The sequence below is a fragment of the Pomacea canaliculata genome, linkage group LG8 (assembly GCF_003073045.1).
Source record: "Pomacea canaliculata isolate SZHN2017 linkage group LG8, ASM307304v1, whole genome shotgun sequence".
Taxonomy (NCBI): domain Eukaryota; kingdom Metazoa; phylum Mollusca; class Gastropoda; order Architaenioglossa; family Ampullariidae; genus Pomacea; species Pomacea canaliculata.
In genome coordinates, this window is record NC_037597.1 from 20,501,882 (window position 1) to 20,572,328 (window position 70,447).

Consider the following 70,447-nt stretch of genomic DNA (forward strand, 5'->3'; position numbering starts at 1 on the left):
CTTATATTTTTGGCAAAAGCTCTCGACCTCCACTATTGACCATAAAAATTTAGATTTTTGCATCTCCGTCAACACCAGAGTTCGCATCGTCTGCTCTTCTTCTGGAGGTCGAGGAAGCCAATGTGTACTTCGGCCTCGTTCTAGAAGTTAACGGGAAATTCGTCTGCAAGCAGTCCAGAGATATACGTCCGCACGCGAACAACAGCAACAACAACAACGTTCAACAAAGTCTGCAGATCCGTACTCTTCTTCTCCATGGACGTAAGAGTAGTCACCCTTCGTTGTACACCCCGACTTCTGTGGTTCGACACGGTTTTGCATTTTGTAGCCCGAGATTCTAGACTTACTGTGCAGGACAAGCTCGAAGAGTTGCTCGCCTTGAAGCATTTTCCCCGCTCCTTATTTCCTTTTTTGTTTTTTAGTGTCTGATCCAAAATATTGCATAAATTTAGTATTCAATATGTACTTAAAAATTTAATAATTACAGATTTTATTTTCTGTTAGTAATGGTGTTAGATATCCTCGAGTTTGTTTTTTTTTTTGCCATTTAGTGCGTTCCAGTGGCATGGCAGCGCGCACGATATGGGCTGAGGCGATTACACGTCGACTAATTTAGCCTCCGTTTCTTTTTGAGAGCCTCAACAAAAACATGGCTCGGATGTTATTGTGGATAACAGGTTTACTTGCAGTAAACGTGTTACAACTATCATGCACAGATTTCGATCCCTTCATGGACCACACAATGTTCATAATCGATTGGAAGGGACCGTTACGTCTTGATCCAAACAGTGGGGTAAGCTGTACTCAAGATTTCACACTTTACACGCACTTCATTATAATATCTTACATTATAGTTTAGAAAAACTTTACTCTTGGAGGGACCATGACGCATTGACTTAAGTTGTTGAAACTAGAAAATCAAAATCATTTATCCTAACTTGAACCCTGACCCTAACTCAACCTTTATTCCTAACATTAACGTCGATTGTAGATCCAACTTTCGGTCCGTAGAAAGTGTCATAGCGTCGTGGGCGCTTCTAAAATAAAACTATGCGCATTTTTTTATGAAAAAGGATATCTATGTCCCACTGAGTGTTCTTTCTCCTGCACAATTTCTCCTCCACAATTTCTATTTAATTTCCTCTCTCCACCCCTATCTCACTTACTTCCTCTCAATATTCTGGTATTTTATCTATTATTTTGACTATGCTGGGTCACAACAAATAGAACTTCTTTTTTGTGGTTGTGTGTGCACTTACAAATCGGCAATGTTTTGGTTTTGTTTACCTTTTTTTTTAACCCTTCCATTAAATCATTACAGCCTTCTTTAATCAGTCCTCACGTCTTCCACTTCCATTCTTAAAGTTGTGTTTACTGTCACAAGAGCACTTATATGCTGTACATAGCCAAAATTACTATGCTGTTTTTAAATCCCGGTCCCAGTAATATCTTAAGTTATCTCTGTCCATTTTGGTCTGTGCATACATGTATCAACTTGCACAGGACATATAAATATGTAAACAGCTGATATGATAATATCTATCATCTTGATTTTCAACATGTGAATATTATGATTATTACATTCTTTTTTGTGATTTATGATGCATCAGCGCAACTACTGGTGAATTTTTATGTAGCTCACTATTATTATATATAATGATTTGCTATGGATACAGTATATGTCTTATTTGTGCAGAGTGGTGACACTGAAAATTTGGTTGTTATGACAAAAGATAAAGAAAAATACCAATGTATTTTACCTCAAGTTGCAAGTAGCAGAAAACATCAGGTAAGTGATATTTTTAATATTTAAACATCAGATTAAAATCTCTTTGTTATGTTACACAATGTCTTTGTGAGGGGCTGTACATTTAGAAATGCTTAAGCTGTATTTTAAAAATGTTTCTTTATATCTTTAAACCCCTTCATGCTAATTTCAAACTTTGTTATTTTAAGCCTGCTTTTGGTGTGTTAGTTAAATGCTAAAGATAAATTGTTGAAATTTGTTAGTTGATTTCTTTACTAGTAAGGGGCTAGCATTTTAAGTGTGCATTACATTGTTTATAGAGCTTTATTCATGTGGGCAATCTACATTTATCACCGTGTCTTTGATTTAAGAAAATAAGATAGCAAGTTGTGCATGTAAGTGCTTTTGTAGTCAACTTTATCATGCATTTGATCACCAGGAGAACATAGATGGATACACAGGTCCCTCAGCCACAGAACTGATGGAGAGTCTGTTTCATAAAACTAGCTGCTCGTATAGGGTAGGAGATATTTTGCTATTCCAAACCATTGAAATGTTTTTTTTTTTAAAAAAGATGGATTAAACACCAGTAGCTTTTTTTTAAACATAAGAGTATGTTTTCCACTGTGATAACATTAAATACAATTTGAAATATGACAGTTATGCTTAAATAGTTGACTATGCACTGTGGAGATGTTCTATTATTTTTTTAAACAGACTATTTTGACATATCCATTTACTTTGGTAGCATGGATTAGATATAGTGATATATATATAGGCATGCTAAACTACATAATACATTATAAATAATATTTCTGTTTCATTGATGGACAGCTTGAGAGCTATTGGACCTATGAATTGTGTCATGGCAGGCATCTTCGGCAGTATCATGAGAGTAAAGAAATGGGAAAGGTATGAAACACTTTGTCAGCTGCTGTATCTAACCAGGTGTTCTCCAGGTATCCTCCCCCACACCCCAACAACCAGTTTGAGGAGACCAGCATGGCTAATCAGCTAACATCAGTCAAAGGAATAAATGAATGACACCTTTATTCATTTAGGAATATTGTAATTGTCAGTATTAGTATTATTAAAGTTAACTGCATCTACACAGTTTAGTAAAGATAGGGAATACCATTATTCTTTGACATTATGTTAACCAATGTATTTGTAGGCTAAATATGAATGGGCTAATGAAGTCAAGGTTTTCTGACTTGGATTCAGGAGCTAAAAATCACGTAAGTGCATTGATGACCTGTGTTGCCTGCATTAACTTTAGTCTGTTGTGAATAACTCTACACGTGTGTGTGTGTGTTCGTGCACTTGCTTGTGTGTGTCTGCATGTATCTTGATCTTTAGGAGAGGTGCCCTGTAGATACTCTTATTATTATTGGTTTTCAGAAGCCTAAACTGCAAGAGTACATTCTAGGGTTGGGTCACCTGGCTTCCACATCCACTCAAACAGGAACAGACAAGGCAGGTAGGAATTTAAGGATCCTTATTTTTGTGGTTTGACAGCTTGACATTTCTGAGCTAAAAATTATTTGGACATAAAATATATTTTTTGTTATCAGAATCCTGTAAATAAACTAGACCTGTGATATCAGCAGGATAATGAAAAGGAAATTTTGCTTGTGTGGGATATGACAAGTATAATACCAAGCCATGCTGCTCAGAACTGGTCTATTTACAGGATTCTAATTGATAACAAGAAAACAGAGGAGAAGAGTGATGTACTGGCAACATAAATTATGTTTTTCTGTAAAATGAGAGTTTGATATTTCTGTCATTTTCTTGTGACGAGGGAAGATGTGAAATGTGTTGTGCGTAAGCCTGGAAAATCTGGCTTTCAATCTTTCACTTAGTGATCTGTCAATCCCTGTAAACTTTTGAAAATTCTTTTATATGGTTTAGATTTGTCTGTCAGATTTAGAAGGTAAGTTAATCTTAAAAGTAAATATTTCATCTTTGGTTCTTTAAGAGATAAAGAGCACGTGTTATCTGGGGCTACATAATTTATAGTTATGATTTTTAGGTTCAGGTGTGGCCAGTCAAGATCTTACAGATAAGAATGTAAGTAATCTCAAGGTATTTTTCCACTTCAATTAAAAAAAAAGTGAAGGTTTTTTTTTTCCTTTTATGTGTTGAACAGTTTAATTGCATGAGATGAACACTTTAAAAAAATAGATTTATTATGTGAAGTATATAATAATTTACAAGATATGCAACCCTAACTCAGATGTTAAAGTGTGAGCAGATTTTCCAGTGCAAAGCTGCAATCCAACATGTCCTGAGCTTTTGACCTTTAATTTGTTAATATTCTAGATCAAGTATCGCAAGATTGATGGCATTGATTTGCCCTACTATGAAGTGTGGATGTCTGAGGGCACACCTTGTGACTTGACTAATCAGCCGAGAAGAACACATGCACTTTATGTGTGTCAACCAGATGGAAATGGGGAACTCTATGAGCTCAAAGAAATCTCAACTTGTGAATATGAAGTTATGGTCCTAACATCAGTTCTGTGCTCTCATCCACTGTTTAGGTGGGTTAGGTGTGTCTTTTAAGAAACTTCGTTGCTGCATTAAGGGAAATACTAATTTTAGTTATCTTAAGGTGTTGTTGAGAATTTTTTTTTTAATAGTCAAAAAATAGCTTATGAGAATTCAATCCATGTAACAACCGTTGTATATATGTTTATACTAACTCCTGACGTTATTTAAGGTTTGTTTTATAAAAGTTGTCAAAGTGCCCCATAACCTAGAGGCTGTTAGAGTAGTGAGCATAGTTCACACTGACTAAAGCACAGCTTGTGAAAGGTGGAACTTATCTCCTTCTGCCATCTTTACCTTCTGACAAGTACTTCTGGTAGCTATGGTCTCTTCATTTTCAGTGTTACTGCTTTTGTTTCTTGTGCTGCTCTTTTGTTCAAGTGCCTTGTCCTCACTACTGAGCATGGAAATACGCAATTTACGTGCTTTTTTAAATTATTATGATTATTCATCAGGAGCAAAATGGGAGGTTTTCAGCCAAAGGTTGGAGCCAGTTTTGAACCAGCAACCATCAGCTGTCAAGTGCACTAACTGGCAGGCTAGGATACTTTAAATGTTGACCTGTTTTACAAAGAATATTGATTTAATTTCCACTTTGACCTGTTTCACAGCACACATTGTGAGTTAATGTCCACTTTGTGTCATAGACCTAAGGATCTACCTGTCAACAAAATCAGCTGTCATTCCATGTCTGGTGCTCCACCCAAACCCAGTCAGCTGCAGGCTTGGGAGATAGAGTCTTCTAGACTCACATTACAGCAGGTGACTTGCATCACATCATTACACTAGTTAAGGTGACCAGACGTCCCGCTTTTGACCTCGTGTCCCGCCTGCTCATCAGGCGGGACGCCCAATGTCCCGCTTTCTGGCAAGTCCATCAAATGTCCCGGTTGTCTTTAAAAATCACTTTTTTCGGCGTTCTTTGACGGTGGCGACACCATCATCGGCACGTGTCCTGCTTTCGCCCCCGAAATGTCTGGCCACCTTACACTAGTCCATGTATGACCATGATATTAACTTTGTTATGTGTACAGTTCAGGTGTGTCACATCACTGTTATGTTATCCAATGTGTCACATCGTTCTGCTGTGCCATCCAGGAGTGTCACATGACTAATGCTATCCATGCATGTCATGCCATTCTGTTATGCAACCCAAGTGTCACATCACTCTGTTGTGATGTCCATCAGTGTCACATCTCTGTGTTATGCTATCCAGGAGTGCCCCATCACTCTCTTTTTATGCTACCTAGGAGTGTCACATAACTGTTACATCCAACTCTTCTCCGTGCATGACCATCACATTCACTGTTACACACACTATCCAGATGTCACATAATTTATAGTATGATCCACATGTTGACATTGAAAAAAAGAATACAGATTTTGTGTAAAAAATCCTTTGAGTTATATCTGAAATAATTGTGTCATTTTTGCATGAAATGAGATTTGAATTTATTTTTGACACAAAGTTCATTGAAGATGATATTTCATTTTTTCCTGTGGTCTTTGTTCAGGAAAATCTCTTCGAGACAAGTACTGAACCGCTTGAAGGAGAAGAACATGAGCCGCAACCTGTGACCCCACCACCTAAAGAACATTCAGCACCAAAAGCTGCATCATCTGCTGGTACCAGCACCCCCATTGGAGAACTCACAGATAGACAGATGTTGAAGGATATATTGTCTGGTGACTATTGCCTTCAAGGTGTAAGTAAATATAGTTTTGAGAGAGAGAGTGCATGAGAGTGTGAGTGAGAGAATGTGTGTGTTTGAGATGGGGGAAATTGGTGTTTTATGCTGAGCCAGAAACAAAGGCTATGTCACGGCAAGGCAGCCATCCCTGTAAACAGATGCCACTTGCAGAGAAAGAACCTGCCCGAGATGAGAGCTGAACCCAGGACAACCAGTCTTTGAGAGAAAGTGTGTGTAAGGGAGAGTGTGTGTGAGAGAGATAGTGTTTGAGTTAGAGAGTGTGTGTGAGGAATATATTGTGCAATCTATCAGCCAGTAGTAGTAAAGTTTGTTTATGTCGTGCTATCTCTTAGCCAGCTGGCAAGCTCATTGCTATTTTAGACACCAGCATCATCATCCAGAATAAAATTAAAAGCAAAGTCAATCCAGATTCTGAATGCAAATCTGAAAGAAATGCAGTGTTTGAAAATCTAGTTTTTGATGGCCCAGGAGAGTTTTGCTGGTAACTCCATAAAGGATTAAGTAGAAGTTTGTTAGTGTTAGAGCTTGTCAGATTCCACCACTGGGTGCTGACATGAACACTGGTGGCTGGCCAGGAGTTTTTAATGCAAACACCACATTTTCCATTTGTTGTAATATTTTCAGCTGAGCTGTCATTATAGCCAAGCCATCCAGCTCACTTTGAGATAGGTGAAAGAATGAAGTCCCTGAAACAGAAATTATTCTTGCATTTTGTAAACATAGAGGTGTTTGGGGTATTGCCAGATCATTAAGAGTTTGTTACTTCCAACTTACAGACTGCTGACTGTAACTGCTTGGGCTAAAGCAACCTACAGACTGTGTTGACAGTACCTGTTTGGGCTGAATCAATCTTTATGGAACAACTTTATGCCTTTGCAGGGGACAGGTTGGTGGAAACATGAAATATGTCTTGGACAATATGCTCGGCAGTTTCACAAAGTAAGCTACTGTTTTTTTCCCCCCTTAACCATTGTTATTTAAAAATTTTCCTTTTAACTATCTAGGGATCCTCTGTAGCTTTGTGGTTGGTGCTGCAGACTTCAGAGCAGAAAGGTTGGGAAATGCCCTCTATCCACCCAGCTTTTGCAGTACCTGATTTTACAGAATATTAGTGGTAGAAAGAGTTATGCTCTGTCTGGACATGGTAGACCACCATCTCTACAACCGCCAAGCTATTTGTGTGTGATTGATTGAGAGGTTTTCTCTTACTGACAGCTGCCTGATATTTTCTTTTATATTAAGGATCGAAGTGGTGAAATCTCAATACTTTTAGGACAGTTCAATGAGGCCACACATCTCCAGTGGCTTAATGACCATCCAAACAAGAGGCCTAAACCACCAGGTCAGCGCAAGTGAGTATTGTGTAAACAAAACTGACATGAAGTTTTATTATTATTTTATGCACTTAGTGGTGGTGATCATCAATTTGTTTGTCAGGTTTGTTATCATTAACTAAAGCTACAAAGTACCAGCTAATGATTAAATGATTGTATGCAATGAAATAGACTTCTAGACTGCATAATTATGCGCATCCAGATATTTTCTAAAACAGATAATGAAATATGGGTGATTGAGATAATAAACAAGATACTAGAGACAAAACACAAAATAGCCATGAAGATGGAAAGCGCACTTAACTCAGTGGCTTGCCAACTGCTGAGTCAATGACCTGCCTGCCGTTTATACCCCAGCACATTAGCGAAAAGAAAAGCCCAATAAATGAATGTTAATCTTACAGGGTGCTGAACTACATGTATGGTGGAGGAGATATATGTGATCTGACTGGCAAACATAGATTTGTGGAGGTCCGTTTAAAGTGAGTACAAGTAGTCATGATTCATGGCCATTTATCTTTGACTTCTGAACTCAGAATACTTACATTAGTTTGCGAACTCTGTTTCTTTATGTAACTTTATGTAAACTTTACATACCTTTCAACTGTAAAAATGAGCCTGGCCCACCTGCAGTTCATGCCTTCACACCTGCACCCATAGATTCCATCCAACCAGTCACAGCTCCTGTGGGTTTAAGAACAGAAGTAGCACAACATGCAGAGGGGGTGAGTATTAGCAGGTCTTAGACTTTGATGGCAGTCTGAACAAGATGCCACCATCTTGATTTTCTGTGAAGCCAGTAGCAGACAAAAAAAATTGTAAAAATTCAGCTCTCTCTTTCTTCCACCACTCTCATTGTAAGTCTGACTACATTCTTACTGTTCAACTTTTATTTTTTCACGTCTTGTCTGTTAGCTCAGCCAATGCACACTGTAGTCATTGAGGTGAGTGGTCAGAGCAAGACATTGTCATGCATGTTCATGTAGCCTCAAAAACCAAATGAAAAGACTGCTGAACCCATGTATAAGGATATTTTTTCTGAACCGACAGAAGTGTTTGTTCATTTTTCGTCTTACAATATAGAATTTATTCACTTTGGGGATTATTTCTTCCTAATGTTCTATTCCTTGAAGCTGAATCTTTCACTGGTTCTGTCTTCCATCAGAACTGGTAAAATGATTTTAGTTTTCCTATAGGCAAGGGTTTGGTGCCTTCAGGAAAAATGTATTCAAAATAATTAGCAGACAAATAAACAACAGATGAAATGAATATTTTCCTTCTTGTCACAGTCTTCATGTATCTCACCTTTCAAATCATCGCCTATGATTCATTTCTCCTATTGCAGTTTTCGTTGTCTTGTCTCTCTTTTTTTCTGCTGGAAAAAGGGATGCACTGTTATGATAAGGAAATTGGATTTTAACTGTCACCATTTTAGAGGCTGAGGACTAAGACATTGCTAGCTTGAGCATGTCCTATCTTCTTAGCTGCACCCTTGAGGATGTAAGAGTATAGACTTCATTGTGACCTCTTTTTTGTGCATGTCATTGTATAAAGTATCTGTCTTGAATGGAATGGGTTCATTGCTCAGAGTTGGGAAATTAGTGTCATGTTTTAAAGTAGACCCATTCATTTGAAAGAAACATCGGATTTGGGTAGAATGACCAGGTATGAATTACTGTGGTGGGCATGCATTTGTCTTTTTCAGGTGTGTACCAAACAGCCAAAACCCACATGGTGTGTCACTTTTCCTGTCAGAACCAGCTTCTTGTGAATATGTGTTAGTGGTAAGTAGTAATTATTTCAGTGTGCTGTGCACTATATATTTTATGTATTTAAATGATATGGAGACAAGCTTGTTTTATACCAGGAAAATTTTTCCCTCTATTGTGTGTGCATGTGTTTTGGGTGGGGAGGGTGTAGAAGGGTCGTTCGTCAAAATTGTAACAAAAAGTATTATTTATTGCTTTTTTTTTCTCTCTCTCTATATATATATGGAATCTGGCTAGTATATCACAGTAAAATTAAGAGGCAATAGGCAAAATATCACTCTGCACATTTCTATTTCTCCAATTATTTGTTCCTGTACCGAAATAATATTAATTGTATAACATTTGATGGACATTTATTATTAATATATATATACCTTGTTCCATTTGTCCACTGTTATTTCGTAATCGATGCCCGATGCATCTTTTACATTACTTGTCTCCAAGCCTGGCAAAAGAGTTCAAGCGGACACTTGTTTTGTTGTCACTGTGACACTTTTGCTTTAGCCATTGACCAGTGCGTGCTGTGCATGCACTGAATAGTTAACGAAGTACTCTTGTTGCTTGTAGATTAGTTCCCCCACTTCCTGCCTCCACTCTGATCAATTTCTGATTTTGGTACATTTTATCAGCTGGCCTTCATTTGCAATACCTTTTAAAAAGTGTTCATTACCTTGTTTTACCCAGAATAACACTTTAAACTGTGCAGTATAGATAGCTGTTAGCAAGTTTGTAAAACAAGGAGTTTTCTGGTTTCAGGTGGAGTCTGCAATGTTTTGTGAATTGATTGACAAAGCAGACAACAACGCTTTGATAAAAGATCCAGATTTGTAGCCAGCATTACATCTAGCCTGTACTGGAAAATGTTTTGCTCAGCGTCATCTTCATCAATGTTCTAATTACCTCATAAGAATACCAGCTATGGAATTTGTGGCAAATCATTTAGAACATTTTTATTACAAACCATTTGTATTGTTTCTAATATCTCAGTGCACTATTAAGAGATATTCTGGCCATGGTGAAAGTTTACAAAAAAGATGGAGTGCTACAGTGCAATGATGCATCATACAAATGTGCAGAATAAAAAACAATAAATTATCTACTTCTGTTTCACACTGTTGTGTCTGAAAACAGATTTTGATGTGCAGATAACAGTCTGTAGTGCCACGTTGTTTCATTTTACTGCTGATATGTGTGTGTGTGTGGGGTATTTTTTGTTTATGATCGTTAAAATGGCACCATTCAAATCTTAGCAGAAAAATTCCTAACAGTCATAAATTGACAGATTTTCTAGCATTTTGTAGATTAACATACTAACACCACTATTCCCTACTGTTTCATGCATACTGTTGTGTATAATTTCATTACTGGATTTCTCAAGGTGAAGGATTTCTTGTCAGATATTTTAAATGGCACTTAAGGCCCAAATGTCACAGCAATGCTTTCTCTTGATGCTGTGATGAATTTATTCCTCGCGTATACTTTGTGAATCCACTGTAATATTTGCTTTCCAGAAATACAAGAAATTTCAGCTCTACATTGTGGGATGAAAGATATTTGTTCCCGTTTTTTTTTTTAAGCATTAAATTTGTTCCCTAAGCAAAGGCGTCTTTCTCAGGTGCTGGTGGATTGTCTGACACTTTTATTTCTTTGTGGATGAACATGTACATTTGACTTACACATCAGTAGTTTATGAAAGAAAAATGTTGCTATAGTTAGAGGTTTGATACAGAAATGCAAATTATGTTTTCATGTTTGCAATTTATTGTTGTTATGAGACCCAGTTCAAAACTGTTTACCATTTTAACTGTGACGTGTGCTTGGAAAAAATCATATATGGTGGCTGGGTTTCAAATGGAAGTCCCTACACTTAGAGTGTTAAAATTGTGATAGAGATGGGTTGCACTAGTGTCCTGCACATTTCTTGCACAGCAATATGAACTTTAACAGACAATGAATCTGGTTTCTCATTGTCACACTTGTATGAGGTGTATTAGTTGTAAGACTGCATTTGTATGCACTGGGTTATGCTTCAGAACTCTTGTGTGTTATGTCTGTGTGCAAGTTTATATTTATGAATGGGGAAAAAAGTTAATATTTAGTAAGAAAGTACTCGGTCAAATGAAAACAAAGTTTGATTCAATATGCACTAGGTAAAATGCTATAAATCCACATCATACTCTGGCATACAATGCTTCGCAGTTTTCTAAATGTCACCTGCAAAGGGCTTCCATAGTTTTGATTTGATGGAGTAGAATGCTATGTGTCTTCTTTTCTTATTTAATTTTGTTGAGAAATTATAGCATAAAGTGCTATTTACCTGTTGCCTAATATAAATTTAACACAATCATCGTTTCAGGAGTAACCTTAAAAATGAAACCATATTTTTTTATTGATGTGGTGGGCAGTGGTTATATTACTTATAAGAAAGACTTTACATGATAAAGATTACAATTTAAACAATTGAAAAAACAAACAAACGCTATAGTCAGCAGGTAGGTGAGTACTCAGCTCAATGTAACCATACATAGCAGGATATCTTAATGGCTAAGTTTTGTCATGCATTATACATAAGTTTTAAAAATACAGTGCAGTTTCATAATGGCAGACTGAGTCCTTAGTTGTGAAGCCAGTAAAAGAACATTAACAAAAAAATTATAGGACCTGTAATTCAATAATATAAATATTCTTTATTTTAGAGTGAAACACTTGTCAATTTTATGAAGCATTTTCAACAAATAACCTGAAGAAATGTTAGCAGTGGATTGTTGTTCTTGAGGTTGGGTGGAAGAGGCAGTTTGAAATTTGGAGAATGGGAAGGAGTATGTGGGAGAAAGGGATGAGGGAGTGTTGGGGGAGGGTTATTATTCCACTATGTGGCAGGTGTTGGTTAGTGCATTTACTCCTTGCTGTTGGGTTCAGGAATGCTGCCAAGTCAGTAATGGTAATAATAACAATAATAAAGGGGATTTATATAAACACTGCTCAATGCACTTTGCAAAAAAAGGCAAATACATACAGAAAGACGCAACAGTCATGTGACAGCTGTGGACACAGACCAAAACATACCAGCATTCAAATAGAATGACAATGACAATTCTTTAGAACATTAACAAACTGTATGAACACAAAAATAGTGAGTTTGAAATAGCACATGGAGCAGTCTTATACTGATGAACTTAAAGACTTCAAACGATAGTAACATGTTCCAATAGCGACAGGAGACTGCAGAACAAATGACTGCCAGTTCCAGCCCTCGGTATTGTTCAGTGCTGGCTGCCAGATCACTATGTTGCACTGCTTCTATGTTCTAGCCTGGGATTTTTGTTTTTCGGTTTGTTGTTAGATTTATCTGTATGGTATGTGATGTAGATATACCTCACATTGGTACTTATATATTTCCCTTGTTACTAAATGTATGCTTGATTATTGTTTTGGTTATGTATGTTGAAAGAGGCCTGTATATTTACTATTTTGGGGGAAATTTATTGGTTAGGCAAGTGATATCTGTATTTCATTTATGGCAAGACGCCATCTTTTGTACTTTTTTTCCTTTGATAGATATTGTCTGGGTTTCCACTATTGTTACTACTACTGACAGCACGTTATGGCATAGTTCTTTGGGTGGGTTGAAACAGTTCTGTGCATGAAAGATCTTTATACATAAGTAAAGTATTATCCATTAAATCTTGCTATTTTGATTGATCAGATCCCTTTGATTTGTAGAAAAGCAAAGTATTGCTAGGCTGGTTACTGGTTAGTTTCCTAGTTCTTTTGCCTTCACTTTTGTATTTTACTTGCCTCGTTTCTTTACTGCTGGCTTAATTATTAGTATTCTCTCTGTTGGAGAAAAAGGAATGTTGAGGTGACTTTAGGATTGGTATTTTGTTTTACTGTTAGCCTTGCTAGTTTATCAGCTCATTTGGTTTTACTCCAATATGTGAGGGAACCGAAAGAAACTTGAGGTCCCCATTGTCTTTGTTAATGTTATTTGTGTAAAACAGTCTCACATACCATGTCTAATCTGTTAGATGATTGACTTTTCAGAGCCTGGAGTGCCAACAGTGAGTCTGTATGTCTTGTCCTACATTTTTGTAGTTTTTTCTGTATTGTCTGGAGCTGACTGGCAGTGAATATAGAAATATGTCTGGTGTAGATGATCATATTGTGGAAGAATAAACTCCCAGTTCAGTAATATATGATCTGTGTGTAAAATGTATCTGAATAGTTTTTGTAAATGATGCTTAGTTTTGAGCCTTATTTCAGAAGTGATCTGATTTTGTTCTTTCGTGAGATCTGTGGTTGGGGAAGTGTCAAGGTAGAGTTGGAATGATCATGCTAGGGTATGGTGTTGGATAGTGGGATGACCTGTGCATGTGGGGTTGTGAGTGAATGTTAGACAAGATGTTCTGGTGAGAATCATCTTGTAGTAGTAGTTGACTGTTCTTTCCTTGATTTATCAGTTCTAAAGGCCAGCACTTTTAGGTTTTGAGTGTTTAAAGTAATTCCAACATTACTTTTAGCACCATAGCCTATACTGACTGAAGCTTAACTACTTGATCTCAGATGCACTGGATGTAAAGCTGTAATAGTTCCAGCAAGGGCTAGCATAAAGGTTAAACAGAAATGGTGGATTAATGCCCAATTTTTAATAATTCCTGCTAGGTTTATTCCTTTTTTGTGGGCAGATATCATTATTTTGTCTATATGTGGGATCCAATTTGCTTGCTTGGAGAAAATTACACCCCAAAATTGCATCGGAGTTGTAATTGTGTGGTTTCTGTTGGGTGGCAGGAAAATAAATTTTTTGCCAGGAGCATTCGTTTAAAATTTTTTTCTGCCATTTTTAGATTTTCAGTTTTATTGATCTTTATTCTAATGTCTTATATAGATGCAGTTTTCATGCACAATGCACGCAAAAAAAGGGAAAAAATACTGTCCATTGGCCATGTTTTTATTCACTTCACACATCACATCTAAATTCCATAGGAACCACAACTTGCACAATGAACTGATTTGTCTCCCTCTACAAAGACTATGTTGCACTCACATGGCACTCATAGTTTGAGCATGTTTCTATTGTAGGAACCTAAGCGACAGTGACATTATAACACCTCGCTCCCAGCAATACCAGACCTCTCTGCCTGTCATACTCACATGCCAATGCAAGAATAGACTTTCATTCACAAGTAAATGCAGCTTTCTGCTGCATACTCCGGATTCACTATACATTTTGTCAAGATGACATGTGCAGAGAGATGACTTCAATGCAACAACACAAGATTCAGTGGTTTTTATTGCAGGTGCACATGAGGACATGCATACACACCCACTCTCTCTCTCTCACACTCTCCCTTCATGAGTATAGATCACTGACATAAGATAGGTCCTGCTTAAAACAATGGCTAACACCTGGCACAAATACAATTAGGATTGACTGTCCTGGGTTTAGATCTCTTCCCAGCCACACTGTTCTTTCTCTGCAGATGACAATCACAGGGCCAGCTGGTTTGCGATAGTCTTAGCTGCTGGTTTGGTGTAAAACACCTATTCCCTCCCAAATGTACTGCTTAAAAGTGTTGCAGACAATGTTCACAACAGTTGCCTAGCACATGGAAACAACAGGAACATCCTTCAGCCCACAACACTTTTCTGTTCTTAACAAAGTATTATGAAAGATTTTATATTCCGTGGCATGATGTACTGTCATTCTTGATCTTTTATGATGACCATTTCCAGCTTGGAACCATGCAATACATTTGTGACACACAAGTTAACTCTGTTTACTTATACAGTTATACTGTCTTGTTCCATGGATCACAGTGAAATGAAGAAGAATTAGTCATCATCATGACACAATTTAAAGGTGATCCCTACCTGGTATCAAAATTCCTGTGTGCATTCTTTAAATCCAAACTACTGTTTTCCACATGTGCAGAGAACCGTCATCACCAGAAAGCTAATCATAAGCTGCCTCCTGTTTTCTCATCATTCTGCTAACAGAAAATATATCTAGTCATCCTTACACATGTGCTTGAACAAAGTGATAGATGAAGCAAGCTGAAAAATGTAGACGAACTGCAGTCTATAATTAGATTCATCCCTCAAAATTTCAAGCACCAACATAACGTTTCAACTGCAATTTTTAAAGGACAACAATCATGATTGAAACTCCTATTGGAGTGAAAGTGGCAGAACATCAAAACACTGATTCACCAGTCACAATATTCTGTTCCCACTTCCCATTGTGATCCCTAAGCGCATTAAAACAGTCTTGCTTCATGCTGCTGTTTTAAACCCGTCTTGAGTCAAATCAACTGTCCCGTCTGTCACCACAGACGCTGCTACAGCAAACACGTCATCACCATTTGCCTCTACGACTCCAGTCTTTACTCTGCCAGTGCAAACACTTGGGATCGATTCGGACGCCACGTTTGCTCATGGCACGGTTATGGGCTTCAATCTGCTCAGCAGACAGAGTGATGATGTACTGGCCTTTGTAGTAGTTGATGAGGTTGAGGTGTTGTAGCGTCGAGACCACATCTTCCTTTTTGATTGAGGTTCTCTCTGATAACTCGCTGAAATGATGATATTGAGGCAATGTTTAATATAAGCACTACTTAGAAAGACGGCAATATTACAACAGACTTGTGTGAAACATAGATAATTAACTTGGATAAAACTACTCACCCTAGGTATTCAAGTCAAGCAAGTTAGTATGAGATAGCTACACACACCATTTTTGTTGGGGTCATTTCTAAATGTATGTTGTACACCACACTTTAAAAAAAAAATCAAAAAAAAGAACAGACACAGTTTTTAAATGCACATAGCTGAAGATTTTGTAACTGCCTTGTGACATACTTGATCGTAATTGCAGGACGTTCCCCTTGTTCATTTGGCTTCATGTTCAGCAGGATTTCAAGAATAGTTTGTGACCAGTAGCTGCGATAGCTCAGCAGGCCCAGGTCAGAGAGAGGCTTCTCTGGAGACCCAGTTTTGCACTCCACTTTGGACAGCTCATAACCTGCACGATTGATTTTCTTTGCATTTCTACACATCAGATGACTTCCAGGTAATTAAAATAACGAGCATACAAGACTTTAGGTTGAGGGAAGTTTAAAAAGGTACACAAGTTGTACTCAAACTTCAAAATATATTTAACAAAACATGCTACCAGTAAACCACAATAGGACCATAACAGCTTGGTGCCTGTCAAAATATTATAAGACAGGAAAAAGAATACAGTAGTACTTACTGAACTCGATGAGCAGTTTTCCATAGCCTTTTCTCTGATATGGTGGTAGTGTTAGAATACAAGCCACATTGTAGTCTTCAGTTGATTCTTTCTCCTACAAATGATAATCCATAATACCTTCCTTAGGATGCAATGTACTTGTCATACTTACATGTAATTCTTTATTGTTTATATAAAAAAAAAATGTTTACATGATGGAAAACAAAGAAATTTCCAAATGTAAATAGTTAAGACAGCCAAAGCATTATTTATCTGATATAAACAACAATATTCATCCTCCTTTTCTTCAAAAATATTTCAAGTTTTTAAAAACTTATGAACTGACTGAAAGCACCAGACTTACTTTCGAAAAGAAGCCCACCATATGGTAACCCCGAACATCCTGTTCACACATCACATAAAACAGGAAGGGATCTGTGTCATAGTACAAAGTCTTGTGGTCTAGAAACAATTTTGCCAGAAGACATAGGTTCTGAGCATATACCTGTGAACAAAGAGGATTAAATTAAAAACATACAAATTAACTTGTACATCAAAACATGCTAGGCCACTAACCCCAAATTTAATGAAGCTTCATCAACTCATCTTTTTAAACCTGTGTCAAGTGTTAAACCAAGAATGGCCAGAAACCCAGGCAAGAAAGAGCTGTAACTAGATTTAGCATGCTTTCACTTGAGCAAAACAAGTACAGTGGAACCTCGGTTAACGAACTTAATCCGTTCTGGAAAGCTGTTCGTTATCCGAAACAATTTTTTCCATAAGAAATAAAGGAAATAGATTTAATTGGTTCCCAGCCCTGATGACTTGCTAATATTTGAAAGTTACAGGCTATAAAGGTAGGTTTTAATGAGAACAGTTATAATGCAATATAAATGGAATTAAATAAATATAAAAACATTAACGAAAACATTTAAACATCAGAAAACTTGCCGTTTTGACGGCGTGGGTGGATGGAGGTGTGGGGAGGAAAGGGTGGAATTACTGCTTTGATTCCCCCTCCATGAGCACACGTGACATTATAAAATCGGGGTGACTTCCCTTTTCTGTAGCTTTGAGGTTAAAGGAAAAAACTTGTCCAGTGTCTGTTCCTTCTGCCTTTTTGTAAAACTCTTCAGTAATACATCACATCCGACAGATGCATGCCACCTTAATACTTTGAAATCATTTCCTTTTTCAATTCAATTGTTGGCAGCTTCCTTGTCATTACCTCACTACTATTAATTGCTCTTAATCTTCTTTGGAGCCATTATTGTGGATTATCTTATTAAAATAAAGCACAAAAATCACTAAATAAGAAGGATGCGCATAGATAAGGAACGACTGATCATAACTGTGTCTTGAGTGCGAATGATGACAGGCTGGTCGGTCACATGTGGTTCTCGTGGCTGTTCGTTATCCGAAATTTTGTTCGCTATCCGAGACAAATTTTTGACGAAATTTTTGTTCGTTATCCGAAAAATTCGCTATCCGAGGCGTTCGCTAACCGAGGTTCCACTGTACATTATGGTAAACATTTTCCAAAATATTTTAAGAGAAGTTCATTTTGTTTGAATATATTATCAACAGGCAGGTAAACTATTTTGAAAAACATCTGCAAATAGCAACATATTTTACCTTGTTCTTTCTGCCGTCAATCTCAAAGAAAGAAATGTTTGTTTTTCTATAGATCTCATTACCTGGTGGGTGACGATGTAAACATTTGGCCTGCAAAACACAAATGCATGCACATACACTCAGCTGGAGATTATATACTTTGCTTTACCCTACACAGCCTCTAGCAAGTTCAGACAAACCCTGCCTACCTCTACCATGCACATCTGGGTGAGCTGTGTTTTGATCATAAGATTCCTACTTTGATCTTAAGGAAATTAATACTATGAATGCATGAGACAAAGATAGGAAACCCCATTTTAACAGTCATTATGTTATTATTTAAGTGCTGCATCAACTTAATGAGCAAAAACATTAGTTGTAATGTATTTTGTTCTAGCATTAATCCTTTTATCAGTTTGTTTAATGACAGCTGAAGCACAAAATTAATAAGTAGCTGGATGACTCAACTGTCCACAGGTAAGAATGCCTTTTGTGTGCGTGTGCACAGAAAAAAGTATCAGCAATGTGTCAGTAATATGATAAACATTATTTTGATATTAGTACATGCACTATCATATTCTGCTTCAAACTGAAGCCGAATTTATCTCCTGAGGTAGAGGAAATTGAAGACAATAACTGCAGTATTCCCAATCCAAAAGATGAAAGACAATGCCCTTCCTGTTTATGGCTAATGACATTTCACAACAAGACAAGCAACGTGTCTAACATTTTATTATGAAACAAAACGGATAAAGCAGGGAAGAACAAGTATTGATCTCAGTCAGATAAAAAAACAACTAATGAATTTTAAAAGTGATCAAATTTAAACCAAAAATGAGAAATATTTGCCTAGAAACCCAGGTAGTCATTTTACTCTACAGAAGATGCATGCAACATGTGATGGCCATACTTTAATGTCTTGGATACAGAAGGCAATCTTTTCAGTAACGAAACCCGAAACAACATACCAAGTGACGCTCCAGGCATTTGCTGCTCTTGACATATTTGAGACAATATTCACAAAGGTATAGTATAGCGTTACTTGTCAGTCATACTGCTCTGCATTCGTAAGACCTGGTATGGTGATGTATTATTATGAATCTGTTTGCTGATGCCTGTCTGCCTGTCCTTAGTGTGCTGATAACATACACCGTTAATGTTCCAAGTTTTCTAGAAATCATAATAAACCTGAAAGCCATTCTTTGTGTAATACAAAAGTCAGTTCATGTCTCTGTCTCGCACACGCACTCTAACGAAATAGAGCTATGCACAGTAGTACTAGAAGATCAAGGTTCAAGAAGAGTAAGTTTCTAAAGACCTTTTCAAAAAAGAATGTTTTTTGCGAATATGGAAGGGCAATTAGTGTTGTACAGATGTGTAGACCAAACATGCGGCGAAAAATCATTGGTATTTTGCGCCAAAGTTGACTCCGAAAATAAATTTGTGGTAATATTTTATCAATATAAGGACGTGTAAGGGTCACAGAGAAAATGTAAGGACCTGTGTGAGAATTTGTAAGGACCGCATGGCAAATATAAGGACTTATAAGGCCTTACGGCGAAAATTCAATATGTAAGGACTTATAAGGACCTTGTAAGGACCTGGGAACCCTGATTTCCTATTAATGCTATTATTTTAATAAATATAAACATGCCAAAATATTGATGCACAAATAGGCTTTCGTGTTGGTATGTTTAAGAAATAAAACATTATATCTTGGTTGAAAAGAACAAGCTGTAAGAAAAGCACAATGCTACACTGCAGTCAAGAAGGCTTACCTGTGGATAAGGTGAAAAATACCAAGGTCGTATTCGCCATTTGCCAATCTCAATCAGTTCAATGTTCTTCATCCTCGTCACAACATCATCGTGATGCGCCACCATGCTGCCTGTTTGTCGAGGCATTAGCCCTCCATCTTGAGAATCTGTCTGCATGACAATACATACCTTGAAACTGACAAAATGTCTATCTTTTCCTATTGGACAATAGGTACCTTTTCATTCCACATCACCTCAGTGTGAAGATTGCCTATCATCATTCTACCATAACCAGTTCAGAATTATCATCATTCCTTGCATTACTGTGAGTTGTTTAAAACATAGGTATGCATGTAAAAAAAAATCTCGCATTTAAATTTTTTTAACTTTGGATATAGTGCTGCAACATTCATGATTAACTATAATTTATAAATGGGAAAATGGAAGTATAAATCAAGCTACTCTTGAGTCAGTAGCAAACCCATTCAAAAAACATCAAAACCATAAAAGAACTGTCCTAATATTTACCTTCAGTTCAATGGAAAAGCTTGGGTTAGGCTCTACAGATGCCTTGCAAGGTGGAGGAAACCGATGAGACTAGGAACCACAAAACACATTGCAAAATAAATCTTCCAGTAAAATAACAGCGTGTACCAAACTCCTAAATGACCAAAAACAAAAATCATCAAAATAAACTGCATGTCACCAATTAACAGTAAGCAAAAGCCTCACGTGTCATTTTCACCTAATAACCACCTCTTTATTATGATCAACAGTACTGTATGTGCCTTAATAGGTTACCACAGGATTCAACCTTAATAATAAATGATTCCTGCCATGAATTTTTTTTTCTAAATCTAGAATATGAAAAAAAAAATTCAAGCCACGATTGCAAAACAAATCATTACAACCTCAAATAAAATGCAATAAGTATCATCCACCTCTGCTTTCTGTAAACCATCATGACATAACCACCAAACTTTACATTAATAACAACTAATTAACAGCCAATTAAAATATTAATAAATAATCTCAATCATTCTGTCACAAGTAATCTCCAAGTACAGCATGCAAAGGTAATTAAAAATAGACCTACCCCCAATCCTAACTGCAATTTAGTCTCAATTATTTCATGCCATTGTAATGAATTTAAGTGAAGGAGAGATTCTTACCACAAATTAAGTCAGAGCAAAATAGCATGATTACTCAAGAAGAAATAGCTATAAATTTTAATAATGTATATAGTTCACTTGTATAGTTATAAATATTATTATATAGTTCACTTACATCATCTTCAAGCTTGCGCTTTCTGTTGTTCAGTGAGTTCTTTTTGTTCATACCACCTCCCATGCCTCCACCAGCACCAGGGGGTAACGGTGAGGGGGCAGGTGAGAAACCTCCCCCTCCCAACCCCAACATTCCACTTGTGCTTGAGCCATTCTGAAAACGGCCCAAAGAGGCTACTCATCAACTGACAACTGCATCCTTTAAGGAGCTACTCATCAACCAAAAAACATATCTTTCAAAAAATCCTAACCTAGTGAAGAACTGAAGAACAAGTTTATTGAAACAACTTCTAGATCATCGATTTGAAGAAGAAGACAAAAACTAAAAAGGTTAAAAAAAATTCATTTACTTGCCAAGTGACACAGCACCAGGAACATATCTTGATGATGGCCACTACTTACTTGAGAAATACCAATCACATGCCCACACCCGCAGATATTATTACACTATCATACGTACATCCAAAACATGACTCCTTGACATGACATACACACGCAAATATGTGCAAGCTCACACATTCTCCTCTCTTTCACATACACTATATATGCTCACACATTTCAGATTCACCATTGACTGCATGATCAGACATACCAAAACACATGTGAGCATGCTCTTGTGCATGCATGGATGCTCACTTGCACTACATATCACATGCCCCAACAGACTTCAAAGAGTCGCATATCATAGTAGTTATATAGCATTCAATATGAAATTCACTCTCCAGAAACCATGTAGGTTTATACTGTCTCTCACTGAAGTACATGAGAACAGCATACAAATTGTAATGGAGTGCACAAATCCCAAAATACACAAAGGCTATTCACAAAGTTCCAATGCATAAATACCTCTACAGGACTTGCAGGGCGTGATCCATTGGCAAGCTTGCTGGTGAAGGATTCCTTTTTGGGTGTTTTAACATCCTTCTTTGGTTGTTCCATTCGTGTAAGATCCATTCGTTCCTCTGGCACCCATTCATCCAATCTTTTATTGTCTAGTTTTTTTATAAAACAGAGGAATCAAAGGTGAGGCCTTTTTAAAAAATTAACAGGTCATGATGAAGTATAAAAAAATATGAAAATGTGTCTCAATCTGGTCTTTGCACTCATAACAATAAATGTACTTATTTAATCTTATCCACTGTGCCAATATTTTTCGTGACTTAGTAAAGTTCTTTCAAAGATAGAAATTCCCATAATCTGAGCTAATAAACCCTCTCCATCAACAAGATACAAGCCTTCAAACATAGTTCTCAAAAGTGCAGTGAAAGATAAGGTCTCATTCAATATATAAAATAATTATACAGAATGGACATGCCTAATTAACACACACTACACCCACCCTCATCACCCTGAAGAAAAGCTAACATGCTCAAACATGATGTAAAAGGTCTGACAGGTCAATGTTTGAAGGCTTTTTTCTTTGCGAGCAGGAGTTGATGATAATTTTTCAGCGTTTGATAAAAGGTACTCGTGTGAATCCTTAAGAGGAAATCAATATCGATAAATGTAACATCAATACATAAATACAATCTGTTCTCAATATTAACTGATTCACGCACCATTTATAGTTGTATATGTCCTGTTTAATGCAGAAGTAACAAAAACACATGCTGCATATGAGTTATAAAAGGATACAAACAAAATGTACTTAATTTTCCAACTTACAGTCATCAAAATGAATGTAATACAATGGTTTGCCATTGATTTCTTTCTTGCTGAGAACTTCAGCCATATCTGCAACAGTGAAATAAAAGTCAGAAAAGCAGGTGCTGACTTCCTTTAAAATAATGACTAGTTTTTAAATCAAAGAAATAAGAATATTGCACAAAAACAGAAACTAATATTTTTCCTTGGTAGTGGAAAACTGGTAGTCACATAAATAAAAGTAAAATAACTTTTATTATTTTATTCTATGAACTGTGGTTGTGAACAATAAATTTGAAAACTGGAACTCTACAAAAGTTATATCAGACTGATATCTGGATTATTTCACAACCATTGTCCTAACCCTTGTGTGATGCTGAACAGGAATCAGACTAACTTATGACCTTTATGTTGTACTTCCTGTACTCTGTGTGTGTATCTGTATGTGCACATGTCTCTGTCTGTGTGAGAATGGAAGAGATAGCTTGCATACACAAGACAGAGATTCTTCTGATTTTGTAAAGTAGGGAGATATGAAATCCATTATCACAATTATCATAGCATCAACAGCATTTATTTGATTATAAACTGAATTTATTTTTCATTTGCTAAAAATTATACAGTTGAATATTTCAACATAAATTGGTCTAAGATATAAAAGTGTCTATTTGTTTCTCTGTGATGATAGGAACAAGACCACATGCTTTGTCTCTGCTTCGGCACACTACTCATTCTTAAGTCTGTCATAATCACAGGATTTATCCCTCACATATAATCAAGCACCCACAATCGTTTTGCACATATACATGCACGCACGCACTCATTCACTCACAGAGAGGACCCTTTCAAGTGTATATTGTTCTGACAAGTAAGTCTGAGGGGTACGACAGACCAAACTCAAATCATACAATCTGAAATAACTAAAACAGAAAGTTTAGTTTATGATACTTTATATCTCATTATTCTCAGCAAAAGACTCATTTGCAGAACTTGATCTCTACGATCTTGGTAACGCATTCTACTAGTTCTTTGGTTACTCACGCCAACCATCGCCATTGCTAAGCAATACTGGTATTCTGCAGCCTTCCGTCAGCTCGATCTACATAAGACACACAATGAAATATTTATCCATCAAGAATCATAAAAATTAAGATTATTACGAGAAACAAACTTCACTTCGAATGGAAAAATATTTGAAGTTTTTGAAAACGTACCTGGGCTTCCGCCATAATAGTCATGATTGATCCCGCAGTGAATATTTTCATTCGGCACAAAATATCAAATTAAAGAAAATAAAACAGCACAAAATAATTCTAAGGAGCAAAACGACAACAGTATTGACATTTGTGACTTTTTTTCTAGTTTAGGAACAGAAACAGTTTTATGTATTTAAGAATATTGTAAAATGCATGGGCAATAAATCTGACTTGCAGAGTTATAAAACGTTTATAAAAGTTACTTCCCTTTCATCATTATAGCGGTTTGTGTGACGAAGTCATAATCTTTTTTCTTCTTCTTTCCCCTCCTCATCATTATCACTATCTTTGTTGTCGTCAATTCCATAGTACAAAGAGGGGAAGACGGTAGAGAGCGAGGCAAAGGGGGTTGCCCCAAACCGAGTCCGCTGGCGAGGTGTTGTTGCGGCCCTATGCTCCTCGAGGAACAATTTAAGGAATCAAGTTAAACTAAACTATTAACTATATGTAGGTTGCTATGTATGCACACCACTTGATACTTTGTCTCGCGCACTAGAGCGTTGGTAGCAAGATACTTGTCTTTGACAAAATAAAATCAAAACTTTTTTCCCTTAGAGCAGGGGTGGGCAAAGTACGCCTCATAGACGCCTGTCTGCCAAAATGTGAAGTGAACTTGTTTTAATTTTTTTATTCGGCCTAAGTTATTTTGATTTATCAGGTACAACAGTGTTAGAAATCAGCAGCCAGTAACATTGTAAAACAAAGTACATAGATGACAAAGGATAGCTGTCATGTCTGATGGAGTCGTTAGAGAGCATCGGGGCGGATGCCTTCGAGGAAAAGGCTGGTTTTACAGTTTTAATGTGAGCGAATTCAAACAGCTTCCCTTTACACCATAAATTCAGTAAGTGAAGCCATCATGTACTCCTTTGTTGTCCACTATATTCTCAGTAGGTTTGCTGTGTACAGTAGTCACCCAACGTCAGCTTTTTCTGTATTTTACCCGGCCCGCCTCATATAGCTTCGAATTTTGAGACAAAAAGCAAACTTTGCCCACCCCTGCCTTAGACGAAGGTGTGTGGAGGATGATGATGATGATGATACACGTGTGTGCATGTGCGTGTCCGTGTGAGTGTGGCAAGGGCAGACCCATTTCATAGTTTCTCACATGGATGACAATCGCTTCTTCAGTCGCTGTTATTTCCAGAGTGCCATAGCCACGCCCGAGCAAAGATAAGCACGAAAGATAAATTAGTGTCACCGATAAAGACAGTTTCCCCCAGCCCTGAAGTGACTTCGTGTTTCGTGAGTTTGTCGACCCGGCCATGACATTTAGAAAGTCGAGCTGTGTGCACAATGACCCCGCAACAAGTCTGAAGTAGTGTGTCTGGCATAGACGTGGCAGCCTCTGGTCGAATTTCTGCCTTCAAAACAGTGTTTTGTAGAGACTGATAAGAACTACACCTTCTGCCATTGCATGTTAGGAATACAGAAGAGAAAAAAGTCTCGGTGTCACGATTTTATTTTCGGTTTTCTAACACCGTCGCCGTGATGTACTTTGTGGTAGTCTTGGTGGCATACCAGCTGCTGGTGGGCAGGGGGGTAGGGCAAGAGCTGCTGCAGAATGGAGGGTACGAGTCGTTGATGGAACACTGGGAGTGCTGGAATCCTCTAAGATGCTCCATCTCCCTCAGAAAACACTCGGGTGCTTACGCGATGCAGGTGGAAAACAGGTGAGTGGATTCGATCGCAGGTGGAAAACAAGTGAACGAATGCGATGGCAGCTGCGCTAGTTGTCAATCGTTTAGAGATAAGATATCTTTGGTGTACTTGCTATCTGTATCTAGGGGGCCTGTGAGAGAGAGAGAGTGAGAGAGGGACCGGATGTTAGCCAAAACTTTACAAATTCTGATGAAACATCCTTCTGTTGAAAGCAAAATTTTGCTAGTTGTGTTGTTGTTTATATTTTTTTTTCAAGTTCTCTATATATAAAAGTAGGTGAAAATTTTGTACTGAGCATATTTCTAGTTCTTGGTTGGTTATACGTGTCTCAAGGTGAATTCTTCTTTGAGCAGGTGGAACAGTTGGGAAGGTCCGTACCAGTTCGTCAACGTGAGTCGTGCTCACACTTACCACGTCAGCGGCTACATCCGGCTCCTCAATGATGAGGGCAACGGCCAGACCGTTCGGCTGGAAATCGACTTTGAATATTTAAGTGTGTGCGATGGAACTGTTGTTTGCTCGGGGAGCACGTTCAGTGTTGTCTTTTGTTTGTTGTGATTGGTTTGTGTCGTAGATGAAACGGATGGAGGACAACAGAAGTGCTGTCCAGTCACTGGGATTTTAGTGGCGACAATGATATAGATAGTGTCTATGCATGCAGGCAAACGTCTTATAAAATAAAATAAAATAAAATAAAATAAAATAAAATAAAATAAAATAAAATAAAATAAAATAAAAAAAGGGCTTGTATTAATTTGTATTAATTGGTTGAAACAACATGCTTTTGTTCTGAGGCGATCACAAAGTTGATATTTTGTAAAGTTTGAAATCTTTCTGTAGACGACACACATCGCTTCAGCGTACCAGCGGGTCACTCGGGTGCCAGGGCTTCAGACGGGTGGATTTACCTGTCAGGCAGTTTCACTGTTCCTAAAGAAGGTAAGTTAATCGCACTGTGTGTACAATTCGAGATGTTTAACGACAGATACATCACTTTTATCATTCTCGTTTTTCTAGCCCTCATTATTGAGCTCCACATACACACACCACACATACAGCACACATAGTCTGACCATAAGGCCGGGTGTGTCTGCATGTGTCGACAGAACCAGTCACCACCCGCTTGTCCTTCACCGGCCCTGACCCTCGAGTTGACTTCCTTGTGGATGATGCGTCGCTGGTTGTCGTCCAGGACAATCTTACGAATGTCGACCCCGAGATCTCCAGGGTTCGCAAAAGTGACATCAACATTCGGTGCGCTTACGACACGTGACACCTATTTTTTTAAAAATTACTTTTCCATTTCAAGTTTTCCTTTTATGTCCATCCATCTATTGGTTCATTATCTGTGTTCTAGAAATAACAGCATACTGAACTATGCCTACAGTTCGGAGGATTAGGAAGGATTAGGAAACAGGCAAAAGTTGAGAATTTTCTTCTCTTCCTTAGTTTTGGAAATTGAGGCTAACGGATACAATCGGTTGTTTTCCCCTGTTCTCTGTCCATGTAAGATATCAAATTCACCAAACATGTTGAAATGCCGTTTTCTTTGCGCTCTGTTGCAGAGTTACAACTCCTTCTAATGTCAACAAAAGCAGCGTGAAAATTCGGGTGAGCTGTGAGTCAAATCTGGGTGAGCTGTTAGTGAAAATACGGGTGAGCTGTGCGAGGTGCAGCTCAGCGGGGTGGAGGCTGGGAGTGCTGGAGGGTGACGGGTGTGTTAGAATCGTTTAGCATGGTGTTCGGATGTGGCCGTGGCAAGTTTCTACATGTTATCTGTAACCGACTGTTGGGATTCACATTAACGACTGGATAAACGCATGTCACCACTCAATTCCTTCATCCACCGGCGCACACACACACACTCTACATAGACACACCACACTGACCACACACACAGTCTCACTAACCACTCATACACCATACACACCACACATCATATACACACCATACATATAGACATAGCACACCATACGTATACACACCACAGACACACATACATCACACCACACATGCACACACACGTCAACTACATTACATACACACCACAATACACATCCACACACTGCACATACACCATACATACTACCACACAAACACACACATTCACTAACCCGAATTTACCTATTCACTTACCTATTCGTGTGTGTGTGTGCGCGCGTGCGTGCATATATATATATATAATCCAACATTTTGGTGGACTTTAGATTGTGCAGAGAAGCAAGCTTTTCCCCTTCGGGACTGCAGTAGCCGCTTGGGCCTACAACAACCCCTCCATGGGTGCCTACCGGGACTTCATCCACCAGCATTTCAACTGGGCAGCGCCAGACAGCGCCCTCACGTGGGCTGTTGTGGAACCACAGCGGGTGGGTCAGCCTCCTGGGTGGTCGCCACGGGACCATTGTGAACATTTTTTTTCACACGTGTGCTGCTGAGTGCAACAATAACAAAACTTATATGAATTGAATGAAAAAAGGATACAAGTCACTTCCTTCTGGCTATAAACTTTTATCTTCCAGTAACAAAGCCATTCCGGGTGGTTAGTTTGTTTTGAAAGGAATAAAATGTCAAGGAGATGATTAACCAGAGAGATCGAATAAGTCACGAGGTTTTGTTTGTCTTTTCGGTGCAGGGAAAGAAGAACTACGAGCCTGCCATTAATGTAATCAATGGATTGAGGACTCATGGGTGTGTACCAGTTGTGAAGTAGGGACTGAACTGTCACTACATCTAAGACTATACAACAACCACGGCTACTGCTACACAGTACGGAGCATGGACAGTTCCTGGAGAGTTACACATTTGAAGCAGTTTTCTACTGGCCAAACATCGTGTCATTATTGCTTATTGTTGTTTGTCCCTCACGCCTGCAGCTTTGTGATCAATGATGTTATCAAGGACTTTATTTATGTGAAGACACAAACAGTGAGAGCAATTTTTTAAGGACTTCCTTTCTGTTTTCGGCATTCTTGTGTCATCTCCTGAAACAAATAATTTCACGATTCGTGTTCGGCAGAATCAAGGTCAGAGGTCAGAGCCTGGTGTGGTCTGTGGAGGAGTTTGTGCAGGACTGGGTCAAGAGACTTCACGGTGACGAAGCTGCGGCAAGTCGTCCGCGACCACTTGGTGGAGGCCATGAACATAACACGTGACCTGTGAGTTGCTCGCCCATTAAAGCGCTGATGTGGAACATAATTTTTCTAATGACTGTAAATATCAGTGAAGGATACTATTTTTTAAAGTAATTGGCGGTTATCTTCTACTCCTCTTCCGATCCCGAGATACACTCCTACAACATCACACAGTAAAGAGACCCACACCCGTGACGTCACATTTGTCCACGGGTACACCTCGTGAACCTACGGTGTGTATCTGTCTTGTGTCTGTCATCTGTCTGTCTTCTATCTGTTTGGTCTGTCCGTCTTTCTCTCGGAAATGATGCTGTGACGCCATTTCCGTGAAAGCTTCTCCTTCTGCTGTAACCAGACTGGAGCACTGGGACGTGAACAACGAGAACCTACACGGACAGTGGTTCCAGAATCAGCTGCACGACCCCAGCTACAACCTGGAGCTGTTCCGTATCGCACATGTCATCGACCCTCACGTCAAACTCTTCCTCAACGATTACGATGTCGTGGCTTCCGGTGCGTCGACCAGAGTGAGTGAGAAAATCCTTAGAAAATCTTGGGGAAAAATCCTTTGAAAATCTCAAACGGTATTTTTGTATAATCCTTACTACATACCCACATAATTTGACAAATAATATTTTTCCACATGAGGTATCCACTAGAGCAGGGGTCTCAAACTCATATTAGCATGTGGGCCGCAGTGGAAAGTAACAGCCAGTCAGCGGGCCGCACCACGAAAAGAAAATGTTTTTTCATTAAATTTTACGAACTCTACTGTCACTGCAGTTAAATGCTAAAATAAAGTTTTTATAATTATTAATTACATTTAGTGTAGTTTATTACATGTACAAGCAGTTTAGTTTATTAAAATAAGTTGACGTTGTCTCTGTCACTAATAACGGGGGTAATTTTCACTGCGGGAGTTAATCACCAAGCACAACATACATATACACCGCGGACGTGGCCGAGGGCCGCACAAAAATGTTTCGCGGGCCGCATTCGGCCCGCGGGCCGCGTGTTTGAGACCCCTGCACTAGAGGAATAGTGACCTCTGTTTGCTGTGTCAGGACTACCTGCAGCAAGCTCTGGAGTTCAAAATGTCCAACGTGAGTCTGTATGGACTTGGTGTTCAGTGCCACTTTGCGGAAGAGGAAGAGCCTAGCATCTTTGTGATAAAGGTAACATGTTACAAAAATACTCTTTTCTTGTGCAAAAACTACCTTCTTCCCACATGAATCGTGATTTGAGAAGCAGTTTAATCCCAATTCTGTTGAATTGTTATGCGTTGATGAGAGGTGTCTCGCAAATGAAAATGTAATGTGAGTGTGCACGTGACGTGTAGACGATCTATATATGTTTGTGTAAATGTTGATGTGTGTGTATAAGTTGTGAACTTTGAAAGGAGAGTTTACTGGCTGCTGCCAAGTGTGGGTAAGTCTTAGTCTCCAATCACATGCTCTTGTTATAAATTTACCTCCCCTTAACAGGAGCGACTGGACATCCTGGCTCAAGCCGGGCTGCCCATATGGATCACTGCGCTTGACGTGCAGGCTGAAGACGAGAACAGACGAGCTAACTTCTACGAGAAGGCCCTCACAGCCCTCTACAGCCACCCCGCGGTGGAGGGCATCCTCCTGTCAGGCTTCTGGGACAAGGCCCACCAGCGAGGAGGAGTGGCTGCACTAGCTGTCGGAGATAATCTGAAGGTGAGTTCAGCGGCATTCTTGGAAATTTCAAGCGGAAACAATTCACAACCTCACTATCTATCATTTCAGCCAAACTTGCCATGTCACTAACAACAACAACAACAACAACAACAACAACAACAACAACAACAACAACAACAACAACAACAACAACAACAACAACAACATTTCCCCACTTGCCATTTGCTTTAAGACAATGTTTTATTTCATTCTTTTATCTTTTCCTTCTCTCTTATAATGACGTATTTTCTGCGTGACCTTTGACCTCCAGCTGACGGCGGCAGGGAAGCGCGTGCTGGATCTGTACGAGAACCGTTGGATGACGGATGTGACCCACGCGCTATCCGCGGCGGGCAGCCAGTTCACTATTCGTGGTTTCCATGGCGACTACGACCTGTACGTCTACTATGAAGACCGCGAGCTGGTCAACCTGCGGCAGACGTTTCTTGCTGGAGATGTCGCCCTATTACGTCAGTGTCGACGTGGTGACGTAAGCAGCAGTGTCAGAGGTCACTGAACGTGGACTAGCGTTGTATGAATGTCTTTACTGAACTACAATGGAGTAGTTTTGTATGAACACTGTTGGTACCCGTAACTGACCACCCTGCCCTGTCTGCTGCTGTATTCCTGTTATATTAAAGGTCACGTGGGGTGGATTTTTTCCCCTAATGTCTGGTTACAATACAATGCCCAGTGTCTGCCGACATCAAAACACCATTTCATATACACGGATATCATCAGCAAGGACCAATACAAATAAACATCCCCATCCTAGCTATCCTTTGCTAGAAATCTACGCTAATACTCTCTCTCACAGAAGTATTAAAGTGTATAAACATCATATTGCCAGTATAAATAGGGACCAAGAGACGAGTATCATCCATACATGCCCCACTGACAAGACAAATGTATACAGAGTTTGTCCACATTGTTAAGAACTAAACCTTTTGAATATCTTGTACGAGTCTCATATTCTTTCTTATTATTGAGGGGAGACTAGCCTGTCGTGTTGCCCAGAGTTAAGAGTTGTCTGTTCCTCGCTCGTCTTAACATTCAGTAGAGACTTGATATCTTTAATGTCATTGACATCGTCATCATGACATGGGGGATTGAAGAATGATATACACAAAGTGAATCAGAATACAGAAAACAACATGCATGAACATTTTTTGTTCCGTTAGAATCCAGGAATAAGTGTGTAGTGTGTAGTGTGTATGGTGTGTGGGGTTTGTGTGTGTGATGGCCAGAATACAAGTGTTTCACTGTGTAGCTACAGTGATGCTGGCCACACCACACCTGAGAAAGCTTGAAAGGAGAGATCACAAGTGAACAATAAAATGACAGTTTGAAGACTTAACGAGAAGACTGACTAAACCTGGAGCAGACTAGTTTTGTATGAAACGGGCCTAGAGACTTTGACGAACGAGTTTTTCAGTTTTCTTATCTAGAGAGTTCTCAAACTGGAACTTTCGGTTCATCCCGTTGCACTGATAAGGATCTGCACCAATTAAAGGAAAAGAGTGATACGAATGTCTAGAGAGCTGCACACAGAGAGAGAGAGAGAGAGAGAGAGAGAGAGAGAGAGAGAGAGAGACAGAGACAGAGAGCGAGAGAGAGGAAGGATGAGATAAATACATTATTTACTTCTGCGTCTTACAAAAAAAAAACAAACAAAAAAAACTTGTTTTTTTTTTTTAAATGTCACACCTGTTTCTCTCTCTCTCTTCACAAACACATGCACGAACTAATGAAGATATGCTCGCATGCAGAAAGAATATGCAGCTTAACTGAACACACCCTAAGTCTTTAACATCACCAGGGATTGCTGAGCATCACCCGCTACAGCTCTAAACAGAAAAGAAGACGGAGAGGAAAGGTAACGAAAAACAGGAAGAAAGGACGAGAAAAGAAAACACAAATGACTTCCTTTCTATATATAAATTAAAGAAAGAATGAACGCATAAGAGTTCTTTACTGCACACAATGAGTATAACTGAATCTTGTTACTACATTATGCACCAAACAGATAAAAGATGAATGCTAGAAGGAGGTCAAGGGACTTGCAATCTGAACAAAAGACGTTTTCCACAAACTTTAAAAAAATCTCTGCAGCTATAAAATTCTGATTACATCCAATGCCTATCACTTGGTGAGGTTCATGTTTCAAGTCCCCACAATGCGACTTCTGATCACGTGGGGTGTGTGCATGCTGGTCTCGCTCGCCAGGGGCCAAGAGCTCCTGCAGAACGGTGGGTTCGAATCCCTTGACCACTGGGACTGCTGGAGTCCAGTGCAGTGCTTTGTGACGAGCGACAGGCATTCTGGTTCTAATGGCGTGCAGGTGCAAAACAGGTGAGCTGATGTAAGGACTCGCAAACTGTGTCCAACCTTCTGAGAGTCGTTTGGAGCCATATGGTACACCAGGGCGTGGTGGCTGGTAGAAATATGGGTTAGAGACACGGTGATACAGAAACAATTTCATGAAATATCATATTTCTTACATCCTGTATCATGAAATGAGATTTTCTTTTCAATCAGAGCTTTATTTTAGGAAGAAAAAGTCTGTTACGGATTAGACTATTTTTTCACATTTTTTTCTTTCACAATTCCTTGTATAATATTTACTCCCAGTGGTAAAGTTATTAAACAAAGGGGAGGTGATGAAATATAGCACCGTTTTAGAAAAGAAAATTTATTAAAGATTTCTTGATGTCCTGTGCGACAGGCAAGCTGACTGGCAGGGCCCCTCACAGTACATCTCCGTCACCCCGGGTAGCACGTACCAGGTGAGCGGCTACATCAAACTGCAGAGTGACCAGGGCATCGGCCAGAACGTAGAGCTCGAGCTCGACTACGAGTACACGGGTGACTGGCAATGTTTTGTGATGATTATGTGTGACAGAACATACACACTGTCTTGAAACTACCATAACTACCATAACATAATTTATACTAAATACACAGATATACGACTGCATGCACACATTACATGGACATCACTGCACACGTGTGTGTGTGTGTAGATACTTGCGTGTGCTTTTGTTTTCAATTCAATTTTTTTTTGTTCCGGAATGTTTAAACACAAAGGCCAGATCGCGTTGAAAGTTAGAATATTTTGCTTTCATCTTAAAAATACCAAGCAGCACTCCTGAAAGAAATGTCATTGTTAATGAACCTTCGTTACTCTGTAATTAACTTTACAGATGGCAGCCACGAGTACCAGACAGCCGCCAGTCATCCAGGGGCCAGAGTGTCCGATGGTTGGATTCAACTGACTGGCAGCTTTACAGTTCCCAACAGACGTGAGTGAACTCTACTCTTAACGATGATTGTAAAATATTCTCCATTCTTTTTCATCTGCAAATAAACGGGTTTTTTTTTTCACGCTTATACTAATGATATTGAGAAATGTCTGACCTGCATGCAGTTTATTTCAAACAGACTTTCATCTTCCTCTTCAGTTCCGAAAATTTAAATTAACCTTCGATGGTAGCATGAGGCAATGAGGTGTGTACATTGTTGGGGTCATATAATTATTTTATTATTTTATTTTAATGTGTTTCACCAGAACTGAGCAGAACTAGAATCTACTTCCAAGGGCCGCAACCAGGAGTCAACTTTGTCGTCGATGACGCCTCAGTCACATCCTCTGGCACTGGCACTGGCACTGGCACTGGCACTGGAACTGGCACTTGGCCTGGTACTGGCAATGGTGGCAACACAGCCCAGATCAGCAGCGAGTGTGACCAGCTGCGACGAAGCAATATTGAAATCAAGTGCGTATCTTCTTTTGTTATTCCTGGTAACACTCACCTGCTTAGTACGAAAGTTACTTTCATGTTGTACAATTATCATGCTGGCCTCAAGGTGAGAGAAGAAAGAAAAAGCTAAGGTCCCAATATTCTCGCTGATTTAGGGTGAAAAAAGTTCCGGTCAAAACATCAAGAGCAGATAAATCAGCAATCTGGAATCCAAAGACACGAATAAACTCCCTTCCCACCAAATACAAAATGTAAATAATTATATTTGCAGGTCAAACAATTGAGGGAGTATAACAGCATAAAAGTATGTGTAAACAAAGCTTATTTATTCCTCTGTCCACTCATAAAATCTTAACAGCAGCGGGATGGGAGGACAACCACGGGCTTGTATTACTTCTGTATACGCACGTGGACAACCGAAGTATGAATCAAGTACACTTCTAGAACAAGACACAAGAAAAAAAGCTTGCAGCTTGTCTTGAGGACTCAACCTATGTCACGTGACATGCGTTATTTTTTGTATGTCTGTCCAGGGTATCTGGAGGCGACACCGCTGATGTCAAAATCAGGGTACGTGGATGCTCGTCCCGTAGAAGAAATGCAAGCTTCTTGGCAGGACGCACATTTCAGCAAGACTCGTTCTCTTTACCCTTTCTTTTTTCTTTTTAAATACACAATCGCGAAAATTTGTATCATCATATACACATATTTTCATTCTTCTCTTTTTTTTTATTGCCACTTACAAATATGCGAACAGGCGCGCAAACACGCCACACACACCATCACTCAAGCAATCGGACTGTAAGCAGGCAAGAAATCGCGCGAACGAGTAAAAAAGAGGAGAGGAGACAAAATTTATGATGAAACCCCCACAAAATTCTGTTTGTTTGGCATTTTTACCTTGTACAAAGGTTTTCTTTTGACTGTTGTTACACACGCGTCAGTCGGCATGTCTTCCCTCACTGACTGCAGGTCTTACAGAAGAAGAAGTCGTTTCCGTTCGGAACTGCTGTGGCCGCCTACATCTACAACGATGGGTCCAAAGCAGCATACCGGGATTTTATCCATCAGCACTTCAACTGGGCGGTGCCGGAAAATGCACTCAAATGGCCATCTGTAGAGCCCCAGAGGGTACGAAAACCTTTCTAGTTATTCAGCTACAATATTTGTCCCTGATACATCTATCTTTGTACACGTATATTAGGCAACAGCATAGATGTGCTTGTTTCATGTTCGACAATTTGTAGCTCGGAAAAATGGCTTCCTCCTTTCTGATTATTTTTCTCTTGCACACTGTGTTCATGGATTGTGGGAAGTAGTATCTTGCACTGAGCTTTACTCAGTAATAATAACCACCTGTCAAAAAAATCGTTTAGTCAGAGAAAGTCTATTTGATTGTCTTTACAGGGACAGAAAAACTTCGGCCCAGCCTTGAACATGATCAATGGACTGAGGAGTCATGGGTAGGTACCTCCACCCACTACCACCACCACTACCATCACCACCAACAACAGTATTATTACCATTCATACCCTGCTGTTATCAACGCCAGCACCATAGCGCCATTTCTCCCAGAAACCTGTCGGCGTCCATAGTTAAAGATGTAAAGAATACAGGCTTTGCATCTTGTTGAAATCTAATGACATTTGATTATATTTTTCTTGTCATGGAAAGTATCAAGGTCAGAGGTCACAACCTGGTGTGGTCTGTCGACCAGTGGGTGCCGGACTGGGTCAAGCAGTTGTCTGGCGATGAGCTGCGGAGGGTCGTCCACGACCACATTGTAGAGGTTATGGACAAGACCCGGGGTTTGTAAGTTATTTTGTTGTATCATTGGTAAAAACTGTAAAGCATAGCTTCGGTCTCTACGACATTTGAAGTTTGAACTTTGTCATTTTGACCCTGCTGCTCATGAAATTTGCTCAACATAAAACATGCTAAATAAACGACATATCGAAGAGGATAAAAACAAAAATTAGGCGATAGATTTAAATATACAAACATATACAAAATAACCCTTTCCTACCTAAATTCGTTAAGACATGCTAATTTTTTGTATATCTAAAAGAAATTAGGCATCCTATATACAACCTAAAGTTCTCTGTTCTTGATATTCGTCGGTTTCCATATCATATTGTTCACCTTGGATTTTATTCGCCACTAGCTCTGATTAAGGGAGGCTACTCAATTATGAAATGTAAAGTTAGAGGTCGTGTATGAAGTTATTTCCCTTTAGTTATTTCGCCTGGTGTGTGGGCAGGGGCGTACCAATTATTAATTTTAATATGCGTTAAACGTAGTCTGACGCAGATGAGTGTGTAAGTCAAATAGGTGCACAGACGTTACACCATTGAGCAACTGCTCTGTTCAGTTTACTCCCCACTGACTGAGTGGACAGATGAAATGATGGTCAGCACGTGGATGCCATAATCAGGCGTGATGAAATATCTCTGGTATTCTCTCGCAGACTGGAGCACTGGGATGTGAACAACGAGAACCTACACGGCCAGTGGTTCCAAAATCAGCTGCACGACCCCAGCTACAACCTGGAGCTGTTCCGCATCACACACGCTGCTGACCCCCAGCCTAAACTCTTCCTCAACGACTACAACGTGGTGTCTAACGGTGCATCGACCAGTGTGAGTGACGCAACACTCTTTCAGATCACTCAAAGCACTGAATAAAGTCTTTCTGTGGAAACCAAGTATTTTATCTCACATTTGCACTCATTGCTGTCGTGTCCTCCTGTCTGACAGGCGTATCTGCAACAAGCGCAGCAGGTGAAGGCTGCGAACGTGGGACTCTATGGACTGGGAGTTCAGAGTCACTTTGGTGACGAGGAAGAACCGAGCCCCAGTGGAGTCAAGGTATACATTTAGCTGTCGTTCTTGAGTGATTGAGTGATTGAGATAGAGAGAGAGAGAGACTGACAGGGACAACTTAGAGAGATGAAATATCCTTCGTAGTCACAGGTGATGGATGGGTTGGGGGACGAGAGGTAGAGAAACAGGGTGGCTGGCTGGCTGGCTGGCTGGTCGGTTTGTTGGTTAGCTGGCTGGCGATGATGACGATGTGAAAATGTACATGTTTTATTGACTTCAAACAGCAACGTCTAGACATGCTGGCTCAAGCCGGGCTGCCCATCTGGGCCACCGAGTTAGACGTGAATGCTGCAGACGAGAACAGACGAGCTGACTTCTACGAGAAGGCCCTCACGGCCCTCTACTGCCACCCGGCCGTGGAGGGCATCCTCCTGTGGGGCTTCTGGGACAAGGCCCACTGGCGTGGTGCTGGAGCTGCTCTTGTTGCTGGAGACAACCTGCAGGTGAGCGAGGACAATTTCCACTCGCCCTGTGTAACTACTAGTCAGCAAACGTAGATATTTACAGTTCATATCCTCTTCAAACCTACACAAAAATACTTACCTGTATTGCCCAGAAATAAACTACATTCTTTAGAAGGCAGGTACATAACTGCTCGTGGTCTGAGAATATCTTTACTTGTTATCCAATCAGCAAAGAATTGGTTTCGTACTCTATAATGCAGCCTGAAGTTTTGATTTCTTGATAAAAAAAAAATCTCGTAAAATCCCGAGGTACGAGATCTCACTGTTTCGCTGTGTGCAGCTGACGGCAGCTGGACGGCGGGTGCTGGAGCTGTTGGAGCACAGATGGATGACAGACGAGACGTTCAACGTGGCGCAGTCTGGCAACCATTTCACCCTGCGTGGTTTCCCTGGCGACTACGAGGTGCAGGTCACTCACCAAGGCAACACGCGGACACAGACATTTACCCTGGGGAAAGGGAGCGAGACCGTGAACATCAGCGTTTAAATATAATTAACCCGGGAACATGAACTTAGAGGATCGTGGTGCTGACGGAAATTGTGAATTTTACTTTCATTAAAAGCATTCGTGGAAACACTGGCTTGTGTCCTCTGCTAATGTTATAAGTATATCTGTACTGAATACACAATATAGTAAAATATATCAAGGTTGTCCCCAAATATTTTAAAGGTCATTAGATATTAGGGCAGCTGTATGTGAGATGTGAGGGCAGCCAGGGCAGCTGTATGTGAGGGCAGCTGTATGTAGCTTGTGTCAGGGCAGCTGTATGTGAGGGCAGCTGTATGTGAGGGCAGCTGTATGTCAGGGCAGCTGTATGTCAGGGCTTTGCCCATCTCTCCTTCGCTGCCTTATGTTCACCAACCTTCTATGGAATAGACTGGGTAAACATTCTGCACCACACGGGTATCGAACCGGTGTGCCTCTGGGATATCCGCTTAATATTCCATCACTTTCAAGGAGGGGAAAATCATATCTTTACGAATATAAGAAGTACAGATGAGAGTAAGTAACATGTTTAAAATGGTGATATAAAGCCCCAAAAACGACTTTATAAAAAATTGTCTTAGGGTTGGAGGTTTTTAAGCTTTATTGAAGAAATGTTTACTTTGTTATGTTGTCAATATTGTCAATATATCATCCTAACTTTAGAAGTTTGGTTTGTGAGCTAAAGAAACATTTTCTTTTCCGGACTAGTGCTTTGCGCAAACAAAAATATTATTTATTGATTGCTATGTTGAAAAATAAAATATCAATCTTTGTAAAAAAAACATAAACGCTAAACATTCAAGTGTAGGTCAAAACAGGGTCAATAAAGTTGGAGGCTTGGCAGCAGTCGTCAGATGTTGCACCTTCTCTGCTTTTCCATCGCTCTTCCTTCCAATGTTTTAAAAGTCTATTGATCCCCTCCTTCTTTGGCTCTCTTTGCATTTGTGTCTCTTTCTCTACACGCTCGATCTCTGTTTCTAAGCCTCCCAACTAACAATCTCTCGCTCGCCATGTCATTCTGGATATGACATGTATTCGTGAGATGGAGTTCAAATACAGACAACGATGCAAGATTCAGACGAGACAATGTTTGACTGTGCGCCACGACCAAGACTACTCTGGGGAATGAAGACGAAGCTTCATTAAATATAAATATATTCAGTTAGAAATTAAAAAAGGACGAACAAGAAAAAGGAAAGAGAGAAAGAAAAGAGACAAAATGAGAGAGACAACAGAAAAGTGAAGAAGGAAGAAGGGACGGAAAGGAGGGAAAGAATAAGAATAAACGAAAGAAAGCAAGATAAAAAGAAAGACAAAAAAAAAAAAAGTGATACACAGAAAGAGAAGTCTGTCTGTCAGGAAAGTGTGCTGAACAGCTATCAGCAAAAGTATTATTATAACTTGTTTCAAAAACCAGATAAAAATCAAATTATTTCTCCGAATGAGAATTCGGACTGTTTGAGGTCGATCTTGTGTGTTTCGTGTTGGGATCGGAGTATACAGGGACTGTGTAACTGGGTCAGGGCCTGGGAAAATCTAGGGTAAAACAGCTTTTCACACACACAATGCAGTTATAAAGGTTTGATTGAACCTAACCCCTCACATTTCGCTGGTGACACTGCACAATGCGACTTCTGATCACGTGGGGTGTGTGTCTGCTGGCATCGCTTGCGAGGGGCCAAGAGCTCCTGCAGAACGGCGGGTTCGAATCCCTTGACCACTGGGACTGCTACAGTCCCTTCAAGTGCTCTCTGACGACTGACAAGCACTCAGGTGACCATGCCATGCTGGTAGAAAACAGGTGAGTTGCTAGTTAGGGGTGAGTAAAACACCTGAGTTTTCTCTGTTCATGAGCAGATGTATATTGTACAGCATGTTGATGCATCGTCCAATAATACGACAGTCTTCACAAGGCTGAAGATAATTCATAACTTATTACATTGTTTTCCATCTTCTGCTTTATTTATTTGAAGGAGAGGGAGGGCACTTTCATACTTGAGTATATTTTTCTTACGGTAAATCTTGATCTGATGGCGCTGGCCAGCTAGTTACCTGTGTATCCCTCACTTGTCAAAGGGACCATTACTATCAGGGCCCCTCACAAGACCTCACCGTCACCCAAGGAGGCTCGTATGTTGTCAGCGGCTACATCAAACTACAGAATGACCTGGGCGCCTCTCAGAACTTGGAGTTGGAGATCGACTTTGAGTTTCCAGGTGACTGGCAACCTCTTCTGTCTGACATTCAGCGGAGTATATATGTAACTGAAATGTATCATGTGTGTGCGTGAGAGAGAGAGAGAGGGATAACTTATGTTGTACACAGGTTTATACATGGTAACACATGTAGTGACGAAACTAATTATGTGTGATTGGTAGCTGTCAAGAAAATTATGACCCTCGTTAAGACACAACACGCTCAAATGAAAGTTTTATAAACTATTTCAGTCATTTTCAATTTAATATTTTCTTTCAGTTTACTAAGAAAACCCTTTTTAAAAAAGAATGTTTTTTTTTTTAATGCTTCGCCTGAAATCGTTTTGCAGACGGTACCCATGACTACCAGTCAGCAGCCAGTCGCTCAGCTGCCAGAGTGTCTGACGGGTGGATCCACCTGGTCGGCGGCTTTACTGTACCCAGCAAACGTAAGTAGTTGTGATCTGCTTGAATGATTTGGACTGTCCCGTCTCTCCTCCAGTTTTCTTATACACTTGCTTCAGTACTAAAAAACTCAAACAGGCACATTTAAGCGCATGTAATGATGAATTTGTTTCGTAAAATTTAAATTACCTGGTAGAGCAAATCAAACCTTAATTCCTATTTTTTTTTTTTTTGCTTCTTCCGCTTAAGAATGTTACACATGACAGATAATGAGGCAGGTAACATTATGTGTGTAACAGTCCTGGGAACCGAGAAGTTGCCGCGATGAACCTTTACTTAGTATGTCCCACCCTCGTTATCAGCAAGATAAGGACAAAAGAAAATCGGATGAGTGTCTGGGAAAAAACGTGTACGTGGAAATAAAATAAGGAAATATACATTTTTTAAAACACACTTTTATTTGAAATGCACTAAAAACAGTAAAACAATTTTTTCCTTACTCTCGGGATTTTCTTTAATACAAATAACAAAAAACAGTGTGAAGGGAACATTTAGAAATATTTTATAATTAACTCTCTTTCATTTAATAAGTTTATCAATAAATAGATAATTTTTAAATTTATGATGATCAGATTTTTAATAGCATTAGAGATCGAGTGTCCCTCTCACTTTTACATTTTAAATTTATATGTTAAACAAAATCCCGAGACCAATTTAAAATTATTTCTAAAATTCTTTTTTTAAATCTGACACATTCCTGTCAAAACAAATCACTTCATCTCGACCGATCTGATATAATTTTAGGTTCATTTTTACTAAGAGTGAAATGTCAAGTCCATACCGCCTCATAGTGGTAGTGAATTGTGAGTGGTTAACCATGTCCAGTACGTATGACAGGTGCTTGTTGATTATTGTAGTTGTTGTTGTTGTTGTTGATGATGATGATGATGATGATGATGATGATGATGATGATCGTAGCCGAGAACTATTATATAACGTAACTTTCATCTGTTGCCTACGTCACCAGAGCTGACCAGGGTGCGTATCTACTACCAGGGACCCAAGGAAGGCGTCAACTTTATCGTCGACGAGATGTCGGTCACGCCTGATTCTGTCTCCACCAGCAACGTGAACCTCGACAGCGAGATCGACCGACTGAGAAAAAGCAACATCAACATTCAGTGGGCTATTTATCTGTGTTATTATTTATGTCTGTTATTTACGTCTGTTATTTCCTGACATGTCAGAGTCCGTTTTCTTTTCACCTGGCATGTGACATACCTTGCTTTATTCTTGTTTTAATGTCTCTCCAGGGTGACTGGTGCTAACAGTGGTGCTGACGTCAAGATCAGGGTAGGTGGCGCTCCTGTTCCATATGCATATAGATTACATAGAGAGTTGAACGGTTCAATGGGTTCAAGACCACTATCCAACTCTCGGTGATGTCCAACTTCGTGCGTACAGATTTCATAGTTTTAGTCTTGGGATACTGCATCCAACCTCAAGCTCGTTCTCACCTCCTGACACACGAGCGTGCAAGAAGGCACACAAGCAAGCACGCGTGCACGCTCACACACACACATTACATACGTGCACCCTCAGACACAACAATCGATGTTTGATGCTTGCACAATAAATAACCAAGAAAATAATGACAAGTAAAAACGGCAAAAAATTATTTCCGTTCAAATATTTGAAATTTAACAGGTATAAAGAGAAAGAATGACACAAAAATAAATCGTCCTGTTTCTTTTCTCCTGACTTCAGGTCTTGCAGAAGAAGAAGTCTTTTCCCTTCGGCACGGCCGTGGCCGCCTGGGCCTACAACGATGGGTCAAAGGCCAAGTACCGGGATTTCATCCACCAGCATTTCAACTGGGCTGTACCCGAGAACGCACTCAAGTGGCCGACCATCGAGCCCCAGAGGGTATGTGATACCATGTAGCTAGCCAACAATTCGCATGTTTGTGTATATGTGGGAATATTGTGCATGTCTGTATTTACACATATTTGTGTCGATATGTGTATGCTAAGAAATGTTTTTTGCAAGGCTGTCGCAATTTTTATGAGGTGACTTTGTTTGTTTGGGTGTGTGTGTGAGAGAGGGGCCATATGGAAGACATTATGGTAACATCAGTCTTTCCATTATCGGTGAGAGAAGTTATTCAAGCATGGATCATCACTCTTGACCACTGATGTTGCAGGGACAGAAGAACTATGAGCCAGCACTAACCATGATCAACGGACTGAGAAGCCATGGGTTAGTAAATCTCATCCCTACCCTCATCATTATAAAAGCCAAAATCATCATTTTGTTCACAAATAAGGACATAATATCAGCGGAACATAAGTATTTTTCAGATGTAGCGGACAAACCCACTTCATCCTGCCGACCATTGGATACTTATGTCTTTCACTTCATCATGCGTTAGCGATTTTCGTCAAAGTTATTAACTCCATCGATTTTGTTCCAGAATTAAGGTGAGAGGTCACAATCTGGTGTGGTCTGTGGACCAGTTTGTGCAAGACTGGGTCAAGGCACTTCATGGAGATGAACTGCGGCAAGTCGTCAAGGACCACATTGGGGAGGCCATGTCAAGAACCAAAGGACTGTGAGTAGATCGCCAGAATGTGTTTATTTTGTTTAAGAAAATTTGTGTTTCTGTTTCATAAAACATGAAAAACAAACAATTGCATACGACCACTCGCGGATAAAGCCGCTGACAGGCTGAATATCTCTCACTCACGCGAAACATGCCTTCGACAATTTTGAATGTTTTATACTCTTATTAGACTGGAACACTGGGATGTGAACAACGAGAACCTACACGGCCAGTTCTTCCAGAATCAGCTGAACGACCCCAGCTACAACCTGGAGCTGTTCCGTATCGCACACGCTGCCGACCCCCAGCCTAAACTCTTCCTCAACGACTACAACGTGGTGGCTTCCGGTGGATCGACCTATGTGAGCGAGTTCTTTCTTTAAGAGGAAGTGACGTCATTTCATTTCTTTCCTTCACCCTCCATCCATCTCACGGTTGTTCTCTAGGCTTTCCTGGAACGTGCCTGCCTCATTTCTAGATAAGTAGTAGCATTGAATTCAGTTTACTAACATTCCACCTTTTTAAAATAGGCTAATTGTGATTTTTTAATTAATTTCTGACCAGTCAAGTGTTCTGTCTGCAACTATTTATTGCTGTTTTGTGAACTGTGTGACAGGACTACCGTGAACAAGCCAAACAGTTCAAGGCCGCAAACGTGGGACTTTATGGAATAGGAGTCCAGTGTCACTTTGGCAACGAAGAACTGCCGGATGCCGGCGCCATCAGGGTATGCTATCATAAAACAAAAACTCAAGAACTTTTTTTGCTGTAATCGTGAAAATGGATTGAAAAAGTGTAATCTGTAGTTGATTGTTTTGACAGAGACGCCTGGATGTCCTGGCAGAGGCCGGAGTGCCCATCTGGGCCACGGAGTTAGACGTGCAGGCTGCAGACGAGAACAGACGAGCTGACTTCTACGAGGCGGCCCTCACGGCCCTCTATAGCCACCCCTCGGTGGAGGGCATCCTCTTCTGGGGATTCTGGGACAAGGCCCACTGGCGTGGTGACAGCGCCGCTCTTGTTGCTGGGGACAACGTGCAGGTGGGTGGTACAGTGTGCTCGCTGGATAAAAATACTTTACGAAAGGTAGAAAACATGAAAGCTTATGTCCTTACCGAGCCTACACACACCCGACCGTCTCAACGGTGACTTTAGATCATGGCTTCCATCTTTAAAATAGAGAGGCAGGAAATGGATACGTGATCTATGCGGACATATTTTAAAAAGCCCACAGGCTGCACCGCATGGAAGAGATAACTCTTCTAGTTTTCTTGTCTGTATCTTCCTAAATTACCTGCTCAGATTTTCTGCTTTTCAATTTCAGGAAGTGTGGGAAATGGTTTCGAATTATTGAGCACATTAATTAAAAAAATATTGTTTAGCAGCCGGCGATCGCAGCCTCCAGAAGACAATGGATGAACTCAAGGATAGACCTTGTCTTTAAGATCTCGTGAAATCACGAGGGTGTATGAGATCTCACCAACTATTGGCTCGTTTGTCTGTCAGCTGACGGCGGCCGGGCGGCGGGTGTTGGAACTGTTTGAAAAGCGCTGGATGACGGATGAGACGCACACAGTGGCAGAGTCCGGCACAAAGTTCACCGTGCGTGGTTTCCATGGCGACTACGAGGTGCAGATCACGCAAGGAGGCCGCACACAAACACAGACCTTCACCTTGGGCAAATCGGACCAGACTGTAAACATTAGTCTTTGATGGGAAAGTGTATCAACATGGATACATTCGGTCAGCACCCTATGAACGCATTCTCGTGTGCGTGTACCCTTCCCGTTTAGGCATAATAAAGAACACGTTGAAACGATGAGTTTTTGTTCGAAAACTAATGTGCATTTTTACATCTCTCTTTTTTAATTTAAACGCATAATTAACTTTTGTTTTTCCTTAAAGAAAATTGTTTAGGAATTATGAATAGCTTTAATGGTATCTACAGCTGTTAATGTTTCATAATAAAAGAATTAATCAGAATGAATAGGAGAAAGGACAAGGGTCACAACTGGAGTGATACACTTTTGCAAGTCTGGGTCAAGGTCATACATGGGGTTGCAACAATTAATCCACGAGCACATTATATATAGCGATCATCACAACAACGAAAGGAGTGTAGGCTGATCGATGTCCTAAATTAATTTTGATAATTCAATGTAACTGTTTAGCTCTAAACACTATATTCATCGAGGAAGACGTGCCCTGTGATAAACTTTCCCGTACTTACTTCCCTCCGCCGAGCCTGTTACCCGCTCACAGACATGTTTTCGGTCTCTTGTCTGAGAGAGTATCGCCAAGGGAGATAAAAGACTGCCCCTAGGTGTAAGGTGGCACAGGACTAGATAGCTTAACTCCCAATAACAGTCGAGATTGCCATCTACCCCATTAACCAATTAAGAAAGAAAAAGATTACAAGAAAGAGTCGGCGAGGTCTATTCAGTATTTTAAGGTCTGTGTTATTTTTAATGCTGGTAGGAAAAGTTTCTGAAACGTTGACACCATTTTTGACTTTAGGATTTTTTAAAAGATATTAGACTGAAAATTACCTTTGGATGTGTATTGACTGCGTGCATGTAAATGTTGCTGTTTGCAGACTTGTTTCCAATTAAAGGAGGTCATTTATATATATTTATATATATTATTATATATATTTATATATTTATACACGATGCCCAGTGATATGAAGAGAACTACTCTCAAGTTGAGGTTCAACCGCATTGCTGGTCACCTTTGAACAAGACCCTTGCACAAACTCACTGACATACTCATATTAAATAAAATATATTAAAAGTTGAGATTTGCGACAATTTAAGAAAAACCCTACCGTAAAAAAGGAAAAGGTATCTCACGAATTCATAAAATCTATGTTATCATTTCCTGCCACAATTATATTTAGTATAAAAAAGATAACACCACGTGTCTGTCAAAACTAAGCACACTAACATTCTATGCTGCCATTAGTATTAGAGAGAAATGTGAACTAACAAAAAAGATGAAGTATTAAATCATAACTGACTACAGTTAGCTGTAGCACCTACTGTCCTAGTGTAAACATTTCCTAGTCACTCTCATGCAGCCACTATGGGAATGAGCTCAAAAGTTGCGAGTGTCCAGTTAAAACATCAGATGCAAGTCATCTCCCTGTGAACATTTTGTCTTTTCAGTATCTGAGTAAATATCGGATATCGTCATCATATCGATAACATAGAACAATACTGTACATGTACTTTCTCTTCTTCTTGATCACACAAAGTATGTGTTACCGACTGATCATGTTTGCGAATCAACAGTTAAACGCAGATTTTCGACTTAAAAGCAATAGAACAGAAAATGTATGTCAGCAAAAGTTTACACCAGAGTTTATGCTAGAAACAAAACATCCAACAGGTTACAGAAAGAGACAAAAGTATACCCTACCTGCTTTTTGACCTTTTTTTCTTTATCTTAAGAATCCGAACAACTGCTCTTCGTCCCACAAACAATGATAAAATCCATTATATTCCAGAGCTCTGCAACTGACAATTTTTTAAAAATTTGTGTCTTATCTGCACCAGTGGGAAGACTGGACTGTAAAAAAAAAAAAAAAACAAAAAAAAAAAACGTTGGTTGCCACTATTTCGTTGAAATCAGGGTAGAAACAATGCTGTCAAGTTTTTGTTTTATTTTGATTATTGGTGGATTAGACGACAGTTATTTGACATTGAGGTGTCCCCATTGTTAAAGTATTCAAACTATTTTTTTTAAAGAAAGGAAAAGGAATAAACATGCGTATTTTGAAAGTTGAATCAAGTAAGGGTTTTAATACACAGATGTAGACACATCCAACAAACAGCGAATGAGCAATATAAAAGACAATGCTAGTGAAATGAAGTCCTTCACGTTTACCTACGAGATAAATGTATCAGTATAACATGTGGAGTCCCACATTATGACAAAGAAAACACCTGCTTTGTACTCCACCATGATGTTGCCGATGTAGCAGTTATGTACGTGGCCTCATTGTGGATCAGATAGACTTTTTGTGTGTTTATATTCTTTTTTTTAAGGAGAGAAAGTGAATAATAAGGCCTCATGGAAATGGTATATAAGATATAACGGAGATTAAGCTTGGCAGTTTCTCTAGTCATTGTTGTAAAGGTTGAAGGTTGCTTTGTCCATAATGCAAACATTGATTGCATGGGTGGTTTGCGCACTGGTAGCCAGTGTGGTGAGCCAAGAGGTTCTACAGAATGGAGGGTTCGAGTCTCTCGACCATTGGGACTGCTGGAGTCCTGTTCAGTGCAAAATCGTGACTGACAGCCATTCTGGCGCTGGTGCTATGGAGGTACAAAACAGGTCAGAAATCTAAATTATTGTTAGCATGAGGCGCAGAGCATCGTTAATAGTAAAACCCAATAACAAGGACAACAAATACAGTGAGGAATATTTCGTTCGCTTACTCAGGAAAAAAAGGAACAATGTAGCTTAGTAATCAACAACACAGCTGTAAACATACAGAGTTACTTTTTTACGAATAATTTCAAGTGATTACATATCCATAATTTCCATGGTAACAGGAAGAAATACTGGCAAGGGCCGTCACAATATATCAACGTGACACGAGGGACTGGCTACGAGGTGTCCGCCCACATCAAACTACAGAACGACCGGGGTATCGGACACAGAGTGGAGCTGCAGGTGGTGTTTGAGATGACAGGTAAGTGCAGGGTGCAATTTCTCTTCATTAGAATATTTTTGTAATCTTTTGTTACACATAACAATTGTCTATTAGTTGATTAACAGTCCTTAAAATTTGTGATCTTGTGTAGGTTTGAGTACTCACAGCTGTGCTTGCAGGTCCACGTTTTTCTTGCTGAGCCATTTAAACTTTTCTATCATTAAGAGAGTTACTGAAATACATCATCCACACTAGTTTTATACTCTTAAGCAGGGGTAGCCCGCATGAACCCCATGTGTCACCCGCGGGGCATGTTGATACCTGACCTGTCTATACTATGGTGTGTTACTCAGTAAGCTTGTATCAGACAAGTAGTTCCTCGTATTACTCAGTACCCTTGAAGTAACTCTCAGTGTCAAAAAGGTTGGTGACCCCTGCTCTAAAGTTATCTCTTAAAGCAGAAGAGTGTATCTAGAGTGTATCTAGATTGTAACTGGAATGGTAACATCTTTTCCCAGACGGCACACATGAGTACAAGAGAGCAGCTAGCCAAGAGGGCACTAGAGTGTCTGACGGATGGATTCATCTGATCGGCTTGTTTTATGTTCCTAATAAAGGTAAAGCTCGTTTTGAATACATTTCTTATTCAAATATCACTTCTGCTCTATTTTTTAACAAAACACTTTTCTCGAGGGCAGCATTTTTGTAGAGAGTGGCATTTATCTCCTTTCCTTCTCACTGCTTTTCTTTCTCCAAACCCTCTATGCAGTCAGGTTCTTATTCCCAACACCTGGGTTGACTTGGGGAAAGTTCGCTGCGAAACACGGGTATCGAACCGGCGTTCTTTTAGATTCGGATTCCAGCCCTGTAACTTCTCGGTTGTCTTTCCGCAGATGTCAGGCTGGCTAGAATCCATTACCAAGGACCAGAGGAGGGCATCAGTTTTGTCGTCGACGACGCTTCAGTCAAGCGCATGCCCGCGGGTGCTGCTGCTGCTGGGGTGAGCAGCGAGATCGACAGACTGAGAAGAAGCGACATAGTGGTTCAGTACGTGCTGCTTTCAACATATAACAACCTCTCTCACTTCTGCATAAAACAATCTTTCTCATATCAAAAAGCCAAAGCTTTCATTTCTGCGCAGATATAAAATACCATGTCACTAGTGTAGCATTTGTCTATCCACAGTCCGCCGAGGACTGCGCGGCCTTTCACAATATGCGTATCATCCACCCGTGGTGGATGCACCGCTGTAACCAAGTCTTAACTTGTAACTGCACATAAATAAACGAATACATAAGGGAGGAAACACTGGAAACTTAAGGGATTAAGTCCAACTATATGGATTGCTTCCCTTTAACTACTGAAACAGTCAACCAATCGCGTATTTTTCTCTTTGAAAGCAGGCGAAGTTTTGGTTGACCTAGCGCCATGTTGATGTTTGTTGCCGGTTACTCAATTCGACGTGGATTTGTACTCAAACAACAGAAAAAGAGAAGAAAACAGTAAGTTATATCTCAATTATAATGTATTCTAATAGAATATTTGTTTGTTTCGTACTTTATCTTCGCATATATTGTGTAAATAATTTTTTCTTAATTTCTAACTTGACCTACTTCCAGATTTGTCAATTGTCTGCCCATTACAGTTACACTCTTTGATTTGATTTTACTCCAAGAAAAACAAAACCTATAATTCTTCAAATTTACACCACTTAAATATTTTTAAAACGCTCTTTTAGAATGGAGTATCACGTATAGTTCTCCTTATTGTATGTTAATAGACATCAATTTTAAAAACGCGGGTCGAAATTTCATTTGTTTGCATTTGCCGCTCCGCTAGATTCGACTAGCAACCTCGCGGGCTCGACGTCGCGCAGTCAATAGATTAATTATTATTATTTTGAAGATAATATAATTTAATACTATATTATTTATATATTTTTTTGTGTTAATAATCAGTGAAACATAAATGAGTATAATAATAATTTTAATAATAAAAATTTTATATTTTAGTTACGAAAATGTCACGTGATGTCAATACTGTCAAGTGTTGTGAATGAAATCGCGTGCATTGCTCCATTGGATAATATCACTAAAGAAATGAAATAACATCCTGCAGCCCACGGCAAATTTATGAAATTTTACACAAAATCCACGCACGACCTTTGCTGGGTTTTTTTTTCAGAGTGAATGTTAATGGGAATATCAACAAAGGTGAAGTAAGCGTACGGGTAAGTAATGAATGAGTTTTAAATTCTTAAATCTTTCACATCTGAGTGGGAACGCATGTACACTATGGTGACATCATCATCATCATCATCATCTATTACAGCCTTTGTCAATACTTCGAGATCTGCATTGTGTGCTTTGGTACCAGTGGCAGCTGTTTCGACTAAACCAAGGATTCTTCATCTTCGCGTGTTGAAAAATATATACACAAAGCAAAAATATAATTCTAATAGAAGTTCAAAATTCAGTATCAGACACATTTGACGACATGTACAATTAGGAAAGAATAGAAACAAAATATAAAAGAGACGATGGATAAAACGTAAGATATTAAGAAAAAGAAACCGCCTGGACAGAATCTTGTTTTCAAACTAATTAATGTTGATTATAGGTTGTACAAAACAAGAAATCCTTTCCTTTCGGAGCCGCAGCTGCCGCCACATACTACAACGATGGGTCGAAGACAGCATACCGAGATTTCCTCCACCAGCACTTCAACTGGGCACAGCCGGAATTCGAACTCACGTGGTCTTACATCGAACCTACCAGGGTAGGACATCTTCTTTAGTTATAAATATTGAATGATTTTAAGGGTTATTCTGATTTATACATGTTTATGGAAAAAGTAGTTTAAACCTATGTGTCCCAGTTACCGCGATGTGATACTCATTCCGATGTCATACCTATTTTTATATTGAATGGAATTGTGTACATGTATATTTACAAATACACATACGTGTGTCTTGATGCCTATATATAAATTCAGTTAAACCAGACGGAACAAAGGACTGTTTAGTAAAGAAAAGGGAATAATTAAAAAACTAGACAATTTAACAAAAATAGTTGTTTTGTCATTTGGCTATCAATAGTAATAGTATTGCATTAGAACGGAATATTTATATTATAAACATTTGTTGCTAACTGAGCGTATCAAAACTAATTTCTTTTTTAAATTATCTTGCAGACATGTTACAGTGTAATTAAGAAGTCCTCTAGTTTGCCTTAAATAATTTTGAAGCGACTGTATTAAACATATCAACATCGGATAGTTAAACAGATCACCAGGAGGTTAGAGCGTGAATAGGTAGATAGCCAAAATGAATTCACAAGAGATGGAAGGAAGGACAAATAGACTAACAGATAGAACCCCTAATATTATTGACACTTGTTACGAGCGAAGCTAAAGGTAAATATAGAATGTAGGGGAATTATTGTAAAAGCATGAAACTTGAGAACGATCCAATGCTTAAAAAATATATATTTTATGAAGAATTTTATTTCCACCAAAGTAACATAGGAACACCTTTTCTTGACAAGCAAGTTTGAAGATGCAGTTAAAGAGGTCCGTATATGGCAAATATGGCAAATATGGCAAAGGGAAAATAACCAAAATGAGCTAAAAAGCAACATATTGTTAAGTTCAAAATTAAATACTCCACACTGTTGTCATTTGCTAAATGTGTGTACAATTTTATTACATTTTTTATTATCTTACGTAGCACGTCCCTGATTGTGAATAAAATACAAAAGATAATTTGAAGGCATTTATGTACCATTACCTGCACACCTTTCCTCTTAGGTACATCACTGGAGAAATAGGTAGGGAAACAAATTTATCTTTGATTTGCGTTTTTCAGGGGAAAACAAATTATCAGCCTTGCCTGTCCATGATTCACGGATTGAGAAATCATGGGTTAGTAAACTTTAGAACTCAGCAACCACCATTATAATCATCATCCTCGACTTCATCATCATATGATAATAAAATAATCAGTGTATTTTACTAATCAAGCTTTTTAATCCAATAATGTTGAAGTTTTCAAAAGGAAAACGCCCCTTCCACCCGCGAATTTCACAAGTTTCTCATGCTGTGTGAAACACAAGTCTCGGACATCGTCAGTGTTGTTTGTACACAACCGACATCACATGGTCCCAGAAGCAGAGTAGTAGCTATGAATATCTCACAGTATGAGAAAAGTCAAAAATTAGCATTTATAAGAAGAATCATATTCTGTGTGAAGTGTACTTTTTTTTATTTTGATGATAGTTTTCTCTCATAGACCCAAGATGTTTTAAACAGGATGAAGGTGAGAGGTTACAACCTGCTCTTTTCTGACGGGGTATGGCTGCAGAACTGGGTCAAGGCTCTGAATGGGGATGAGCTTCGAAAGGTTGTCCATGACCACATTGTGGAAACCGTCAACACATTCAAGGGCTTGTAAGATCACTTCGTTAATATCATTTACTTTTCTTTCTTATCTGTTTAATTGTACAATTACCTTAAGCCCAGTTTGCATTGTTTGGTTATTTGCAAGCTAAGTACTCAAACACGAGCATACGTATTGACCATATTACACTACAGGGAATTAAATTATAGCAGATTGTATTCGATTATACTACATTGTTCCAGATTATTCTAGAGTACTATAATTTGTGCCTGGAAATATTTGAAGCAAACCCTTGTGAATTTCTGACAATGTTTGGTATACTTGTTCTTAAAAGTCTCATTTCTAAAAGTGCTCGTATAATCATATAAACTGATTATTTTTGTCATTTTCTAGACTCTTTTTAATGTAAAAATACATTTGAACCTTTGTGTTATAGTCGTTGATTGTGATAAATTAAAGAGATCAAAGTCAAAGTGTTCAGTGTAATTTCTTCACTCATTCATGCAGAAATGCATCAGGCAAAAAGAATTTGTTTATATTTTTTTTTTCTAGAGTGGAACATTGGGATGTGATAAACGAGAACCTACGCGGCAAGTGGTTCCAGAATCAGCTACACGATCCAAAGTACGACTTGGAGATCTTCCGCATCGCACACGCCACCGACCCCAACGTTAAACTCTTCCTCAACGAGTTCGGCGTGGTTGCCAACGAATATTTAACCAACGTACGTTGATGGTAAAACTTGCATCTTCACCATCTGAAAACAAATGTTTACCAGCATCACAGATTGCAGGTTTCGGCACACGATAGACTCTAGTGGTCTTCCACAAAACAAAACTTCCTTGCCCTGCTCGGACCTACACGGATTACTGTTCCCGAGCAATGCAAGTTGGAGTGTTCAATACAAGTTTGTAGTCTTATCTTTTCATATATAAAAATCATAGTTTTCAAGCTCACTGGTTATGTGTGACAGGACTATGTCAAGGAGGGTCAACGGTTTAAGGCCGCAAACGTTAGTCTGTATGGTTTGGGTGCCGAGTGCCACTTTGGCTATGAAGTTGACCCAGACCCCACCGCTATCAAGGTAAGAAAAATAATACAAACTCCTCCTCCTCCTCCTCCTCCTCCTCCTCCTCCTCATCATCATCATCATCATCAACATCAACATCAACCATAATTATCCACCATCATCAATCATCCATTAAATCAATCATCATCATCATCCCTCAAGAGAAAAAATAGGACACAGGTCTACAAAACAAAAAAGAAGTTTTCGAATATTGATAGAAGAATTTTAAACTTTTGACTTAAACTTTCTTCTGGATTTCTCTGTGTACGTCAGGCTGTTCGCATGTTTGTCTGTGTCAGGATGAATGCCTGTCTGTCTCCGTCTGTCTGACTGCCTGTCTTCCTGTTAGCCATCTAAATAAAAATTCCTATTATTTATTTACTTGCTTATTTAAACACAATGGAATAATTTCTTATTTTTATAAGGACAGCTTCAAAACGCTTTCTTTGTTTCATAAATGGGGATGATAAAAGATGTTAGTTTATGAGAAAGTGACTACTGGTCTATAATTTCTCCTTTTTTATTATATGTGTGTGTGTATATATTAGGAACGTCTGGATACTTTAGCTCAAGTGGAGTGCCTATCTGGGCCACCGAGTTGGATGTGGTAGCTTCGGATGAGAACAAACGAGCGGACTTCTACGAGCACGCGCTGACAGCTCTGTACAGCCATCATGCCGTGGAGGGCATCATCTTGCTGAGCTACTGGGACAAACAAATATGGCGGGGGGACAAAGCTGCTCTCGTCGTCGGGGACAACCTGCAGGTGTGTTAAGCTATAATTAAGTGTGAATATTACACTTTCTTTCGTACAGCCAGCATTTAGAACAAACTCACTTGGGATCACTGCTGTAATGAATACTTTTTCTGGACTCTTTTCCTACATTATTCAATAATAATAATAAAAATAAAATAATGAAAAATTTGTAAAACACATACTCACACTCCTAAGGAGCATGCTCTTAGCGCTTAAAAACAAGAACGAAACATGGACAACACCAAGGGACAGTAAAACAAACAACATATGAACTATAAAAGAATAAACAACAGTACTTACTAAGAATAAAATCAAACACAGAAAACCAAATAACAAGAGCAAGAGCTGAGAGCAACATGATATTACAAAAGGAAGGGTATGAAAAAGGACTAGCATTATGGGAAAGGGTGTTAGGAGTAATGTTTACGTAAGAGGAGCGTTTTCAGTGCACGTTTAAAAGATTCAATAGTGGGTAGGTGGCGGATATGGAAAGGGAGACAGTTCCATTGTTTCGTTCAACAATAAAAATCTTGTGGCCATATGTTGTTCACTACACTAAACATCCCTTAAATTCTATTTATCTCTTTTATAAGAAACCTGTGGCATTGCACATTAGTCCAAATAATGTCAGCAAGTTGTTTTTTTTCATTTGGAAGTTACTTTGGTGTATCTGTGATATACACGTTTTCCTTTTTCACTAGGATCGAGACTATTTTATTGTGTCCTATTAATAAAATGACTTTAAATTATCCCTAGATGAAGCAAACGGCCTCTAATTAAGAGGCATGAAAGGCTAAAATCTTGTTGTAAAGCAGATATGGGAAACATTTTTCTGACAAGGGCCATTCAGATATTTATAACATCACACTCGGACCATACAACAATTATCAACTGTGGTAGGCTAAGCTGTAGTTTCACCACAGTTTGTCAACACTTTTATACCTGGCACCTGGCTGTCATCTGAATCACCAAAACCAGACCAATGGTCCGTGGGCAGCCACGAAAACATACTTGTCTTGTATGTTCCCTCACGTATTCGTACGTGTTTTGTATACAAATAAGAGAAGTTCCCGATTTGTCCCTTAAAATTTGCGCTATTATTTTAATTCAATTAGTATAAATTCTATGTTGCTAAAAACATCAAAGATTTATTGAATTTTTGGTCCGACCTGTGGTTGCCTGGGTAGGGCCAGACCAAATGATTTCGCGGGAGTTATTTGTTCCGCAGGCCGAAGGTTTTCCACCCCTGTTGTAAAGGAACATTGCGGGACTAAAATGCTCCATAAGTAATTAAAGAAGATAAGTCTCTTTCTCATAAGTGTTCCCTAAGGATTTCGCGAAAATATTTCAATCAAAATACTTGACAGTGAATGCAAAACAGGGTGAATACAAAATGTGAAGAATAACGGATGATATCTGTTGCTAGGAATTATTCTGTTTACTCTACCCTATTTTTAAAAGGTTTTAGTCTCTACAAAACCTCGAGTCGAAACATGCTTGTTTGGTAAACATAAACTTAAAGTTTGGTTCTGCAGCTGACGGCCGCCGGACGTCGCGTGCTGGAGCTCCTTGAGCACAGGTGGATGACAGACGAGACGCACAACCTGTCAGCGGGCACCCAGTTCACAGTACGCGGTTTCCATGGCGACTACGAGGTGCACGTGATCTACCAAGGTCAGGAGCGCACCAACCTGAAGCAGACGTTCACGTTGGGCAACGCAGCCCACACCGTCAACATCAACATTAGCTAGAGCGACACTCGTGGGCAATAAAGTTGAACTTAATCTTTGGACACGTGGTATGTTTTTATTTTTTATTCAAGCATCGTTCCTTGCATGTCTATAATTATTAGTGAAGGAGTAAGGGATGTTGACTTTTTGACTTATATACCATCTGAGGGGTCACCATACTATCAAATGAAGGGAGAAGACGCAGCACCTGTAAACATGAAGGTCCCACCCGTTTATCCAAAGCAAAGCATGGCCACAACACGAAAACAAATTCAAGAGGAGCCGATCCTCTCAGCCTGTCAGTGAAAGGGACAGAACTTTCATTTTTAGCACTCCATAAAACTATTATTGGGCAATAAGACAAAGGCGAGCAATTGAAGACGGTGAAGATAACAACGGGTGTTGTTTGTTTTATTAATGATCTTCTTCAAATAATTAGACCAAGAAACCTATTTATTTCCGGGAAGGAGTGTTAAACTTGAAATTTGCATTAAAAGTAATGAAAATTGCCTACTTACACTCTGAAAAATTCAGTTTTATTATTTTGAAAAAAAATCAACACATATAAATGGGCTTCTTGCCTTTATCAAAAACATCCGTCACTTAGCACCAAACATACTTCCTAAAATATCTTAAAAATCATTGGCAAAGTCGTTTTCAACAATAGATTATTTGCTAGTATCACCAACAAAGTCATCCCCGAGGAAATTGTTCGATGAGCCACTCATTTTTTTCCACGACAAAAAATCGCTCAAAATAAATTCAAAATAGCTCGCAAACTGTGTAAAGAAGACCTGAGGATAGGAACAAACTTTCTGATATTTCCGAAAGGTTGTTAAAGTTTCGGCCACACGGTATGCAAAGAAAACATACGATGTGCTATACCTGATGGACTCCAGAGTTCATGAAACATGGATGCCTAAGATATTTAAGGCACTCTTCTCTTTATACTCGTCGGTGAGAAAAGCACTGGATGACGGACGAGAAGCACACATTGACACCACGGACCTTCATACCTGGATGCGTGACTTGGGGTCAAGGCCGCGGTTAGTCTTGCTTTCGTTGGCTAACCGAGACTGCGAACACTCTTACCTTCCGGTACGGCGGCTTGTATGAACTCCGATATACGTTTACACACGGCATCTGCTCGCAGACCTAAATGGATTCACAAGAGCCAGCAAAAAAATGGAAAGGTGCACATTGTTGCATTGTTGGTGCCATACCACTAAAGCGAAGTGTAGAGGCTTGTCATTCATATCGATTCCTAAAGCAGGCGAGAGCGAAGATCAAGACAAGTGGAGGGCGGCTTTGATTCATGCTATCAATCGGTGCGATAAAAAGCTTCAATCCAAAGAACGCCAAGATCTGCTCTCGACATTTCGAGGAAGGCTGCATAAAATACGGTATGTGCCAATAAGTATGCTATTTTTTTAAAGCTTTTTCTGGAGATGCTGATGGTTATATTTAGACATATTTTGTGGCAATTTTGAATTATGTCCCAGAACGTGAACACTATTTTGTACTTTCTAGTAGTTTTCTTATAATCATCAGCAGCATCATCATGTGCTTTATATTATTTTGATAAATACGAATTTTCCATTGTAAAAACAATGACATTCTCAAATTCTGATTTGTATGATACCGCCAAGTTTTTAATGTGGTGAGGAGAGAAGAAATTAGTAATGTTTTCTTCCAATTAAATTTCATTATGTTGTTTTATTCAATAATTTTTTAACCAAATCCTAACATTTTACAGGTCCATCAGGAAAATGTAGCGGTCTTGTTCCATGGAGCTTGCCAATGGATGCCAAGCAAATTACATGAATCACAAAACCACAAGGCCAAAACCTGTAAATTTGTCTGCTCATTTATTTAGTCTTTATAATATAAAATGTATAATACATAACAGTATAAAGTGAGATTAAAAATAAAGGCCAGGTACTACCTCTTTATTTATAGGAGAGCAATGAAAAGATAAAGGTGATTTAAAAATATTAAAATAAATTTTATCGCTGAATGTAACTGCAGCTGTCTTCTTTTACAGACTGAACGAGAACAACCTCCATTGCCAGAACGTGTGTTCTACAAAAACTTTGAAGACATCAAGAAAGATTTAAATAAAATTCAAGCACCATGGATAATCAAAGTAAACACTCCAGCAAATGTTCAGATTGGGGTTTCATCAGAGACCGTATGAAGGTCCGTGATTGACACAGAGTTCACCTTGCAAGGTTTCCATGGCGACTACGAGGTGCAGATCACGTACAACGGCGACACACAGACCTTTAACTCAGGTAAATAGGGCTATTCTTGATAAAAAGTGTATTAACAAGGGATTTATTCGGCCAAAATTCGTGTCCGTCAGGAACTAGCATTGAGGATTTGTTTGCAAAATGAGGACATTTTCTTTCTTTCTTTTATTTGTTTGAATCATGGCCACAAGTGTCTCTCTAAGTTTACAGCCGAATAAAGAAAAGAAAAACATTCAAACGCATCATTACTTTTTGTTTTCCTCTAAAAATGGATCAGTAGAGATAATCTGGCGATTGGCAGTGGCACATCGTGCAATCACATTCTCGAACACACACACGTACGCACACTGACAAATATAAAAGATTGAAATATACGCATAGATATACAGGTCGGATATCGGTTCTAAACAATATATTGTAGACTGTGTTTGATGTGTACTCACTGCTTTGCTATGGCAATACGGATGCTGTCAGTCAAATGTGTAATGAGAAGACATAAACATACACTTATAAAACTACGCCTATCTTGCTCCTAGCTTTTATATACTTTCATAGATTTGATTTCATTATCTTCAGAGTAAACTTTCAAGTGAGTAAACAAGGGTAAACCTTCAAATGACTTATAAACACTTATATAAACTGTTATTTTTTACATAATCTTTAAGAAAGATCTTGACTAAATAAGGAATTACAAAGATTGTATACACTGCTTTACAAAAAGTAAAAGAACAGAGAATTTCTGTCAGCAAAAGTTTACACCAGGTTTTATGCTAGAAACAAAAACACAGTCTACAGGTAACAGAAAGAGACCAAAAAAGTTACCTACATTTTGTTACAAAGTTGTCATTGTAAGAATCCGAACAACTGTTTCTTCGTCCTACAAACCTGTCTAAAATCTATTAAATTCAAAGGCTCGCCAACTGACATTTAAACATATTGTGTATAAACTACATTGGTGGGCAGACTGGATTGTTAGGAAATGTAGTTCGCCACTATTTACAAACTTCGTCGTTAATCAGGGAAGAAACTATCCTGTAAAATATTTCTTTTGTTTGTTTATTGGTCGATTAGCCGTCAGTTGTGTTACATTTAGGTGTCCCCATTGTAAAAGTACAAATTAGTTTTAAAAGAAAACTTATAATTCTCATGAAAATTCGCAGTTTGAAAGTGAAATCAAGTCAGAAGTCAAAGTTTTAATACCTAGATGCAGACTTATCCGAAATACAGCGAATGTGTAAAAGACATGTACGGCATTTTAGTGCATCTGCATCAAAGTCCCTGACGTTTACATTCTAGATAACTTTATCAACATCAAGTCCCGCATTGTGAGAAAGGAAACACCTGCTTTGTACTCGACCGTGATGTAAACTATTTAGCAGTCATGCTCGTGGCAACATTTTGTGTCAGATAAAATGTTCATGTCTAGTCTCTGATCTTTTTTTTAAACTAAAGAAAGATTTTAAAAGGTTTTTTGCTTGATTATAAGGTTTCATGGGAATGGTATTTAAGTAAGAAAAAGATTGTATGTTTAACAGTTCCACTAGTCATTGTTGTAAAGGTTGAAGTTTACTTTGTCCATAATGCAAACGTTGATTGCATGGGTGGTTTGCGCACTGGTAGCCAGTGTGGTGAGCCAAGAGGTTCTACAGAATGGAGGGTTCGAGTCTCTCGACCACTGGGACTGCTGGAGTCCTATTCAGTGCAAAATCGTGACTGACAGCCATTCTGGCGCTGGTGCTATGGAGGTACACAACAGGTCAGAAATCAAAAACATTGTTGGTATGAGGCGTAAATCATATATCATAACAACAAATCCCATTAACCTGGACGACAAATAAGACAATGAACTTTAAGCGCTAACTCTTGAAAAAAGAAACAAATTTAGCTTTGTAACTAACAACAAATAATATTCAACAGCAACAAACATTCAGAGTTATGATTTTTACAACCATAATTTCCATGGTAACAGAAAGAAATACTGGCAAGGGCCGTCACAATATATCAACGTGACACGAGGGACTGGCTACGAGGTGAGCGCCCACATCAAACTACAGAACGACCGGAGTATCGGACACAGAGTGGAGCTGCAGGTGGAGTTTGAGATGACAGGTAAGTGCAGAGTGCAATTTCTGTTTGGGTAGAGGTACTTAGGGTCCACAACTACGTCTCACCGAGGAAATCACCATCACAGCATCGAAATCTGGTTACTTTGCATGGATGTTAGTCCTTTGTCCTGACTAAATTCCACATCGTCTTTGAAAGTTTTAATTTTGTAGGTTTGAATACACACATTTTCAGTGGCACTTGATTGCTTGAAGGTTTAAGTTACTTTTGTATATGCATTTTAAGCTTTGCACTCAACGACATTAAGAGATTTACTGAAATATGTAAAACTTCCACATTAGTTTGGTCCTCTCAAGATATCTATTAAAGCAGAAGAGTGTGTTTAGAGTGTAACTAGAATTGTAGCATCTTTTTTTCAGACGGCACTCACGAGTACAAGAGAGCAGCTAGCCAAGAGGAAACTAGAGTTGATGACGGATGGGTTCATCTGATCGGCTTGTTTTATGTTCCAAATAAAGGTAAATAAACACAACAACAACAACAAACAACAACAGTATAAAGCACACAACCACACTCATGAAGGAGAATGCTCTTAGCACTTGAAACAAGTAGGAGACATGGAAAGAATACGAAGGTTGGAAGGAGAAACAAATATGCAGACGAGTAATAAGACAAGTATTAAAGGTAAAAATATGAATCAGGAAACGCACAGTAAGGATGGAGAGTCATAAATCTACAGAGGAAGATAATCAGGCGGACTAGTCAATTGATTATAATCCGAATATATACATGTATTGACATCCATGTTGATTGGTGTAAAGAGTAATGGTCGTTGGTAAGGAAGGAAGTGCACACTTTTCTCAGAATTTAGTATTTAGCAGTGAAGGGCGGTGTCCATGTCCTATTCCTCTCGCTGCTCTACTTTCCTCAACTCCTTTCAGATTCAGATGCCAGGCCTCTAACGTCTCGTCTGTCTTTCCACAGATGTCAGGCTGACCAGAATCCACTATCAAGGACCAGAGGAGGGAATCAGTTTTGTCGTCGACGACGCTTCAGTCAAGCGCCTGCCCGCGGGTGCTGCTGCTGCTGATGTGAGCAGCGAGATCGACAGACTGAGAAGAAGCAACATAGTGGTTCAGTGCGTGTAACCTTCAATATATAACAACCTTCTCTTAGTTCTGCATTGATAAAATATTTTGTGTCACTAGTGTAGCACTTCTCAGTGTGTCAATAAAGTAACACTGTTGTTATACCATTTTTAAATTATAGCGAATTTAATATTACTATTTCAGTATTGTATGTAATCATATTATTCATAATTTTTTATTAATAATATAAATTTCATAATATATTAATAACAATATTATTTCACGGTTTATTTCAAGTTTGCACGATGTTCTTTAATCAAGAACTTAAATATTTTTCAATGCTGAATGTTGCTATGCATAAAATAGTGTGCAGCCTGTCATCGGATGTTACTACTAAAGAAACAATAACATCCTGCAGCCTTTGTCAAATGTGTAAAATCTGACCTGAAATCCATGCACTACATTGCTGATTTTTTTCAGCGTGACAGCTGGTGGTAACATCAACCACGGTCAAGTAAGCATACGGGTAAGTCATAGTTGATATCATCATCATCCGCCTGAGGACAGGGTACAACAGTCTAAAGAGCTACTTTACCGCAAGCTCCACCTGCTGTCACCTCCGATGGCCTTTGTCATTACTTGAATATTCTTTGTCACTAGAGACATCTGTAGCGACAAGACCAAAATTCAGCATACTCTTATGTTGAAACATAACCATTTCAATTCTAATACATGTGTAAACTTTATTGTGAGGTACATTTGACCACATAAACAGTTAGTAGAGAAGAGATACAAAAAATGAAAGATACAATAGAAGATGTAGGATTAATATTAATTTTAATACTTATTTTATATTTTACAGGGCTTCCGCTTACGCAAAAAATTGCGTACAGTACGCATTAAAAGTTCGGAGAACCCCTTCAATTTTCGTCAATGGGGTCCCTTCAAGTTTGGGAGAAGAACAGGGACCCTTAAAAAATGTGAAGAAGGGGTCCCTGGGACCCCAAAGAATTTAGCCTTAGCAGAAGCCCTGTTTTAATATTAATGTATAAAAGCCACCCAGACTAAATCTTTGTTTTTAAAGCTAACTGTCGTTGATTACAGGTGGTACAAAAGAAGAAGTCGTTCCCGTTCGGAACCGCTGTGGCCGCCTGGGCCTACAACGATGCTTCCAAGACAAAATACCGGGATTTCATCCACCAGCACTACAACTGGGCGGTGCCAGAAAACGCACTCAAGTGGGACAGCATCGAACCTACCAGGGTACATTTTTTATTAATAAGATTTATAATTTTAACATATATTGACATGATGTTTAAGGGGTCTGCTGATTTATATCTGTTCAGGGAGAGAATAGTTTAAAAGGTACTCCAATCACAGCAAGGAAAGACAAAGTTACCTGTTGTCATATTCATAGTTTTACTTTGTAAAATCGTGTGTGTATATATATATATGTGCGTGTGCGCGCGCTTGATTGATTACAGTTACTACAGACATATCTTCTTATTGTCCATGGCTGCTAAGTAACGACAACTTAATGTAACAAATTAGTTCTATTAAGAGTATACTAGAAACTGGGTAGTTCCTGCTAGCTAAAGAAATGAGGTTTGGGGGCATTTGATAGTCGCACGTGTGTCTTGTGAATAAAATAAAGAAGTAAAAAGAGAAAATACTTTTGAGGCACTAGACATCGAGGCTTCCGTTATGATCGCCATTTAATGCTTGCTTCTCCTCTTGGGCACATCAGTCCACAAATAGAGGAGGAAAATATAATAACAGTTGATTGTGGTTTTCAGGGACATAAGAACTATCAACCTGGCCTGAACATGATTCACGGACTGAAAAGTCACGGGTTAGTAAACATTAAGATTCAGCAACCACCATCACCAACATTATAAACATCATCGTCGACTTCATTGTCGTATAAGAATGAAAGAATTGGTGAATTTTAATTATTAAACATTTCTTAAATGGAAGAGAGTTTGGCGTTTCAGAGATTCCCCCTCCCCCACGTATTTTACTATTTCTCGCACTTCGTGAAAGGCGAGTCTGTCTTTTTGATAATTCCTTAAAGTAGTCCTACAAATGAAATAGTAACTGCAAATGTCTCACATTGATACGAAATGAAGAAAATATTCTCTTACACTAAAAGTCAACACATGTCGTGTACAGAGGTGTTTGTAGAAAGTTTTGTTATAGTTTTCTTGCATCAACTCGAGATGTTTTAAACAGGATTAAGGTGAGAGGTCACAACCTGGTGTGGTCTGTCGACGAGCGGGTGCAGAGCTGGATCAAGGCTCTGCATGGGGATGAGCTGCGAAAGGTTGTCCATGACCACATTGTGGAAACCGTCAACACATTTAAGGGCTTGTGAGTTGATTTTATTACATTTTTTTTTTCTTTTTTAAATGTCGATAGTTTATTTTATATTATTTTATATTTTTGTGTTATTTCAAGAATCCTAATACTACTGTTCTACATACACGACAAACTAGATGATACCAGTTACAATATTGAGTTTTATGTTGTAAAAACTAGTTTACACCTTATAGCAATCGACTGCCACTAATTAAAGAAGTCACATTGTCAAGTGTCAGTTTTCCACTCACTTATGTAAGAACACATCAGGTAAGAGGATTTTTCTGTTTTGACCAGAGTGGAGCACTGGGATGTGAACAACGAGAACCTGCATGGCCAGTGGTACCAGCATCAACTGAATGACCCGAACTACAACATAGAACTGTTCCGTATGACACACGCTGCCGACCCCAACGTCAAACTCTTCCTCAACGACTACAACGTCGTGGCTAACAGTGGCTCAACCAATGTCAGTGGATGAGAAAACTTGCTTCTATATCACCTGAGAACAAATGTTTGCAAGCATCGTATGCTTCATTTCTGCATAAAATATACTCTTGTTGTCTTTAGCATTACATTCTTCTGTGCCTTGCTATGTTCCCGAATAATGCAACTTGTACTGCTCCATACTAGTCTGTAGTCTTTGTTTTTTATGTGTAAAAACGAATATCATCTTCACACAGTCTTTGCGGTGTGTGACAGGCCTATCTTCAGCAAGGTAAACAGGTTAAGGCCGCTAATGTGGGTCTTTACGGTTTGGGTGCCCAGTGCCACTTTGGCGAGGAGACTAACCCAGACCCCGCAGGGATTAAGGTAAGAAAAAGAATATCATAAACATCTTTCGCCCATCTCAATCTCCTCCTCCTATTATTATTGCAAAAAATGGAACATATGTATGCCCAGCAATGAAGTAGTTCTACAATACAGTAAGATAAAAGATTTCAGCTTCGGACTGTCTGTATCCTTTTTTTTTTTCTTTTTAGTTATCTGCATTTTTTTTAGTATTTTTTGTTAATTTACGTTAAGTGGAATAACATATTTTTATGTTGACAAATCGAAAAATCTTCATTTTATAGCTGTGGATGTAAAGAGACTAATATAACTTTCTATACTCCATAAGCTTTTTTAGCTACATGTGGGTTTTTTTTTCTAATCTCAGCAACGTCTGGACACTTTAGCTCAAGTGGGCGTGCCCATCTGGGCCACTGAGTTGGATGTGGTAGCTACGGACGAGAACAAACGAGCGGACTTCTACGAGCACGCGCTGACAGCCCTGTACAGCCATCATGCCGTGGAGGGCATCCTCATGTGGGGCTTCTGGGACAAGGCCCACTGGCGGCATCAACAAGCTGCTCTTGTTGTCGGGGACAACCTGCAGGTGTGTTGGGTTACAATTAACCGTGGGAATCTTACAGGCATTATAGCGCAGCCAGCATCCAGACAGACATTTAGGAATTACTGTCACGATGAGAGTACATTGGATTCTTCTTCTATTAGCGCAAACACGACCAAAACGATTACCATCTATGTGAGGACAAAGATATGTGTTCTGCTTGTTTATAATAAATAATATTTTTATGATAAAACTGTAAATTAGTAAGTTTGAAGTAGACATCATTTTTTTCCATGAAAATCCGCAAAAAAGACCGGAAATGAACCCATTTGAACGAGTTTAAAAAAATTGTTTTACACCAAAGTCCTTTATCTCTGCTATGAATGTGTTGAAGGTAAATGTACAGTCACATCAGTATTATTTGACTGAGAATGTTATTGGCTGTATTCTTCATGCATAATCAGAAGTACGACAATTTGCATTAAAGAAACGAGGACACCTGGTTGTAGCCAACGACATTGTTTGACAATAATGCAAATAATAACATGCTACAACAATCTAAGCGGTACTTTGACAGAAGTGTAAAAATTAATGTTGAGACTTCATCAACGCTTAAACACTTTAAAGACTTTAAAACTGCAAGAATCAAGCTTACGCCCTTTTTCACAGCGATAAGGATGATGTTATAATGTAACCAGCTGGTAAAGTAAAACACTGTTTAAATTACTATTGGTTGCGGCAGATGAGTTATGATGTTGTAAAGGACATTGTCTTACATAAGGATTTTACGTCAATGCTTCATTCAAAATACTTCTGATAATGATTGCGAAACACACATTCCATCAATAATAAAAGTATAAGATATGAGAATTGTTACTAAAATATGTCTGTTTAGTCTCCATGATTAGTCAAATGTTTGCTTTCGTTACACTTAATGAAACACCGGGTGTTTGTGGTAGACATGAACTAAACGTTTGATTCTATAGCTGACGGCGGCCGGACGTCGCGTGCTGGAGCTCTATGAGCACAGGTGGATGACGGACGAGACGCACAACCTGTCAGCGGGCACCCAGTTCACAGTACGCGGTTTCCATGGCGACTACGAGGTGCACGTGATCTACCAAGGTCAGGAGCGCACCAACCTGAAGCAGACGTTCACGTTGGGCAACGCAGCCCACACCGTCAACATCAACATTAGCTAGAGCGACACTCGTGGGCAATAAAGTTAAACTTAATCTTTGGACACGTGGTATGTTTTTATTTTTTCATTCAAGCATCGTTCCTTGCATGTCTATATATCTCACTGGCTATTATTCGTATCCTTCCTTTGTCTTTCTCTCTCTCTCTCTATGTCTTTTTCTATGTCTCCCTATAAAATACTAAAAACAAAATGTCTCTATGAATTTCTAAGTTATTTTCTACTAAAATAATTACTCTCATACCAAGAATCAAATTATTCAAGATGAACATGAAATACTCATGTAAGGTTCTATAAAACAGCCTTCCTTCACACCTTCAACAAGCGGAATCCAATCTATATTGCTTCAAGGCAGGACTCTTACAACATCTACATCAAACCTTTGATTGCTTGCAGAAGCCTTCCACTCAGCATAGCCATTCATTACTAGCAATGAAAAAAATAGGCATAAACTACATGTACTTATTTATTCGTAAAATAATTCCTCTCAAATAAAACACCAACCCCTATCTTAATACATGTAATCTCATTTCATATACTTTCTTGTTTTATTGTAGCTCCGTTGTTTTTTTGTTTTTTCTTTCTTTCTTCTTTTTTGAGTGATCTGGGACTGGAGTTTTCCCCTCTTATATCGAGTGCTATGTGCTTATGTAGAGAAGATCCAACTTATTGCCTGTAACAGATTTCTATAGGTTTTAGTGAGTGCATTCAACAAATTAGTGTATGGAGATTTAGGTAGGTACTCTTTACATACTATTCCAAATATTAGATTATTGAATATTTGTGAAGTTTGTTAGAGCTTCTGGCCACACGGTTTGCAAAGAAAACATACGATGTGCTATACCTGATGGACTCCAGAGCTCGTGAAACATGGACGCCTAAGATATTTAAGGCACTGCTCTCTTTATACTCGTCGGTGAGAAAAGCGCTGGATGACGGACGAGAAGCACACATTGACACAGAGTTCACCTTGCGAGGTTTCCATGGCGACTACGAGGTGCAGATCACGTACAACGGCGGCACACAGACCTTTACCCTGGAGAAATCGCACTATCCTTGATAAAAAGTGTATTAACAAGGGATTTATTCGGCCAAAATTCGTGTCCGTCAGAGAACTTGCATTGAGGATTTGTTTGCTAAATGATGACATTTTCTTTCTTTCTTTTATTTGTTTGGATCGTGGCCACAAGTGTCTCTCTAAGTTTACAGCCGAATAAAGAAAAGAAAAATATTTAAACGCATTATTAACTTTTGTTTTCCTTTAAAAAAAAATGGATCAGTAGAGATAAGCAGGCGATTGTCAGTGGCACATCGTGCAATCACATTCACGAACACACACAGGTACGAACACTGACAAATATAAAAGACTGGAATATACGCATAGATATACAGGTCGGATATCGGTTCTAAACAATATATTGTAGGCTGTGTTTGATGTGTACTCACTGCTTTGCTATGGCAATACGGATGTTGTCAGTCAAATGTGTAATGAGAAGACATAAACATACACTTATAAAACTACGTCTTTCTTGCTCCTAGCTTTTATATACTTTTTATATACTTTCATAGACTCCTCATGGCGCTTTTTGCTTGATTTCAGTATCTTCAGAGTAAACTTTCAAGTGAGTAAACCAGAGTAAACCTTCAGATGATTTTAAACTATTAAATATGATTGCTATATGTGCACAAACATGTAGAATGCTTCCTTAGATGTCGAGCTATAGTGAATAAAAGTGGTCCAGTCGACTCTGAAGTGCATTTGTTTTTTTTTTTACATAATCTGTAAGAAAGACCTTGGCTAAATAAGAAGGAATTACAAAGATTGTATACACTAAACTGCTTTACAAAAGGTAAAAGGACAGATAAAATCTGTCAGCAAAAGTTTACACCAGGTTTTATGCTAGAAACAAAAACAGCCTACAGGTTACAGAAAGAGACCAAAAACGTTACCTACATTTTGTTACAAAGTTGTCATTTTAAGAATCCGAACAACTGTTTTTCGTCCTACAAACCTGTCTAAAATCAATTAAATTCAAAGCCTCGCCGACTGACATTTAAACAAAATTGTGTATAAACTACATTGGTGGGCAGACTGGATTGTGAAGAAATGTAGTTCGCCACTGTTTATAAACTTCGTCGTTAATCAGGGAAGAAACTATCCTGTAAAATATTTCTTTTGTTTGATTATTGGTCGATTAGCCGTCAGTTTTGCGATATTTAGGTGTCCCCATTGTAAAAGTACAAATTATTTTCAAAAGAAAACTTGTAATTGTCATGTAAATATCCAGTCTGAAAGTGATATCAAGTCAGAATGTGGAATGTAAAAGACATGTATGGCATATAAGAGCGCGTGCACTGAGGTCCCTCACCTTTACATTCTACAGTGGAACCTCGGTTAGCGAACGCCTCGGATAGCGAATATTTCGGTTAACGAACAAAAATTTCGCTAAAAGTTTGTCTCGGATAGCGAACAAAATTTCGGATAACGAACAGCCTCGTGAACCACACGTGACCGACCAGCATGTCATCATTCGCGCTCGAGACACAGTTACGATCGATCGTTCCTTATCTATGCGCATCCTTCTTATTTAGTGATTTGTGTGCTTTATTTTAATAAGATAATCCTCAATCATGGCTCCAAAGAAGATTAAGAGCAATTAATAGTAGTGAGGTAATGACAAAAAAGCGGCCAACAAATGAATTGAAAAAGGAAATGATTTCAAAGTATGAAGGTGGCATGCGTCTGTCGGATATGTGATGTCTTATTACCGAAGAGTTTTACAAAAAAAGGCAGAAGGAACAGACACTGGACAAGTTTTTTTTTTCTTTAACCTCAAAGCTACAGAAAAAGGTTACCCCTGATTTTATAATGTCACGTGTTCATGGAGGGGGAATCAAAGCAGTAATTCCACCCCATCCTCCCCACACCTGCTTCCATCCACGCCGTCAAAACGACAAGTTTTCTGATGTTTCAATGCTTTCGTTAATGTTTTTATATTTAACTTCATTTAAACTGCATTATAACTGTTCTCATTAAAACAAATACCTATATAGCCTGCAACTTTCAAATATTAGCGAGTCAACAGGGGCTGGGAACCAATTAAATCTATTTCCTTTATTTCTTATGGAAACAATTGTTTCGGATAACGAACATTTCGGATAACGAACAGTTTTCCAGAACGGATTAAGTTCGTTAACCGAGGTTCCACTGTAGATAACTTTATCAACATCAAGTCCCCCACTGTGAGAAAAGAAACACCTGCTTTGTACTCGACCGTGATGTAAACTATTTTAGCAGCCATGCTCGTGCCATCATTTTGTGTCAGAATGTTCATGTCTAGTCTCTGATCTTTTTTTTAAAGGAAAGAAATATTTTAAAAGGTTTTTGCTTAATTATAAGGTTTCTTGGGAATGGTATTTAAGTAAGAAAAAGATTGCATGTTTAGCAGTTACACTAGTCATTGTTGTAAAGGTTGAAGGTTGCTTTGTCCATAATGCAAACGTTGATTGCATGGGTGGTTTGCGCACTGGTAGCCAGTGTGGTGAGCCAAGAGGTTCTACAGAATGGAGGGTTCGAATCTCTCGACCACTGGGACTGCTGTAGTCCTGTTCAGTGCAAAATCGTGACTGTCAGCCATTCTGGTGCTGGTGCTATGGAGGTACAAAACAGGTCAGAAATCAAAATTATTGTTAGCATGATGTGTAAATCATATATCATAACAAAAATCCCATTAACAAGTTCGACAAATACGACAATGAACTTTGGGCGCTAACTCTTGAAAAAAGAAACAAATTTAGCTTTGTAACTAACAACAAATAATACTCAACAGCTGTAAATATTCAGAGTTATGATTTTTACGACCATAATTTCCATGGTAACAGAAAGAAATACTGGCAAGGGCCGTCACAATATATCAACGTGACACGAGGGACTGGCTACGAGGTGAGCGCCCACATCAAACTACAGAATGACCGGGGTATCGGACACAGAGTTGAGCTGCAGGTGGAGTTTGAGATGACAGGTAAGTGCAGAGTGCAATTTCTGTTTGGGTAGAAGTACTCAGGGTCCACAACTACGTCTCACCGAGGAAATCACCATCACAGCATCGAAATCTGGTTACTTTGCATGCATGTTAGTCCTTTGTCCTGACTAAATTCCAAATCGTCTTTAAAAGTATTGGTTTTGTAGGTTTGGATACACACAGTTTCAGTGATGATTGCTTGAAAGTTTGCGTTATTTTTTATGATGGATTTTAAGAGTTACACTCAACGACATTAAGAGCTTTACTGAAATATGTAAAGCTTCCACATTAGTTTGGTCCTCTCAAGATATCTATTAAAGCA

General features: G+C 39.0%; 8 protein-coding genes across 8 annotated transcripts in view; 7 read left to right on the forward strand and 1 right to left on the reverse strand.

Annotated features, from left to right (window-relative positions):
- Positions 1-551: 551 nt before the first annotated feature.
- LOC112570195 (endoplasmic reticulum lectin 1-like) lies at positions 552-13,933 on the forward strand. Its single transcript, XM_025248510.1, has 14 exons — positions 552-793; positions 1,697-1,789; positions 2,187-2,267; positions 2,582-2,659; positions 3,149-3,227; positions 3,783-3,820; positions 4,073-4,293; positions 4,948-5,062; positions 5,815-6,006; positions 6,892-6,951; positions 7,255-7,364; positions 7,751-7,828; positions 9,052-9,130; positions 9,872-13,933. Exons 1-14 carry the CDS (start codon positions 650-652, stop codon positions 9,944-9,946), a joined length of 1,443 nt encoding a protein of 480 aa, XP_025104295.1. The 5' UTR covers positions 552-649; the 3' UTR covers positions 9,947-13,933.
- Positions 13,934-14,048: 115 nt separating this feature from the next.
- LOC112570196 (histone acetyltransferase KAT5-like) lies at positions 14,049-23,897 on the reverse strand. The gene is made up of 14 exons (XM_025248511.1): positions 23,865-23,897; positions 23,692-23,749; positions 22,672-22,740; positions 21,853-21,998; positions 21,008-21,160; positions 20,249-20,317; positions 19,742-19,891; positions 19,554-19,564; positions 18,932-19,004; positions 17,985-18,074; positions 16,714-16,854; positions 16,371-16,464; positions 15,977-16,139; positions 14,049-15,690 (listed from the first exon to the last, which is right to left on the reverse strand). The coding sequence occupies exons 1-14, from the start codon at positions 23,886-23,888 to the stop codon at positions 15,474-15,476; spliced, it is 1,458 nt and encodes a 485-aa protein (XP_025104296.1). The 5' UTR covers positions 23,889-23,897; the 3' UTR covers positions 14,049-15,473.
- Positions 23,898-24,985: 1,088 nt separating this feature from the next.
- On the forward strand, positions 24,986-31,759 carry LOC112571159 (anti-sigma-I factor RsgI6-like). Its single transcript, XM_025249973.1, is given in 13 exon segments — positions 24,986-25,579; positions 25,922-26,061; positions 26,409-26,507; positions 26,675-26,822; positions 27,134-27,179; positions 27,776-27,934; positions 28,201-28,256; positions 28,585-28,666; positions 28,668-28,723; positions 29,055-29,226; positions 29,764-29,874; positions 30,184-30,402; positions 30,674-31,759. Coding segments are annotated over 13 exon segments (1,716 nt in total). The 5' UTR covers positions 24,986-25,397; the 3' UTR covers positions 30,920-31,759.
- Positions 31,760-32,530: 771 nt separating this feature from the next.
- Positions 32,531-38,087, forward strand: LOC112571080 (anti-sigma-I factor RsgI6-like). Its single transcript, XM_025249889.1, has 12 exons — positions 32,531-32,754; positions 33,128-33,267; positions 33,606-33,704; positions 33,971-34,178; positions 34,697-34,733; positions 35,136-35,294; positions 35,571-35,626; positions 35,838-35,975; positions 36,631-36,802; positions 36,920-37,030; positions 37,270-37,488; positions 37,790-38,087. The coding sequence occupies exons 1-12, from the start codon at positions 32,561-32,563 to the stop codon at positions 37,994-37,996; spliced, it is 1,740 nt and encodes a 579-aa protein (XP_025105674.1). The 5' UTR covers positions 32,531-32,560; the 3' UTR covers positions 37,997-38,087.
- Positions 38,088-39,578: 1,491 nt separating this feature from the next.
- LOC112571097 (anti-sigma-I factor RsgI6-like) lies at positions 39,579-45,020 on the forward strand. The gene is made up of 12 exons (XM_025249908.1): positions 39,579-39,797; positions 40,073-40,212; positions 40,542-40,640; positions 41,624-41,777; positions 41,910-41,949; positions 42,364-42,522; positions 42,800-42,855; positions 43,070-43,207; positions 43,389-43,560; positions 43,815-43,925; positions 44,021-44,239; positions 44,705-45,020. The coding sequence occupies exons 1-12, from the start codon at positions 39,622-39,624 to the stop codon at positions 44,909-44,911; spliced, it is 1,671 nt and encodes a 556-aa protein (XP_025105693.1). The 5' UTR covers positions 39,579-39,621; the 3' UTR covers positions 44,912-45,020.
- A 2,278-nt stretch (positions 45,021-47,298) lies between these two features.
- On the forward strand, positions 47,299-55,872 carry LOC112570180 (anti-sigma-I factor RsgI6-like). Its single transcript, XM_025248490.1, is given in 13 exon segments — positions 47,299-47,536; positions 47,758-47,897; positions 48,377-48,475; positions 48,752-48,905; positions 50,043-50,088; positions 50,478-50,636; positions 51,724-51,779; positions 52,167-52,304; positions 52,807-52,978; positions 53,228-53,338; positions 53,872-53,893; positions 53,896-54,089; positions 55,616-55,872. Coding segments are annotated over 13 exon segments (1,683 nt in total). The 5' UTR covers positions 47,299-47,360; the 3' UTR covers positions 55,832-55,872.
- Positions 55,873-59,482: 3,610 nt separating this feature from the next.
- Positions 59,483-66,146, forward strand: LOC112570181 (anti-sigma-I factor RsgI6-like). The gene is made up of 12 exons (XM_025248491.1): positions 59,483-59,818; positions 60,032-60,171; positions 60,546-60,644; positions 61,111-61,264; positions 61,695-61,740; positions 62,319-62,477; positions 63,011-63,066; positions 63,447-63,584; positions 63,870-64,041; positions 64,275-64,385; positions 64,732-64,950; positions 65,892-66,146. Exons 1-12 carry the CDS (start codon positions 59,643-59,645, stop codon positions 66,105-66,107), a joined length of 1,686 nt encoding a protein of 561 aa, XP_025104276.1. The 5' UTR covers positions 59,483-59,642; the 3' UTR covers positions 66,108-66,146.
- A 3,268-nt stretch (positions 66,147-69,414) lies between these two features.
- The window catches only part of LOC112570182 (anti-sigma-I factor RsgI6-like), a 6,289-nt gene continuing 5,256 nt past the window's right edge, over positions 69,415-70,447 (forward strand). The window contains 2 exon segments of the mRNA XM_025248492.1: positions 69,415-69,773; positions 69,986-70,125. Coding sequence (XP_025104277.1) covers positions 69,598-69,773; positions 69,986-70,125 — 316 coding nt within the window. The 5' untranslated portion in view covers positions 69,415-69,597.

What these genes read in the sequence shown, in the direction of transcription:
- LOC112570195 (XM_025248510.1), top strand. Translation starts at nt 650, where the DNA reads ATGGCTCGGATGTTATTGTGGATAACAGGTTTACTTGCAGTAAACGTG. An exon ending in AGAGTAAAGAAATGGGAAAG is followed by an intron (nt 2,660 to 3,148) that starts GTATGAAACACT and finishes ATTGGTTTTCAG; the next exon opens with AAGCCTAAACTGCAAGAGTA. An exon ending in AACAGGAACAGACAAGGCAG is followed by an intron (nt 3,228 to 3,782) that starts GTAGGAATTTAA and finishes TATGATTTTTAG; the next exon opens with GTTCAGGTGTGGCCAGTCAA.
- LOC112570196 (XM_025248511.1), bottom strand. Translation starts at nt 23,888, where the DNA reads ATGACTATTATGGCGGAAGCCCAG. An exon ending in CTATTATGGCGGAAGCCCAG is followed by an intron (nt 23,750 to 23,864) that starts GTACGTTTTCAA and finishes TGTCTTATGTAG; the next exon opens with ATCGAGCTGACGGAAGGCTG. An exon ending in TAGCAATGGCGATGGTTGGC is followed by an intron (nt 22,741 to 23,691) that starts GTGAGTAACCAA and finishes TCACTGTTGCAG; the next exon opens with ATATGGCTGAAGTTCTCAGC.
- LOC112571080 (XM_025249889.1), top strand. Translation starts at nt 32,561, where the DNA reads ATGTTTCAAGTCCCCACAATGCGACTTCTGATCACGTGGGGTGTGTGC. An exon ending in GCTCGACTACGAGTACACGG is followed by an intron (nt 33,268 to 33,605) that starts GTGACTGGCAAT and finishes TTAACTTTACAG; the next exon opens with ATGGCAGCCACGAGTACCAG. An exon ending in CATCTGTAGAGCCCCAGAGG is followed by an intron (nt 35,295 to 35,570) that starts GTACGAAAACCT and finishes TTGTCTTTACAG; the next exon opens with GGACAGAAAAACTTCGGCCC.
- LOC112571097 (XM_025249908.1), top strand. Translation starts at nt 39,622, where the DNA reads ATGCGACTTCTGATCACGTGGGGTGTGTGTCTGCTGGCATCGCTTGCG. An exon ending in AAAAGCAACATCAACATTCA is followed by an intron (nt 41,778 to 41,909) that starts GTGGGCTATTTA and finishes ATGTCTCTCCAG; the next exon opens with GGTGACTGGTGCTAACAGTG. An exon ending in CGACCATCGAGCCCCAGAGG is followed by an intron (nt 42,523 to 42,799) that starts GTATGTGATACC and finishes CTGATGTTGCAG; the next exon opens with GGACAGAAGAACTATGAGCC.
- LOC112570181 (XM_025248491.1), top strand. Translation starts at nt 59,643, where the DNA reads ATGCAAACGTTGATTGCATGGGTGGTTTGCGCACTGGTAGCCAGTGTG. An exon ending in ACGGTCAAGTAAGCATACGG is followed by an intron (nt 61,741 to 62,318) that starts GTAAGTCATAGT and finishes CGTTGATTACAG; the next exon opens with GTGGTACAAAAGAAGAAGTC. An exon ending in CTAACAGTGGCTCAACCAAT is followed by an intron (nt 64,042 to 64,274) that starts GTCAGTGGATGA and finishes GGTGTGTGACAG; the next exon opens with GCCTATCTTCAGCAAGGTAA.